This window comes from Taudactylus pleione, unplaced genomic scaffold, assembly GCF_031769625.1.
Source record: "Taudactylus pleione unplaced genomic scaffold, aTauple2 ptg000624l, whole genome shotgun sequence".
NCBI lineage: Eukaryota > Metazoa > Chordata > Amphibia > Anura > Myobatrachidae > Taudactylus > Taudactylus pleione.
In genome coordinates, this window is record NW_028285026.1 from 71576 (window position 1) to 143664 (window position 72089).

Below are 72089 nucleotides of genomic sequence, written 5' to 3' on the forward strand. Positions count from 1 at the left end.
AGACCATCCGGCTTTCTTACCCCCTCTCCTTTCTCTCCTCTTTATCTCTCGTTCCCTCCTCTTGCGGCTAGCCACACCACTTCTTCTGTTTCTCTCATTCTACATTCCCCTTCTTGATTGTTGTTCTTCGTTTTTAAATTTGGATGGGTCCTCCATTCTCTGCCGTATACAAAGCAATGCAATATCTGCAACTTCTTTTATGAGGTTGGGTATAGAATACCGACAGCTAATTAGCCACCGGGGTGCCTAAACCTAACCCCCCCTTCCCCAAGCCAGCCGCACATACTCACCCGGATCCTCGTTCAGGATTCCAGCAGTCGGAATGCAGACTCCAGCATCCTAATCGAATTCAGCATCCCATTCGCTGGCATATTGACTACATCTGCTTTTATGCCGCAGGCCACATTTTCATTAAATTAAAACGAAAAACTAAATACTGTCTTTTAGGTGCTGTAATATAGAATGACCTTGTGTTGGGAGGGAAGGACCAGAGAAATGTGGGGTTTGCCGAGACAAACTCTCCTGGTGACCACTGATATGTCAGGTTACTCTGGAGCGTGTCAGTAACACCATCATCCTTGTACAGCGCCATACAATGTTTTATGCCAAACCAGCCAAAGATCCGTTTCCTTGGTGACTGGGTGAAATGCCCGTTTAGTGCCACGTTTATAAAGATAACGAGGCCAATGGCAGTGTTATGTAGATTTGATTCATTTTAGAGAACCTATTTGCATATAGGTGATATTATTATTAGATCAGTTACAGCATGGTGAGAAGTTATTTGCAGTTAGCATAGGAAATAAACAGGTCCTTTTTAGATTGTACCTACTCATTGCTTGTAATTGGTTTCTCCTGGCAAAACGGCCGCATTCCGTGCTAGAAAATAGGAATCTCTGCTCGTATTTAGAGTTGATTGCATCGTCCCAGCCATTCGCTTGTGAAAGTGCTCATCGCCATCATTGCGCTTTTGCACAAACCTTACATTTGGTGCAAGAGATCAGTCTGACATCAGAGTGATCTCTGAATAGCCCCCAATTATACTGTGTAGGACTATGAATCGCCCGTAGTTGCCTATGCGTAGTGTGAAAAATCGCCATATCAGTCTGCCAAAAGGACTTGCATCTAATGGTGCGCACACACTGGGCGATTAAAGTGGACTACTGAACGATATCGTTATTGTTCAGTCGTCCACAATCATCAATTTTTTACACCAAAACGATAAACGATAACGCGCGTTCCCACGGGTCGTTCGTCATTATCGTTCATCGGGTTAACATGCAGCCCAACCTGACAACGTCGTCAGGTTGCTGCATGTTATGGAATGGGGGAGAGAGCCCCGCGCTGAACGGTATCGTTAATGATATCGTTCAGCGGCTGTGCTCAATGTCATGAACGACATTGAGCACAGTCTGCCGGGGACACACTAGACAATATCGCTCAGTGAGCATATCGTCTAGTGTGTACGCACCATAACTCGCCAGCCCCTTGGTATCCAGACTTCTAAGTGGCTTACTGTCCTTCAGCATGTTCTCATATTGCCATGGAGATATGCATGTTCCAGTCAGGCTCCATTTACAGGGCCTTTGTTACAGAATTCTAAGAAAACAGTAAAACTTTGTGTAAATATTTTGGTTGGAGAGTTCTTTGGGCAAAGTCCGATATCAACAGTAAATCATTAATTGTTCGAATTTATATGGCTGATAGAAGTTCTAGTACTGGAGCAAGTAGCTTTAAGAATCGACTGTCCCCCCCAGGACGCTATGGGTTCTTTAGAAGAACATTCTGTCCATGTTTGTTGCTTACACGACAAGACTCCCAACACGTAATAAAAGAATTCCATGGCTTGCTTTCGTTCATCTCACCATCTCTGATATTTTCACACAGATAAAAGTTGAGAATAGACAAAGTTGAGAAAGTTCCAACATTCAGTGTCTGATGTAGAGACTCAGTTTATTTGGGGGACATCTCAGGATCTCTGGATATATTATCAGAAGAATTCAGACTTGAGGGCCTTCTGTCATGTTTTTCATTGACGTTCCATTGTTAGGGTCATGTTGGTGGGTTACATGCTAAGACCACTTATTACAGTCACAGGTCCTTTTTCCCATAATAAAAAAATGCTTTGCCAACGGTTTGTCAGAAAAGGGCTCTATAGCACAGGAGATTTATCTACTTCCCAACATTAGAATTTGAGGAATTCTAGACAAGTGATGTGGTTGCAATCCCTCCAGCCTGGACTGACTGTGAGCAATACATACTGGAAGGTTATCATGTGAATCACTATCTGCTTATCATGGATTATACAGAGGAACAGCTGGATTGCTGCCTGTATTAGTGCTAGAGTAATGGGCACAGCTTCTCTGAGTCATGATAATGCAGATATAGTATTTGAACAGTGCGACAAAGCAGAATTAGAGTGAAATGTTTTCACAGGAATTAATGGGCTCATGCTTATTACTACATGTGTAAATTGTGCAATTTATCTCGAGAGATAAATGTATTATGCACTATTAGTACTTTCACTGTCTGCCTGAAAGTTTTGTACATAAAGACAGCGCTCCCTAGTGGTTACAGCGTAAAAATACATGCAGACTGTGGCAAACTTCTTCACACTTTTAGGGGATATGCAGAGATGACCACATGGGGCCCTCCCCCAATACCTGCAAAATCAATATATAGTTTTGGTCTTTTCTCAAATGAAAACTGAGTCATAATGAGGTTCTCCAATAGTGGAATATTGTAGTCAGCCTGGGTAGTGGTACAGTATCGAGGAGTTGAAAGGGGGCATCGGCATTTAAATTGTGCATATTTGAAGCTGTGCCAATTGGATGGGTTATCAAGTGGGACAGAGGGGGGGTTATGTAATAGGGTTGGAGTTTTCAGAAGTAGCGCGATTCCAGCAATGTCAGGTGCAGATTTAAAGTGGCAATAATTCAAAATGTCAGACCTAGCCTGGATTTGCCTTTTAAATTCTTAGCATTTTAAATCTGCAGCCAAGGAGGACAAATTGTGCTGCCCCTGATAACTCTAATAACTGCCTGATAACTGCCCCTATTACATCGCCCCATAGAGCATGAAAAGGAGCGAGGTCACATGCTTCTGATGTGCCACCAATCCCTCCAGTACAAAATGCAATGCCACACGCACCAACACACTGAGCTGTGCAGAACTGTGGTGACCAGGTCAGTCATGCCTCTTAACATTCCAACATTCGGGAAATAGGTGCCAATAGCCAAGGGGCATCTAAAAGCAGTGTGGTTACTTAGGGCACCCCTGCAGTACTCTCACACTGAGGGCCTGATTCAGACCCGGTCGCAAGCGCTGTGCGCTCGCAACCGGGTCGATGGTGGGCCAGTGCGCATGCGCAAGACCCGGATAGCGACGGGCACTCCGTCGCTCCAGGTCTCGCAACAAAGGGGACGAGCTGTCGATGGTGAGTGACAGCTCGTCCCCTTTGGTGGGCGGGCCGGGGGAGTGGCTGCCCAAACGGAGGCGTTCCCATGTGAACGCCTCCGTTTGGGGGCGGCCCCACTGACATCACGAGTGAATGGTAAGATATTCTCTGTAAAGCGCTGCGGAATATGTGTGCGCTATATAAATAACTGTTAATAATAATAATAATAATAATAATGTCAGTGGGAGAGATTTCGGCTCTGTTAGAGCCGAAATCTCTCTGGGGCTTGCAGTCACGAGACCCTACCACAAGGGTCTCGTCGCAAGCCCGATGGTTGCAATGGTCTTGATCATCGCGACCATCTTCCTGGCCGCTCGCTATAGCTGTGGGTGGTCACCCACAGCTATGCGAGCGGCCAGGAGGCCGTTCTAGAAAAAAAAAAAAAGCCCGGCCCTGATTCAGAGCTAGCGCTCTGTCAGAGAGTCCGGCTCTGAATAAGGGCCTGAGTGCAGGATGCTGACAAGCAGAGAAACAGCCAGGTGGTAAGCACCACCCTCCCAAAACGGCAACGATCTCCTGTCACTTTAGACGGGAGATCCGGACCGTGTAAACAATTGAATTCCGCCCTTAGAGTGCCTTCATAACAAGCACCTAGTGCAGAGGTTCCCAAACCCGGTCCTTAAGGCACCTGAACAATCCAGGTTTTAAGGACATCCATGCTTGACCACAGGTGACTTAAGTAGTACCACAGTCAATTTCATTTAACCACCTGTGCTCAACCATGGATAGCTCTAAAACATGAACTGTTGGGGAGCCTTGAGGACGGCGTTTGGGAACCTCTGACCTAGTGCATCATTGCCCCATTCCATGAGAACAGTCAGCCCGTTGTACCCGTATCACGGCCGATTCCTAGGAGTAGATTTACTAAAGTAACCAGATTCTGCCTTAGCATTTTTTTTTTAGAATGCAATAAAGAAAAATGTTAGCTAGCGTCTGATTGGTTGCTATGGGTATCATCATCACTTAAGAAGCTTTATTAAATCTGCCCCTTACAGAACGCTGCTCCGCAGAACTGTCTGCAAAGTTCTTATTGTTACTAATCATTCAGGTCTCTCTCAGTACAGGGGTTGACCCATCACTCCTATTCATTACAAAGGGGATTTTACCTGTCGTCCCTATTAGGTATAAATGGGGAATAACTACATGTTCAGTATAAAGGGGATCCCTTCAGCATACTGGTAACACTGTCATTTGGAACCGGAGTGTAATGTAATGAATAACCTGGCACATGCTGCTGGATGCTGAAGGTAAGTAATGAAGACTGATTTAATGGTCTTACATAACATTTCTGTCCTGGTTACGCAGATCACCCTGGGGCTAAGCCGATTCCTAGCTCAGTGAGCAAGTGCCCACAGCTCTCTACGGGTAACAGCTGGCGCTGAGCAAGGGGTCAGCAGAGGCGACAAGCTGCAGCCCCAGTGATACTCAGGTTATTATATATATATATCCTTTATTATAGTGCCTACATATTATGCAGCACTGTATAGAGAATGTTTAATCATTCACATCAGTCCCTGACCCAGTGGAGCTTACAGTCTAAATGTCACCACTACATATTATGATCCATTTGTCAGCAGCCTAAGAGTATGTATCTGGATAGTAGGGGAATGGAGGCAGCAGGAACAGGCTGAGAATTACATAATAGGCCAAGGAGCAGGATCCCCAGCAGCACAGAGTATATCAGGAGAGGAGTGACACGTTAGTGAGGACAGGGCTGCATGTGACACGAGGAGGGGAATAGAGGCAGCAGGAAGGCACGGACGGTTATGCTGGGTACACATCGGCCAATATATTTTACGCGAGTCGGCCAGATGTTAGTGTGTATGAACCACCATCATCTGCAGATAGGTCAGGTGTGTACCAAGCATTAGCTCTCAATTTTATTTTTTTCTCCAAAGTACTCATCAGCTTATAACTTTTTTTTAAAGCAGATTGGTAGGAGCAGATTGGTTGGTACTTTATCTCTAACTGCAAACTTTGATAAATACCCCCCTTAATCACAGAGCTTCTGATGCTTTGCAGAACACAGGTTCATGTTTTGATCATTGGCCACAAAGTGTTTACTACATATAGTAACAGTGTTGTGACTTGGGAGTAATCTATTTGCCTCCTGTGATCTAATGAGGGACCAGCTGAACACAAAACGGCCCATTTTAGCATCAATACCTCTGGGGGGAAAAGCGGAAAATGTGTCGGTAGAAGGTGCATTGTGTCATTATTCCCTTTTTATCCTCTCTCTCTCTACATAGCTGTAAATGCTGAATGAATGATACAATGTTTAACCCTGTGTTTATGAAAATCTGTGCACTTTAAAATAATATTTACTTTATGTGGAGGTCACATGACCTTACAGGAGGTTCTCATTGGACTGCAAGACAGTCGCTTATAATCCCCACTACACCATAGTGCAGGAACAAATAAAAACAATTTGCTCCTAGAACAATGCTGCAAGCAAAGGGCCGTATAACAAATGATTTATATCACACAGGGTAACTGCCTCTGCATGTAATAATGCAGCTCACACATGCTGGGTATGTTTGTTTTAACAGTGAAACTTAGCACTTTATGACACACACACACTAAAAATAAAGATAAAAGGCTACATGACCTTTTTATCCCAGACTACGTAGGGAAAATATGAATGCATTAAAGGGCAGTACATAGTACAGTAACCTTAAGGTACCTTTCCCATTGGACAGGGTATCTATAGGTTTATAAATGTGGCAATGAAAATGTGGCCAATAAAAGTCAATTTTCTCTAAAAAGCAGAAACATTACATTAAAAAGGATGTTGGGGAGGTGTACAGGATGTGAGGCAGTGTACAGGATGGATATGAGGCAGGCATGGGGAGGTGTACAGGACGTGAGGCAGTGTACAGGATGTGGGGCAGGCGTGGGGAGGTGTACAGGATGTGAGGCAGTGTACAGGATGGATATGAGGCAGGCGTGGGGAGGTGTACAGGACGTGAGGCAGTGTACAGGATGGATATGAGGCAGGCATGGGGAGGTGTACAGGACGTGAGGCAGTGTACAGGATGTGGGGCAGGCGTGGGGAGGTGTACAGGATGTGAGGCAGTGTACAGGATGGATATGAGGCAGGCATGGGGAGGTGTACAGGACGTGAGGCAGTGTACAGGATGTGGGGCAGGCGTGGGGAGGTGTACAGGATGTGAGGCAGTGTACAGGATGGATATGAGGCAGGCGTGGGGAGGTGTACAGGACGTGAGGCAGTGTACAGGATGGATATGAGGCAGGCGTGGGGAGGTGTACAGGACGTGAGGCAGTGTACAGGATGGATATGAGGCAGGCATGGGGAGGTGTACAGGACGTGAGGCAGTGTACAGGATGTGGGGCAGGCGTGGGGAGGTGTACAGGATGTGGGGCAGGCGTGGGGAGGTGTACAGGATGTGAGGCAGTGTACAGGATGGATATGAGGCAGGCATGGGGAGGTGTACAGGACGTGAGGCAGTGTACAGGATGTGGGGCAGGCGTGGGGAGGTGTACAGGATGTGAGGCAGTGTACAGGATGGATATGAGGCAGGCATGGGGATTGTGTACAGGATGTGAGGTAGTGTACAGGATGGATATGAGGCAGGCATGGGGATTGTGTACAGGATGTGAGGTAGTGTACAGGATGGATATGAGGCAGGCATGGGGATTGTGTACAGGATGTGAGGTAGTGTACAGGATGGATATGAGGCAGGCATGGGGAGGTGTACAGGATGTGAGGTAGTGTACAGGATGGATATGAGGCAGGCATGGGGAGGTGTACAGGATGTGAGGTAGTGTACAGGATGGATATGAGGCAGGCATGGGGAGGTGTACAGGATGTGGGGCAGTGTACAGGATGGATATGAGGCAGGCATGGGGAGGTGTACAGGATGTGAGGTAGTGTACAGGATGGATATGAGGCAGACATGGGGAGGTGTACAGGATGTGGGGCAGTGTACAGGATGGATATGAGGCAGGCATGGGGAGGTGTACAGGATGTGAGGCAGTGTACAGGATGGATATGAGGCAGGCATGGGGAGGTGTACAGGACATGAGGCAGTGTACAGGATGGATATGAGGCAGGCATGGGGAGGTGTACAGGACGTGAGGCAGCGTACAGGATGTGGGGCAGGCGTGGGGAGGTGTACAGGACGTGGGGCAGTGTACAGGATGGATATGAGGCAGGCATGGGGAGGTGTACAGGACGTGGGGCAGTGTACATGATGGATATGAGGCAGGCATGGGGAGGTGTACAGGATGTGAGGTAGTGTACAGGATGGATATGAGGCAGGCATGGGGAGGTGTACAGGACGTGAGGCAGTGTACAGGATGGATAATGGGCAGGCATGGGGAGGTGTACAGGACGTGAGGCAGTGTACAGGATGTGGGGCAGGCGTGGGGAAGTGTACAGGACGTGGGGCAGTGTACAGGATGGATATGAGGCAGGCATGGGGATTGTGTACAGGATGTGAGGTAGTGTACAGGATGGATATGAGGCAGGCATGGGGATTGTGTACAGGATGTGAGGTAGTGTACAGGATGGATATGAGGCAGGCATGGGGATTGTGTACAGGATGTGAGGTAGTGTACAGGATGGATGAGGCAGGCATGGGGAGGTGTACAGGATGTGAGGTAGTGTACAGGATGGATATGAGGCAGGCATGGGGATTGTGTACAGGATGTGGGGCAGTGTACAGGATGGATATGAGGCAGGCATGGGGAGGTGTACAGGATGTGGGGCAGTGTACAGGATGGATATGAGGCAGGCATGGGGAGGTGTACAGGATGTGGGGCAGTGTACAGGATGGATATGAGGCAGGCATGGGGAGGTGTACAGGATGTGGGGCAGTGTACAGGATGGATATGAGGCAGGCATGGGGAGGTGTACAGGATGTGAGGTAGTGTACAGGATGGATATGAGGCAGGCATGGGGAGGTGTACAGGACGTGGGGAAGTGTACATGATGGATATGAGGCAGGCATGGGGAGGTGTACAGGATGTGAGGTAGTGTACAGGATGGATATGAGGCAGGCATGGGGAGGTGTACAGGACGTGAGGCAGTGTACAGGATGGATAATGGGCAGGCATGGGGAGGTGTACAGGACGTGAGGCAGTGTACAGGATGTGGGGCAGGCGTGGGGAAGTGTACAGGACGTGGGGCAGTGTACAGGATGGATATGAGGCAGGCATGGGGATTGTGTACAGGATGTGAGGTAGTGTACAGGATGGATATGAGGCAGGCATGGGGATTGTGTACAGGATGTGAGGTAGTGTACAGGATGGATATGAGGCAGGCATGGGGATTGTGTACAGGATGTGAGGTAGTGTACAGGATGGATATGAGGCAGGCATGGGGAGGTGTACAGGATGTGAGGTAGTGTACAGGATGGATATGAGGCAGGCATGGGGAGGTGTACAGGATGTGAGGTAGTGTACAGGATGGATATGAGGCAGGCATGGGGAGGTGTACAGGATGTGGGGCAGTGTACAGGATGGATATGAGGCAGGCATGGGGAGGTGTACAGGATGTGAGGTAGTGTACAGGATGGATATGAGGCAGACATGGGGAGGTGTACAGGATGTGGGGCAGTGTACAGGATGGATATGAGGCAGGCATGGGGAGGTGTACAGGATGTGAGGCAGTGTACAGGATGGATATGAGGCAGGCATGGGGAGGTGTACAGGACATGAGGCAGTGTACAGGATGGATATGAGGCAGGCATGGGGAGGTGTACAGGACGTGAGGCAGCGTACAGGATGTGGGGCAGGCGTGGGGAGGTGTACAGGACGTGGGGCAGTGTACAGGATGGATATGAGGCAGGCATGGGGAGGTGTACAGGACGTGGGGCAGTGTACATGATGGATATGAGGCAGGCATGGGGAGGTGTACAGGATGTGAGGTAGTGTACAGGATGGATATGAGGCAGGCATGGGGAGGTGTACAGGACGTGAGGCAGTGTACAGGATGGATAATGGGCAGGCATGGGGAGGTGTACAGGACGTGAGGCAGTGTACAGGATGTGGGGCAGGCGTGGGGAAGTGTACAGGACGTGGGGCAGTGTACAGGATGGATATGAGGCAGGCATGGGGATTGTGTACAGGATGTGAGGTAGTGTACAGGATGGATATGAGGCAGGCATGGGGATTGTGTACAGGATGTGAGGTAGTGTACAGGATGGATATGAGGCAGGCATGGGGATTGTGTACAGGATGTGAGGTAGTGTACAGGATGGATGAGGCAGGCATGGGGAGGTGTACAGGATGTGAGGTAGTGTACAGGATGGATATGAGGCAGGCATGGGGAGGTGTACAGGATGTGGGGCAGTGTACAGGATGGATATGAGGCAGGCATGGGGAGGTGTACAGGATGTGAGGTAGTGTACAGGATGGATATGAGGCAGACATGGGGAGGTGTACAGGATGTGGGGCAGTGTACAGGATGGATATGAGGCAGGCATGGGGAGGTGTACAGGATGTGGGGCAGTGTACAGGATGGATATGAGGCAGGCATGGGGAGGTGTACAGGATGTGAGGTAGTGTACAGGATGGATATGAGGCAGACATGGGGAGGTGTACAGGATGTGGGGCAGTGTACAGGATGGATATGAGGCAGGCATGGGGAGGTTTTGTACTGATGGAAAATGGGTGGTTAAAGTTGCAGATGGAAGTTGTGTGTGATTTTCCCCCCAACTCTCTTACAGAATTGTATATACAGACTTAAAAATCACTATACATAGTAATACATTTTCATGTCCCCTGAAATACCGTAGACAATCATTTGCTCTAAGTCATTTTGCTATCATTTATAAAAGCTGCAAAAATCAGCCATGTGACACCATGTAACAGCCTCCAAAACTTTAATAATGACCACTAATAGCCTCCTACACAGTCTGCTATCTTATTGATCACTTTCTGGGGTTCAGGATAATGTCTCCCAGCTTTCATGTACTTCTTCTAGTTTGCACACCGCAGAATTAATGAGCAATATCCACGTCGTTACATTTCTTATTGAATTGTGTGAGTATCAGGAGGGCACTTGAAGAAAACATCCCACAAAGTGAACATTAATGTAGCACCGGACTTCACACTATAGAACTCGCAGCCGTAAGTCAATCTGCACATTTTAAGTCAGCCCCGCCTGCAGCGCAATTGCCATTTTTTATTTTATTTGCGCTTAATTCAATCAGTGCCTCAAAGATTACCTTTACATTGTTTTGGCTTTCAGACATAGGATAACGCACGTAATCAGACCAATGTTACCACGTCCCGTGGTTTTACATCTATAAGCAACACGGGCCTGATTCAGCAAGGATCACAACTGCGATTACGCACGCATCGCGCGAACCAGCCAATGCGAATGCAGTGACTATGCAGACCCATCACAGAGTGGTTAACAGGAAGTATCGTTTGCGTTTGAACGCCGTTGCAGGGGCGTGCATAACTTAGGCACTGCGATACTATACACAGCTTATGTACTCACTGCGTGCGACGAGGTCAGCAATTTCTGAGTAAGGTCAGAGCTTGTACAAGTGTGTGTGAGGCTTCGATGGTACTCGTACCGATGGTTTCTCAAACAGTCCTCAGGACCCCAAACAGTGCATGTTTTCCAGGTCTCCTAACAGGATCACAAGTAAAATAATTACTGCACCTGTGGGTCTTTTAAAATGTGTCAGTGAGTAATGAGTACACCTGTACACCTGCTGGTGGTGACCTGGAAAATGTGAACTGTGTGGGGTCCTGAGGACCAAGTTTAAGAACCACTGCTCTAGATCACAGATTCTCAAACTCTGCCCTCAGGACCCCACACAGGTCATGTTTTTTCCAGGTCACCCAGCAGGTGCACAGGTGTAGTCATTACTCACCGACACATTTTAAAAGATCCACAGGTGGAACTAATTATTTCACTTGTGATTCTTTGACACCTGGAAAACATGCACTGTTTGGGGTCCTGAAGACAGAGTTTGAGAACCTGTGCTCTAGATGGCATCGATTGGTAATTTTACTGCCACCTAGTGACACTACAAACAGTGTTGGGATTCTCTTCAATTTGAAGACAAACTCCAGCGAGATGAAAAAAAAAAAAAAAAAACCACATTACAAGTATTATTATTACCAGTTATATATATAGTGCACACATATTCCTCAGCACTTTACAGAGAATATTTGGCCATTCACATCAGTCCCTGCCCCAGTGGAGCTTACACTCTATATTCCCTACCACATTTTTGTTGGGAGCCAGTTAACCTACCAGTATATTTTTGGAGTGTGGGAGGAAACTGGAGCACCCGGAGGAAACCCACGCAAGCACAGGGAGAATATACAAACTCCACACGTTAGGGCCGTGGTTGGAATCGAACCCACGACCTCAGTGCTGTGAGGCAGTAATGCTAACCATTACACCGTCTGTGCTGCCCTAAGTATTATCTGCAAATATAACTGGCTACGCGAACTGCAGAGTTTTGCCATGCACAACCTGCAAGTGTAGCGTTGCCTCTGCCCACTGGCACATTAGCAAAATCGCAGTACCCTTACTCACTGCCCATTCCAACCTCCACATCAATACCAATATGCCGGGCAAACGAAGAGACCACTAAAACTACCAGTGTTAATATCCCTTTGCACACAATTTAAATCTCCTAAAAGGACAATGAGGCGGGGGGAGGGGGGCGGGGGGGCGCGGGGCAGAATGTAGGAATTGAACAAGAAAACACAGCACAAACAGATTTTCAGCTCATGAACAGTTTACTTGACAAATTATATCACATACCAACTCAAATCAAACAAATGTTGGCACCAATGATTATTTCACGCCAATTCCCAAACTAAGAATTTTCCCTGTATACAGTAAAACCTGTACCAGCCTTCTGTTGCAGAGTCAAATATAAAAAGAACTTTTCAGTATTTCACAAAATATCAGATTTCTAAATAATGTAATAAAATAAAAGTCTGTGGCATCTGCCACGCAGGTGAAAACAGTGGACGTCAGACTTTGCGCAAACTGAATCTTAAACAAAATGTAAAAAAAAAAATAATAATCTAAAAAATTTTGTAGGGAAGAAGATTAGGATGAGGATATTAATCGCGGCCGCACAATGTCCTGCAGACCTTTTCAGCACCAAGCGAAACCGGGCCAAGTACAGGTGTTCTGCAACCCAACCCAGAAACTAGCTGTAAGGAAGAGGAGGGCAGTTAAAGATATTCTGGTGCGTTACGGACGCCATGTGCTTTTGGGATCATCAGCCGACCCTCAGGGGAGGAGCTACAAGTACAACGCCGTCTCCTCTAACAAACAGCATGGGGATGTTCCTCTTCGTAGACTGGAAGAGAGGAAATAAGAAAAATAATGCCATTTATACACCAAAAGATTTTGTGGACACTGAAAACTTCCGAGCGTGAGGCTTAAGCTGGCCACACACTAGACCAACTTTCATCCAACTAGTTGATTGGTTGGAATGAAAATCTGGTAACGTATGGGAGTAACTGATGATCAGCAATTTGCTCCTAAATGCCAGAAAACAGATGAAAATGGCGTCAGACAAGTTTGTTAAATGTTTGATCTAAACAATTGTTCAAACAACAGTTTTTGTCCATTTTCTGGCGTTTGGGAGCAAATTGCTGATTGTCATTTGCTTTCATACCTTACCAGATTTTCATTCCAACCAATCAACTAGTTGGATGGTTGGATGTAAGTTGGTCTAGTGTGTGGCCAGCTTTAGACATAGCTGCAAAAAGGTGGCTATGCAGAGTCGTATGATTCCCCGTTGATCTCAATTAAATTACAATTTACATTACATAGTAGACCATCACTGACCAGACGAAATGCATTAATAATTGACAGCAGATTAATAAAAAAAATAAAAAAACCTCCAACCACAGGCAGAGACCCCATGCTCATTGCCCACCTGGTTTCAGGAATACCAGGCTGCATACAGCTAGAGCTGGTTAAGGATTTTTTGCTGAGAGTTTTAATGACAGCAGTCATCAGTAACTTCTCCATGGAGCCCATCAAACAGCAGGAAAACGGCCTGAATTACCAGGAACATATATCTGCACAAGACTAAACATTTGCAATTTTTTTTTGCACATGGTTATAGGTCATAATGAGATACCTTGTAGATCTCCTCATAGGTTTCCTCATCAATCTCAATGGTTGTCACCGTTTCTTCAACATCTCCCAGTATCATATTGAGGTGTTGATCATATGCCTGGTTAGAAAGTGGGAGGTGAATAACTGTCCATTCAGGAGCCTAAACCTCAAACAAAACTCAGACAACGAGCCACTGATCACTCACATGTAACCGTCCTCTGAGCTCGCGGTCGTTTCTCATCTTCACATAGATCCGCTCATCTAAGCTCAGCCGGATCAAGTCCAGAGGCTCCTCTACAGTGTTCGTGGTCTGTTGCTACATACAAATAAAAAGGAAAAAAATATATATTAGAAATAACCCACAGTAAACAGACCAAATACAGCATTAGGTGCCATAAATAAAATACACCCAGATACACCCACATTTAGCAGAGGTGAAAGTTCTTCTGAGGCAACCAGAACTCAACAATGAAGGAACAAGTAGAGAGAACTAATGTAGTAAGAGTTAATCAACTCTAGTCCTTAGAAGGCTACTCATTTGTGTACTTTTTATTTTTATTAAGGGTTAAACTGATATAATAGACCACAAGAGTCCTTTCTGTGTATATATTCCCCATACTAAAGGACTCGCAACCAGTTCTCCAAAGATTGCAGGAAATAGAGGACAAACCCAGTTTTTATACACTACTAGAATACACAGAAAAAGAGTTAAGGGGCATACACACGAGACAATATCTTTGAAGGATAATGTTCAACGATAAATCGTTCCGTGCGTATGGAATGACGCGCGCTCCCACTGGACGATAATACCTTTGCTCGTCCGTACGTGCAGGCCAATTTGGACGATAGTCAAGAATTGCATGTTCAGAGATGTAGCAGGATGACTTCAATGAAGCTATACATCATAGATATCTTTCAGTGTGTACACCCAATATCTATCATATATCTTTCAGTGTGTACACCCAATATAGTTTGTCCAGCACTACAGAAAGTTCAAGGGAAATCGTTCAGCGATATCGTTGATGCAGCACATTGTTCTGTGTGTACCCGGCTTTACGACAGAGTTTCCTTACTTAAAAAGGGAATAAACCTGTGTAACCGTCAGCAAAAGCACCACCTTTTACCAGAACTAGATTGATGACAACCATGACCCGCACAGAGGAGGGGGAGCAATAAAGACTTGTACCCAAGATGCTCTGTGCTGATTGGATAAACAGAGGGCCTAATTTACAGTTATGAGGAAACCTAGCGATCAGTAACTAAAGCCGGCCCAGTGTATGTGCTATATATGCTAGTATAAAGGAAAAAAGCCTATTGCATTTGTGCCACTAGCAAAGCAACAAGGTTTATCCAGGTGTATGTATGTAGCCTTTAGCTGCATTTGCTTCTAACTAAGCCCCAGAGAGTGAGGAGACTCAATGACTACTTATCTTCAGCAGATGTTTGATTAACACTGCATGCAATTACACACTACAATTTGTCATTGCATAATGGTGCGTACGCACGTTCAGACAATAAAGATATTGTTGTCTGGTCGTCCTGCATGTGCTGGATGATCGATATCGATCATCCAGCACAGCACCAACCCTCAAACGATCGCGGGTCCCTATAGTAAACATGCTCACCTAGTCGATATCGGCCAGGTTGGCCTGCATGTACGGGCGATGGCCGTTATTGATAATCCATGCATCGACCGTTGTTTGAAGGGGCCACAAAATGGACGATTTGAACGATATAGTTATCATTCAAATTGGCCTGCAAAGTCGTACCGTGTGTACGCACCTTAAGAAAACTATGTTTAGGGCTCTGAAACTGAAAACCCATATATTTAGCATCTTGCCATTGTTCCCCAGCCTAAGTGCAGACTAAAAGCTCCATCAATGCAACATTTGAGTGGACCACAGTGGTTCCATCATCACACTAGAGACGAGTCTCCCCCACCTAATGCCAACCTAAATCTCGAGACCTAGCTTCACAAAAGGTCCATTTTATAGTTTCCAAATTAAGACAGTTATTGGTAAGGAGCCAACACACATGCAAAACTGAACGCCAATCAGATAGACTGAAATGACTGTAAACCTCTCTGTATTGGCTCAAAAAGGCCAGTGCGCCCGATCTACATTCGAAAGGAGTATTTTGGATATTGAGAAAAACAGACAAATTGTCACACCAGAGTGCACATAATTTTATATATCAGCCATGTACCAACTGGAGCTCCCGCAGGGCCGAAACTAGGGGTGGTACAAGAGGTGCTATTGCCGCCCCAAGGCGCCTGAACATGGCTTGCAGGGTGCCTGGAACAGTCGGCCAGAGTCGTTTCCTAAGGAACAGGATTGTATGTCAATCATTTAGGCAGGCTCTGGTAGCGACACGTCTGTGACGAGCAGCGTGGCAGCAATTCGGTTGTGCGGTCACACTGTCTTTGGTCACGATTCAATTTAACACGAATTGAATAGCGCTGGGAAGGAGCTATCTGAGCCACTCAATTCATTGCAATGTGTCATGTCAGGGAATGCTCGTTCCCGCACCTTAGAGATGGTGTTCTGCCGCGAGAGCGGGCATTATCCAACTCAACTGCCTGGCGCAATGTTGTTTCCACCACGCTAAGGGCAGAAAACAGCATCGCGCCAGGAGCTTTGTCAGATTTCTGCTCACGCTGAATTGAATAGCTCTGGAAGCTGATTCCTGGCGCTATTAAATTTGCATTGAGTTGAATCGATCCCTTTGTGCCGCAAAGTTCAGAGTCTCAGCATCAAATACTGCAATCCTAATTTTGCAAGATATCTGTTGTGTTTCCTATGTCCTCCTGCAGGAAACATGCAATATAGAAAAGAACAAGAAGGGTTAGGTTTAAGCACCCCTGGGGGGAGGTTAGGCATAGATTATATACTTACCATGTCGGGATCTAGTCCTGTCGAGCTTCCGATGTCTGTATTACATCCATCAGGCTGAGGTCCGGCGGGATATCATACAGATCCCAATCAATCCTGGTTATGTTAGAAACCATATAGAAGATTACCATTATATTATAAACCATCATTTTCTATTTGGTTTCTAATATAACCAGGATTGATTCTTCAAAACTCAGAGTGCCACAGTATCTACGTTCTCTATTCCACGCATGTTCCAGAGGGCATCCGGGTTAGACATTTTTTGTTTGTGAATGAGTGCCAGATTTTTTGATAGAGAATAGAAATATAAATTATATATATCTCCAGGTATGTATATAGCGCACATATTATGCAGCGCTTTACAGAGAGTATTTGCCCATTCACTTCAGTCTCTGCCCCTGTGGAGCTTACACTCTATATTCCCTGTGACAAGCGTGCACACACACACACACACACGGGGTAAATTAATGTTAGGAGACAAGTAACCTATCAGTACATTTTTTGAGTGTGGGAGGAAAGCGGAGCACCCGGAGGAAATCCACCCCAGCACAGGGAGAATATACAGTTATGGTCATAGTGGGAAAACATATGTGGAAATTGGGGTGTGTGACAGAGACGTGTGTGTGTATGTATATGTATGTATATGTATATATATATATATATATATATATATATATATATGACCCCAGGGTTTCCACAGCACAGCTCACAGCATATGATCCCCCCCACCAAGTGGCTGAGCAGCAGCCGCCGGTGCCGGTCTTTGGGTCGGTTGCCCGGAGCTCACCTGCTCCCCATCGTCCGCCATCTTGAACAGCGCGCGTACCGGAAGTGACCGATCACCCGGGTAACCTGCGCTCTCGCGAGATTTATGCCACCTGGCGGATCAGCCAATCACAGGGGGTCTCCGGGGACACGTGGGGCCCGCAGACTTTGTGTTATACAACAGCAGCAGCATGTGAGGGGGAGGGGCGGGGCTGTGTGACTCTGAGGAGGACACGGTGTGTACATTGGCGGCGGCTGCTGCTGCTGGGTCTGTACAGGGGGCAGCAGTGGCGGCCGGATACAGGGGAGGGGGATGATGGCCAAGCGCCGGGGCTCCGTAGACTCCAAAGCCGGGGGTAAAAAGCCGAGGAAGCAGCCGGCCAAGAGGAATCGGGGAGGGGAGAGCGGAGCTGCAGGAGCCCAGGGGGGTGAGTGCCCTCCGGGCCATCATCACCATTCCTGTCATCATTATTATCACTATCACCATTATTATCATTATCACCATTACTGTAATTATTATCACTATCACCATTACTGTCATTATCACCATCACTGTCATTATTATCATTATCACCATCACTGTCATTATCACCATCACTGTCATTATTATCACCATCACTGTCATTATTATCACTATCACCATTACTGTCATTATTATCACTATCACCATTACTGTCATTATTATCACTATCACCATTACTGTCATCATTATTATCACTATCACCATTATTATCATTATCACCATTACTGTAATTATTATCACTATCACCATTACTGTCATTATCACCATCACTGTCATTATTATCATTATCACCATTACTGTCATTATCACCATCACTGTCATTATTATCACCATCACTGTCATTATTATCACTATCACCATTACTGTCATTATTATCACTATCACCATTACTGTCATTATTATCACTATCACCATTACTGTCATCATTATTATCACTATCACCATTATTATCATTATCACCATTACTGTAATTATTATCACTATCACCATTACTGTCATTATCACCATCACTGTCATTATTATCATTATCACCATTACTGTCATTATTATCACTATCACCATTACTGTCATTATCACTATCACCATTACTGTCATTCATTATCACCATTACTGTCATTATCACTATCACCATTACTGTCATTCATTATCACCATTACTGTCATTATTATCACTGTCACCATTACTGTCATTATTATCACTATCACCATTACTGTCATTATTATCACTATCACCATTACTGTCATTATTATCATTATCACCATTACTGTCATTATTATCATTATCACCATTACTGTCATTATTATCACTGTCACCATTACTGTCATTATTATCATTATCACCATTACTGTCATTATTATCACTGTCACCATTACTGTCATTATTATCACTATCACCATTACTGTCATTATTATCATTATCACCATTACTGTCATTATTATCACTATCACCATTACTGTCATTATCACTATCACCATTACTGTCATTCATTATCACCATTACTGTCATTATTATCACTGTCACCATTACTGTCATTATTATCACTATCACCATTACTGTCATTATCATTATCTCCATCACTGTCATTATTATCACTATCACCATTACTGTCATTATCATTATCTCCATCACTGTCATTATCACTATCGCCATTACTGTCATCATTATTATCATTATCACCATTACTGTCATTATCACTATTACTGTCATTATCATTATTATCATTATCACTATCACCTTTACTGTCATTATCATTATCACCATTACTGTCATTATTATCACTATCACCATTACTGTCATTATCACCATTACTGTCATTATTATCACTATCACCATTACTGTCATTATCATTATTATCACTATCACCTTTACTGTCATTATCACCATTACTGTCATTATCATTATCACCATTACTGTCATCATTATCACTATCACCATTACTGTCATTATCACCATTACTGTCATTATCACTATCACCATTACTGTCATTATTATCACTATCACCATTATTATCATTATCACCATTACTGTCCTTATCACTATCACCATTACTGTCATTATTATCACTATCACCATTATTATCATTATCACCATTACTGTCATTATCACTATCACCGTTACTGTCATTATCATTATCACCATTACTGTCATTATCATTATCACCATTACTGTCATTATTATCACTATCACCATTACTGTCATTATCATTATTATCTTATTATCATTATCACCATTACTGTCATTATCACTATCACCATTATTATCATCATTTTCACCATTACAGTTATTATCACTATCACCATTACTGTTATTATTATCATTATCACCATTACTTTAATCATTATCACCATTACTGTCATCATTATTATCACTATCACCTTTACTGTCATTATCACTATCATTATCACCATTACTGTCATCATTATCACCATTACTGTCATCATTATTATCACTATCACCATTATTATCATAATTTTCTCCATTACAATTATTATTATCACTATCACCATTACTGTTATTATTATCATTATCACCATTACTTTAATCATTATCACCATTACTGTCATCATTATTATCACTATCACCTTTACTGTCATTATCACTATCATTATCACCATTACTGTCATCATTATTATCACTATCACCATTATTATCATCATTTTCTCCATTACAGTTATTATTATCACTATCACCATTACTGTTATTATTGTTATTATCATTATAACCATTACTGTCATCATTATCACTATCACCTTTACTGTCATTATCACTATCATTATCACTATTACTGTCATTATTATCAGTATCAGCATTATTATCATCATTTTCACCATTACTGTTATTATTATTATCATTATAACCATTACTGTCATCATTATTATCACTATCACCTTTACTGTTATTATCACCATTACTGTCATCCTTATTATCACTATCACCTTTACTGTCATTATCACTATCATTATCATCATTACTGTCATTATTATCACTATCACCATTATTATAATTTTCACCATTACTGTTGTTATTATTATCACTATCACTATTATTATTATCATTATCACCATTACTGTCATCATTATCACCATTACTGTCATAATTATTATCACTATCACCTTTACGGTCATTATCACTATCATTATCACCATTACTGTCATTATTATCACTATCACCATTATTATCATAATTTTCACCATTACAGTTATTATTATCACTATTACTGTTATTATTGTTATTATCATTATAACCATTACTGTCATCATTATCACTATCACCTTTACTGTCATTATCACTATGATCATTATCATCATTACTGTCATTATTATCACTATCACCATTATTATCATTTTCACCATTACTGTTATGATAATCACTATCACTTTTACTATTATTATTATCATTATCACCATTACTGTCATCATTATTATCACTATCACCTTTACTGTCATTATCACTATCATTTTCACCATTACTGTTATTATCATTTTCACCATTACTGTCATCATTATCACCATTACTGTCATCATTATTATCACTATCACCTTTACTGTCATTATTATCACTATCACCATTATTATCATAATTTTCACCATCACTGTTATCATTATTATCACTATCACCCTTACTGTCATCATTATCACCATCACTGTCGTCATTAATATCATTATCACCATCACTGTCATCATTATCATTATTATCATCATTATCACCATTACAGTTATCATTATTATCCCTATTACCATTACTGTCTTCATTATTATTATTACTGTCATCATTATCATAACCACCATCGCTTTTTACCATTACTGTCATAATTATCACCATCACTGCCATTACCACCATCATTATGACCATCAGCACCATTACTATCATCATTGTCACCATTATTATAACCATCAGTACACAATCCTGGGGTCAGTCACAGTGATTATACCGTTGTTAGTGATCACAGTATCATTGTCAGCTGTATCCTCTCCTATTAGTAGTGATATTTGCTGCATCCTTCCCAGTTGTCAGTAATAACATTATTGGCATCTCCTGTGATCAGTAATTATTACACATGTGGCATCTCATATGACCAGTAATAATAACAGTGGCGTCTCCTATGGTCAGTAATAATAACATTAGTGGCGTCTCCTGTGGTCAGTAATAATAACATTAGTGGCGTCTCCTGTGGTCAGTAATAATAACATTAGTGGCATCTCCTGTAGTCAGTAATAATAATAATATTAGTGGAATCTCCTGTGGTCAGTAATAATAAAATTAGTGGCATCTCCTGTGGTCAGTAATAATTACACATGTGGTATCTCCTATGATCAGTAATAATAATATTAGCGCCATCTCCTGTGGTCAGTAATAATAATAATAATATTAGTGGAATCTACTGTGGTCAGTAGTAATAATATTAGTGGCGTCTCCTGTGGTCAGTAATAATCTCCTGTGGTCAGTAGTAATAATATTAGTGGCATCTCCTGTGCTCAGTAATAATAACATTAGTGGCGTTTCCTGTGGTCAGTAATAATAACATTAGTGGCATCTCCTGTAGTCAGTAATAATAATAATAATAATAATAATAATATTAGTGGAATCTCCTGTGGTCAGTAATAATAACATTAGTGTCATCTCCTGTGGTCAGTAATAATTACACATGTGGTATCTCCTATGATCAGTAATAATAATATTAGCGGCATCTCCTGTGGTCAGTAATAATAATATTAGTGGAATCTACTGTGGTCATTAGTAATAATATTAGTGGCGTCTCCTGTGGTCAGTAATAATAACATTAGTGGCATCTCCTGTGGTCAGTAATAATAATATTAGTGGAATCTCCTGTGGTCAGTAGTAATAATATTAGTGGTGTCTCCTGTGGTCAGTAATAATAACATTCGTGGAATCTCCTGTGGTCAGTAGTAATAATATTAGTGGCGTCTCCTGTGGTCAGTAATAATAACATTAGTGGCATCTCCTGTGCTCAGTAATAATAACATTAGTGGCATCTCCTGTGGTCAGTAATAATAACATTAGTGGCATCTCCTGTGTTCAGTAACATTAGTGGCATCTCCTGTGGTCATTAATAATAACATTAGTGGCATCTCCAATGGTCAGTAATAATAATAACATTAGTGGCATCTCCTGTGGTCAGTAATAATAACATTAGTGGCATCTCCTGTGGTCAGTAATAATAACTTTAGTGGCATCTCCTGTGGTCAGTAATAATAATAATAATATTAGTGGCATCTCCTGTGGTCAGTAATAATAATATTAGTGGCATCTTCTGTGGTCAGTAATAATAACATTAGTGGCATCTCCTGTGGTCAGTAATAATAATAATAGTGGCATCTCCTGTGGTCAGTAATAATTACACATGTGGTATCTCCTATGATCAGTAATAATAATATTAGTGGCATCTCCTGTGGTCGGTAATAATAATAATAATATTAGTGGCGTCTCCTGTGGTCAGTAATAATAACATTAGTGGCTTCTCCTGTGGTCAGTAATAATTACACATGTGGTATCTCCTATGATCAGTAATAATAATATTAGTGGCATCTCCTGTGGTCGGTAATAATAATAATAATATTAGTGGCGTCTCCTGTGGTCAGTAATAATAACATTAGTGGCTTCTCCTGTGGTCAGTAATAATTACACATGTGGTATCTCCTATGATCAGTAATAATAATATTAGTGGCATCTCCTGTGTTCAGTAATAATAACATTAGTGACATCTCCTGTGGTCAGTAATAATAATATTAGTGGTATCTTCTGTGGTCAGTAATAACATTAGTGGCGTCTCCTGTGGTCAGTAATAATAATATTAGTGGCATCTTCTGTGGTCAGTAATAATAACATTGGTGGCATCTCCTGTGGTCAGTAATAATAACATTAGTGGCATCTGTGGTCAGTAATAATAACATTAGTGGCATCTTCTGTGGTCAGTAATAATAACATTAGTGGCATCTCCTGTGGTCCGTAATAATAAGAATTAGCCGCATCTTCTTATGGTCGCTCTATGTATATTGGTAATGCATACATGCTTTCTGTTGCACATCATCACGATCGCTGACCCTAATATTACTATTGGTCTAGTTCAGGGGCTCACAAACTTTTGTGAACTGTGGTGCCCTGAAGTATCAGCATTTTCTTCACGGCACTCCTCGGCCAAAACTATCTTAGGCCCCTTTTTAGAACGACGTGCCAGCAAATATAAAGGTCTATCAACCCGCGAATTCCCGGCTCTTAGTCCCTGACACCGCAGGGTCGCGGATTCGGCACTCTGACCCAGGTCGGCCCCTTTCACACGTAGGGCCGAATTCAGTTAGAGGTGAAAAGTCGGAAACTTTTCTCCTTTTGCACTTTCCGCCGCATTCGCCTGTTTGAGACGTGAATTTGCGGCATGCGCGTCCCCGCGATTCGCCATATTCAATTGCAGAACAGGCGAAAACGCAAATTGGCGATTGCATTACAGGCCTAAAATACTGAATAGATTGGTGGAATCAGTCTGTACCCCAAAATAAGACGCTCTGGTAATCATTACAGATGTGCACTATTAGCCCTAATAAATGTACTTTGGGTCCTTAAGTTGTGTTAATAGCTTTCTAGAAGCATATTTGTAACAGTGGAGAAGAACGATGGAAACAGTATTTATTGTTGAATATAGTCCCGTCACATTTGGGGTGTTAGCATATTTTTGTGTCTCTAAAGTGCACAAAAAATTTGAAAAATCCACCTGCAATTCTAAAAACACCTGTCCACCCATACAGCCCCCCAAGAACCTATCTACTTTTTATCCTTGTCCCCCCACTTTTTGCATTCTCACCCCCGTTTTTGGGGGGGCGTGTGCTAAGTTCTTTTTTTTTCGGTGCTGATTTGTCCTTTTTTGGGGGGAGGGGTGTCCAAAGGGTTCTGAACAATTTCCCCACATTTGTACCCCAAAATATAGATTTTGCATTGATGTTTTTCCCCAGCCATTCAGTGGAGAAACTTTTCCCTGTTTCAGTGCATTGAGTTTAGGTGAATTGGTCCTGGAATTGAATTTGGAGATAAGACGCAAACAGGCGAAAAGAACAGTAGGTGAAACTTATCGCCTTTTCGTGTCTAATTGAGTACGGCCCATAGTCTAGACCCAGGTCGGTGTGAAAGGGGTATTATTAAGAAATGCAGGAAAAAAAATGAAATAATTGTGCTTATATATCATCCTTAGGGTAAGTTATGTGGTGGTGGACAGGGTTCCACTTCTGTTTCTTACATATTCAATGGGCGGAATTCAATTGTTTTCGCGGCACGCATCTCCCGTCTACAGTGATAGGAGATCGCGGGCCGCTATGCAATTGTTCCAGATTTTCATGCTGATCGCGCCCAAAGTGGTTGGGTTTAGCCGCGTAAAGCAGCTAAACCTGACCAAAGTGCTGGGCGTGATCGCGAAAAGTGATGTTTGAGCGCCCAAACATGTCACTTTTCGCACATTTCAGCTCTCATCCCCCAGGGGCTGCGAGCTGAAATGTAGCGCTGGCAGCTCATCGTGCCAGACAGGAGCAAGAATTGAATAGCTCCATCGGGCGCGATGGGGGCAGGAATCAATTGAATTCCGCCCAATGACTGACAGCCAGCAGCACTGATTTTGCCTATTACGTTGACCTTAATTAATTTGATTTGGTACTGGACCTCCAATCTGTGGCACCCCTGCAAGTGTGCTCCGCTGCACCCAGTTTGGGAACCACTGGTCTAGTTTACAGTACATTATACAGTCTCTGTAAATAATACCTGTATGAGAACCCCCTACATCTCTTACCTACCCCCTCTCAGCTTCCCCATCTAACCCCCTTAGAGCCAATATCATGTCCTGCAGCACCAGGCCTGTGGGGTCACTCCTGGCCTGCCCATTGCGCCGAGCACTGTGGGAACAAACTAACATGCTGTCACCGCCTTCAAGCTTAATGTGATTGGTAGCTGTAGGGTTTTTGTTTTTTTTAATCATCGTTTAGATCTGTTAGTCTAATTATAATGCAGCTATGATGCTTATGTATGTATAACCTGCTGTAAACCATTTGTATGACTGGTTACATCTGACTTCTTCCCTTTAGAATTGGGGAGTTCTGATGTTATCACTTCTGTGTTCATTAGGATTACCTTTGTATTATAGTTCTCTCCCTGCTATAAATGCTGTATGTAGAAGTCACCATACTAATATGCGTAACTTACAGTATAGACATACAGTTTTCTGTATATGGCGCCATTAATGTAATCATTATTTTCTATATCGGTATCCTCGGCCTCGCTTTATCATGCTAATTGTGGTCGCTCACCTGCCGCTGTTACCTGTTGAAGTGAATGTGATTATGTGAATGAGTCAGTCTACCATAGACAGCAGTGTCCTGTATGTACTAAGCCTAGACGGGTGGAAGAAGGAATAGAGAATTATCCCAGTATCAAACTTTCACACATCACTGTACTTTATGCTTTGAAATGTTTTATTGCATTGGGTTCTTTTGTTGCTTTTATTGCATTGGGTTCTTTTGTTGCTTTTATTGCATTGGGTTCTTTTGTTGCTTTTATTGCATTGGGTTCTTTTATTGCTTTTATTGCATTGGGTTCTTTTGTTGCTTTTATTGCATTGGGTTCTTTTATTGCTTTTATTGCATTGGGTTCTTTTGTTGCTTTTATTGCATTGGGTTCTTTTATTGCTTTTATTGCATTGGGTTCTTTTATTGCTTTTATTGCATTGGGTTCTTTTGTTGCTTTTATTGCATTGGGTTCTTTTATTGCTTTTATTGCATTGGGTTCTTTTGTTGCTTTTATTGCATTGGGTTCTTTTGTTGCTTTTATTGCATTGGGCTCTTTTATTGCTTTTATTGCATTGGGTTCTTTTATTGCTTTTATTGCATTGGGTTCTTTTATTGCTTTTATTGCATTGGGTTCTTTTGTTGCTTTTATTGCATTGGGTTCTTTTGTTGCTTTTATTGCATTGGGTTCTTTTATTGCTTTTATTGCATTGGGTTCTTTTATTGCTTTTATTGCATTGGGTTCTTTTGTTGCTTTTATTGCATTGGGTTCTTTTGTTGCTTTTATTGCATTGGGTTCTTTTGTTGCTTTTATTGCATTGGGTTCTTTTGTTGCTTTTATTGCATTGGGTTCTTTTGTTGCTTTTATTGCATTGGGTTCTTTTATTGCTTTTATTGCATTGGGTTCTTTTATTGCTTTTATTGCATTGGGTTCTTTTGTTGCTTTTATTGCATTGGGTTCTTTTATTGCTTTTATTGCATTGGGTTCTTTTGTTGCTTTTATTGCATTGGGTTCTTTTGTTGCTTTTATTGCATTGGGCTCTTTTGTTGCTTTTATTGCATTGGGTTCTTTTGTTGCTTTTATTGCATTGGGTTCTTTTGTTGCTTTTATTGCATTGGGTTCTTTTGTTGCTTTTATTGCATTGGGTTCTTTTATTGCTTTTATTGCATTGGGTTCTTTTATTGCTTTTATTGCATTGGGTTCTTTTGTTGCTTTTATTGCATTGGGTTCTTTTGTTGCTTTTATTGCATTGGGCTCTTTTGTTGCTTTTATTGCATTGGGTTCTTTTGTTGCTTTTATTGCATTGGGTTCTTTTATTGCTTTTATTGCATTGGGCTCTTTTATTGCTTTTATTGCATTGGGCTCTTTTATTGCTTTTATTGCATTGGGTTCTTTTGTTGCTTTTATTGCATTGGGTTCTTTTGTTGCTTTTATTGCATTGGGTTCTTTTGTTGCTTTTATTGCATTGGGTTCTTTTGTTGCTTTTATTGCATTGGGTTCTTTTGTTGCTTTTATTGCATTGGGTTCTTTTGTTGCTTTTATTGCATTGGGTTCTTTTATTGCTTTTATTGCATTGGGTTCTTTTGTTGCTTTTATTGCATTGGGTTCTTTTGTTGCTTTTATTGCATTGGGTTCTTTTGTTGCTTTTATTGCATTGGGTTCTTTTATTGCTTTTATTGCATTGGGTTCTTTTATTGCTTTTATTGCATTGGGTTCTTTTAGTAACCGTTCTCTGTGTATATAAAGCTGTTTTATTTTATCAGTTAACTAGTTTTGTTTGCTTTTTTTTCCTGTATTCTCTGGTGGTTTAATAAAACCCCAGATGGCAAGGGGGATGCATCTGAGTACGGGAAGTCCCCGAATAAGAAGAGCAAGGACGCAGCCCCAGGTGCCCGAACCACAAAAAAGGCTGTTAGAGGCGCAGATACGGCACCTGCCAGAGACAGCGCGAAGAAAACTCCTCCCAAAAGCAAAAAAGCAGCCGGTAAACGAGTAAAATCTGAAGACGCAGAGCGGGAGATTGAGTGAGTAACGCTCACCGGACTGGCGCTAGAAGTCTCAGCGCTGGCAGCGTAATGTCATATATGCCTGTATGAAATGAGGGACTGTCATATCCAATGTGGGCATGTTTTATGGGTAACGCTGTTATAGCTAAAGCTGCCCCATTTGTCATATTGAGCAGACTATAGTCACCATTATACCGTTCTATTATTAGTCTGTTACAGCTTTATGTTCTGATATAGAATGGCCTACACCCTGGCTACCTTTGTTAATAAAATATAACGTTTGCACAGTTTAAATAATTATTAACCGTATAAAATTGGATTTACTAACATAATGCGTGTTTGCAGTAACCCACAGCCTCTCAGTTACTAAGTCCCGGCATATGGAATCTGCACTCTTTAGAGATGAATGAGCCCCATTTTTGTGTTCATGTCTCTGAAGGCTGATTGGACCGTTCTTATTTAGGTGTCCTGTATACTGCATGTGTTTATTTAGGTGTCCTGTATACTGCATGTGTTTATTTAGGTGTCCTGTATACTGCATGTGTTTATTTAGGTGTCCTGTATACTGCATGTGTTTATTTAGGTGTCCTTTATACTGTATGTGTTTATTTAGGTGTCTTTTATACTGTATGTGTTTTGTTTAGGTGTCTTTTATACTGTATGTGTTTTATTTAGGGGTCCTGAATACTGTATGTGTTTTATTTAGGGGTCCTGAATACTGTATGTGTTTTATTTAGGTGTCCTGAATACTGTATGTGTTTATTTAGGTGTCCTGAATACTGTATGTGTTTATTTAGGTGTCCTGAATACTGTATGTGTTTATTTAGGTGTCCTGAATACTGTATGTGTTTATTTAGGTGTCCTGTATACCTTATGTGTTTATTTAGGTGTCCTATATACTGTATGTGTTTTGTCTAGAGACTTGCTAAGTTTGGAGTCCAAAGCAATCGCTCCAGATGCAACTATCAAAGACGGCAGCAGCAGCTCAGCGGACGCGGAGGACAGTGACGATGAGTGGGAGGATGTGGAAGGTATTGATGGCTGTGTAGAAATTATGCTCTTTCTCTGTTCCGGGATGTATTACGTGAACTCTCCGTCCTGTGATAACTTTTTTTTTTATATTCACTAAACTCATTTTATACTTTGCGTTGCAGCGCCCTCTAGCTGTGAAAGAGTTACTTGTCATGTGTGTGTTATATCTTTGATGCCCAGGAATTTAGAGCTGGGTGCAAAATATAGACCTAGAAAAATATTTTTCTTGGGAGGGGGGAGTAATATTCAGTGTCAAAGCAGAACATACCAATGTGTTTGCCACTTTTACTAAAAACTGCTCACTTGCACCCCGTGCTTATGTGTAAGGTTTGCTTGGTTGCAAGATTTGCACTTTACTCTTAAACCCCCCCTTATTTCAGCCTTCAGCATGTATAAGACGAGTCACTTTGTGTCCATCCTGGACCCCTTTTATTATAAAGACTTAACCTGTGCTTTTCTATCCTTCTCTGCCTCTGTGACACAGACTCTCCTGAGTGTCTGAAAATCTGTCACTATTATTTTCATTTAGAGCTCAACGTGGCGGCATTGGAGGCGTTACAAGCCACGACATCCAATGATGCGGGTTTACCCACAAAACCGGTAGAGATAGAAATCGAGACAGCGGAGGCGGCAAGGAAACGAATGAGGAAGTAATGTATCGCTTTACAATAACTCACCATGGGCCTGATTCAGACCCGCTGGCTAAGATGTATACTCTCGCTGCTGCCGATGGTATGCAGTGTGTATACATTGTGCGCATGTGCATACCTTAGCGAAAGTTCACAATGCATTCGCTCGCTGCGCATAGACAGCCCAGCAGAGTGAATGACAGGAGAAGCCATTTGTAGGTGGTAACAGGGGCTGGCCATTAAAAACGGGGGAGTGGAGGTGCAAACGCAGGCGTGCCTGAGCATCTCAACGGCGTGTTAGACGTGTGCATAATTATAAGACAGCATCATAGTACACGTCACCTGGCTTGTTTTTACACTGAAGTGCTCGCAGTGCTTGCGGCAGGGTATGGTCAAGCGCTGCGATAGCATCCGATGTACCGATGGTTGCATACACTTCCTGGACATGACGTGCACAAGTGGGCGTCTGGTAACAGGCTGGTGGTTGTCTGCATACACTATGTGATCGCTCTCTAAGAAATACTGGGCGTGCTAATGCATTGCTGTGCGGTAGCTTTGCCTACGCAATTTGCATACACATCGTGCGAGCGATCGCATCTAGCGAGCGGCTCCTAATCAGGCCCTATGTTCACTGATATAAGAGTGCATGTAATTCCTTCTCTTTGTTGTGCCTGTAATATTACTTCTATAATATCAAATCTTGCTGGTAATAATCTGGAGAGGCTTCAAAAGCGAAGGTGGGAATAAGACGGCACAGACGACAAGAATGGACGGGAGAATGTCTGACTGCTCGGTTTTAATGCTTTACAGAGAGAAAAGGAAAGCGGAGTTTGCGGCGTATCTGCGCAGAATAATGAATCGTTTCAGCAAGGATCTGCGGGAGGATACACATAAGGTGAGGAATTATATAGCGAGGGCGAGAATCGGGTTTGTTATACACACGATGATGAGAGAAAAGACAGACAAATAGCAAAACCTACACACAAGTAATATATGCAGCGCCTCCGAGGATGTGGAATATGTTTATGTTTAGTAATAATATGTTTATGTAGCAGTATAGGAAAATCAGGGAATGTAGCCTTCACTACCTCCCATGGTTACATGCAATCTGGGATATTTACAGCAGCATTATTCTCAAGCTGGGCACACACTTGCTGATATATGCCCAGATGTTATGTCAGCCCGACCGCGGGTACACAATGAGCGATGTAATGAACGACGGAAAGGTCCCTCGTTCCGTCCTTCATTACCGACAACGGCGCTGCATGTGATGTTGGGCGTGCAGTCCGGCAGTCTGGAAAATATCGCATGGGAGCGCGCAGGTAGTCCGTACACACTACGCCATCCGCACGATCTATCGTTCCGACCCGCTTCGGAAACAATTGATCGTTCAATGGACCGCACAGTGGGTCTGATTCAGAGATGGACGGATTTGCACAGCCGCACACAAGTCGTCACGCCCCCGTTTCCGGGATCGGCGACCAGGCATGCCCCTGCTCTGCCCCCCAAACGTCGCAGCACGTCAATCATACTGCGGTTTGGAGGGGGTCTGCGAGCGAGATCGCAGGACTTGTTCTGCACATGCGCGAAACGGGTCCTACGTAGACCGCAAACAATCGGAGATGTACGTTCATCGTCTGAGTCAGGCCCAGTGTGTACCCAGCTTTACACCCTTTAAACACTAGAATAATATAAATGATAATGACGTTGAAGGGTGGGATCCGCGCCACCCCTCAATAAGAGGTATCCAGCGTAGTTTGTGACCTCCAAGATACCAGGGGAATCCAATATCTCCTCAAAAGAATATATGAATACATTTCTCTTGGGAGCAGATGACCTGGAAATTGGGAACGTCTATCTTTCTTTGTGATTAAATATTTTCCAACCGTATATTAGGCGATAAAAAGTAAATTTATTATTTAAAAATAATTCATATATGGCATTCCATTACCCTAAGCATTTGACGCGTTTTGCGGCTCATACCGCTTGCTTCATCAGAACATGCTGGAGTTGTTGGGATCAGGCATATGGAGACCTTCTTGTGGTCCTTTTGCCTAATTCAGGAGTGCCGTGGGGAACCGCTGTCTGCATCCATCAGTGTTGCAGGAGTGAATGATTGAGTATTTCTTCCCAACCCATCAACTAGCAGAACCATGATGGGTGAATAAAAGAAATAACTTCCCTGGCATTCTTGTTAACCCATAGACGCTCTTTATAGATAACTGGACATCGTTACTTTGTGTCCCGCATTCACCTGTGCTGTGATACATCTGTCACCCTCCAGGTTCACCTGCTGTGCCTCCTGGCCAATGGCTTCTTCCACAATGACATATGCAACTTGCCCAATCTCCAGGCGGTGGCGCTGTCTGTGGTTCCCGTCAAGTTTACCAATATTCCAGCCGCCCGAGTGGACTTGATATACATGACAAACCTAGTGAAGTGGTATGTTGTTCTCTGCCCTTTTGTTTATCACTTTGTGCAGTGTAATATACAGTGACGGAAGCTGTATAAATGAGATAGTAGCGCCAGGCAGATGTGATTGGAATAATTCCTAATTCTGAAGTTTCAGCATCACACTATAAGGATAGCATATGAGCCACAGTATCTTGAACAAAATAGTGACGTAAATATGATTTGGACCTTGGATATGCAGCTGAATGATAGATCGGGTGCATCCCTACTGTATTGTGATTAATCCCTACTATTGTTTCCGTTCGCTGTTTTGATCAGCAATTTCCCTAATAGAACGCAACGATAGAAGCGCTGTGACAATAGGCCGGGATTAATATTTTCTGATATCTATGCTGCGGCACAGACTCCATTATAGTGAGAGCTGTCACCAGAGGGGACTGACCGCTGTGCAGGGCTGTTGTTAGGACGCGGTGGTCTGGCGCACCCAGCCCTAAGACACGTTTGCGTCTGACATTGCCCTATTGAAAAAAAGATGACTTTAATGCTAAGGTCCTGTCTGGCGTGGGGATCTAAAAACGGTATGCAATCGGGAAGCCGGCGGACGTAAGCCCGACAGCCGGCTTCCCGACTGCTTTATCGCGGCGAGGGTTAAATGACAGGCGTCTAATTGTAGACGCCTGTCATTTTACCGATGCCGAGAGACCGTCGCCCGGCATCCCGATCAAAGTGATGCCGGGCGCCGCTGCCGTCAGCCGCAGGGGGGGGGAGAGTTAGGTTTAGGGCTCCCGGGGGGGACTTAGGGTTAGGCATACCCCTGGGAGGTTAGGGTTAGGCTAGGGGGAGGGAGGGTTAGGGTTAGGCACCCCCGGGGGGGACTTAGGGTTAGGCACCCCCCCGGGGGCTTGGGATTAATCGTCGGGGAAGGGGGCTTAAGTTTAGGCACTGGGGGGAAGGTTAGGGTTAGGCACCCCTAAGGAGGGTTAGGTTAGTTGATACTTACCTGGGGTCGATCGGGATATTCAGCCATATCGGCCAGCCGCTGTCGGGATTGAACAAGTCCGGCGGTAATTCGTATGTGTTCCCTAAAACCATACAGATATTTAATTGCCGACCCGGGAATGATCAGAGGCACTGCGCCGCGTGTTTTCCTACTAATCCATGAGGATGTTTGTCCCATCTAGAACATCTCTATCTTTCCAGGTTCAACACCACATTCACTTTGAACCAAGAAATGTCTCTGGATGAGCATGAGCCCTTCTCAGCCACCCTAGAGCGGAGATTTGGGGCTTACGGCGTGAAAGATGAAGAGGAGATGATCCATGTAAGATAGTTTATAGAACATGCACAGTACTCGGGGGAAGTCTCTGACAGACAGGAGGTAGCAGTAAATGATTTTGTAGCCTACAGCCCCTTATGTGTGTATAATAGAGAATGTGATTTCATGTAGTTTACAATATTTTACTCGAATAATAAAACAACAAAGTAAATCCCAGCTGAAAAACCCAACAGTAATAAAATATAATCGCACATTGGTTTGCTCTTGGGTCAGACCGATGTTTATCCTGTGATCAGTGGAATTAGGGAGACAAGATTCTCGATCTTTCTTTGGGCCTGATTCAGAACTGGACGTAGAAGTGCACGCCGCAGCGTTTATTGGCATTCGCGGGTCAGTGACCTTATGCACGTAAACAGCGGTATTGCTGTATTAAGTATGTGAACCACGGTATTGCGAGTGGCTATGAATCAGCCAACCTATCCACTGACACCATCTGTATTCCTCTGTATGTAGTCATCCCTGAGAGCTGCGTAACCTACAGTGTGCCTCATTCACAATGTTCCCCTCCCTGCTGTGCGCTGTCTCTGCAGATCTTCCTCATCCTCCTGCGAGCGTTACAGCTCCTGAGTCGTTTGGTTCTTTCCCTGCAGCCCATCCCCTTAAAGGAGCCACCCGCCAAGGTAAGATCAGGGTCACTTTCAGTGCTCACAAGCTGTGGGAGAGTCCTCTGCACAAGTGATTTAATTTGACATCCGCTCCAGAGCAGGAGAATACCAGGAGGTGCCACCCTGGTACCCAATACTAGACAAACATTGATGAGTGCACTGGACAAAGATGAATCTTAATGATTTTAGTGATATGTATGCGGCAAAATAGACCACAGTATTTGCAGGCTGGTGCCCTGCCACAGTTTTAGCATGCCCTAATAGCAAAACTCTGGCAGTGCATGCTGGGAAATGTAGTTCCACTGCAGCTGAAGGGCCCGAGTTTGACACCACTGCCGTAAACACCAAACATTAAGAATAACCAATTCTATCACAAGCCTGCAAATACAGTGGTTTATTTAAGAAATTGTCCTGTGAATATCACATCAATAAAATACGTAGCATCAATAGTGTTTGCCATAAAATACTTTTAAAACTTATCGTTTTGTTCCCTTTCAAGCATCCACATTTTCCTTACACTAGAACAGAGTTTCCCAAACGCCACCTTTTACAGTCCAGGTTTTAAGGATATCCATGCTTGAGTCGAGATGGTTAAATTGGGTTGGGTATGGGATCCTGGAGGTCTGGATGCCGACGTTTAAAATACAGACAGCGGCAACCCAACAGACAGGATCCTGATGCCTACAGTTGAGTACCCCTAGCCCTCCCCCCGCAGCCTAATCCAATCAAATTGACTGAGGTAGTAATTAAGTCACCTGTGCTAATCACATGTATATCATTGAAACCTGGACTGTAAGGGTGGAGTTTGGGAAACTCTGCACTAGACCATATGCTCTCAAACTCTATTCAGGACCTCAATAAGTTCATGTTTTCCAGGTCACCTCACAGAATTACAAGTGAAATAATTAGCTCTACCTGTGGGTCTTTTACAATGTGTCAGTGAGTAATGACTACACCTGTGCTCCTGCTGGGTGACCTGGAAAACGTAGATTGAGAACCACTGCACTAGACTATAATATATATAATCGTCAGCAACTTTCTGCACCGTAGCCCTATATCAGTCACGTCTCAAGTACCACGATTCTTTTACCAACTGCAGGAATGTCATTAGATAGATCTTCATGTTCCGTACAGATGTTACAGGTAAGATGCCCAATATCTGTTTCCTCTTGTACAGTTCTCTTAAGGTGCGTACACACTGGGCGATTAAAGTGGACGACTGAACGATAACGATATCGTTCAGTCGTCCACTTTATCGTCCATTTTTTACACCAAAATGATGAACGATAACGACGACGCGCGTTCCCGCGGGTCGTTCGTCATTATCGTTCATCAGGTTAACATGCAGCCCAACCTGACGACGTCATCAGGTTGCTGCATGTTGGGGAATGGGGGAGAGAGCCCGGCGCTGAACGATATCGTTAATGATATCGTTCAGCGGCTGTGCTCAATGTCATGAACGACATTGAGCACAGCCTGCCGGGGACACACTAGACGATATCACTCAGGGAGCATATCGTGTAGTGTGTACGCACCATTAGGCTTTATATACAAGGGATTAGCTCATGCATTATATCTATTTGCCCACTTCCAGGTGAAACACAGTCCTAGAGAGAAGACATCCTCCAAAACCACAAATAAATCCAGAAAAGCCCAGAAATCCCCCAAAGGCAAATCTAGAATAGACCCAAAACAGAAGGTGGGGAAAGTCGTGAAGAAAGAGGAGGCCGTTCCTGGGGAAAGTGGAGAAGATGACGGTGGGAAACTAGCAGAGAAAGCCGTGTCCGGGAAAGAAACCAGTAAGAGTGTCAAGGTAGAGAGTGATGTGGACACTAAGAGGAGGCCTCGTCCAAAGAACCAGCTGCGGAGAAAGGCGGCCTCAAAGGTTACGTATAAGGAGGAGAGTGAGAGCTCCTGCGGCAGCAGTGATTCCGAATTCACCTGCTCAGACAGCGAGGACAGCGATTCCTTAGACTGGGACGAGTCATTTGAAAGAAAAGTGAAAAAAGCATCGGCCCTATTAAAGGGCAACAGGAGAAAGTCTGGGGAGGGCACGACCAAAAGCTCGGTAGCCCCAGGACAGCCGAAATCAAAGAGCACCCCCAAAAATGACAAGGGCCAACCTAAGAAGAGAGGCAAGATCATCTCCACGGATGACGAGGAAGAGGGGATAATGGCGCCACCCACAGGTAGCGATCAGTGGGTGGAAGTCTATTTGGAGAAGGGTGAGAAGTGGGTATGCGTGGACTGTGTGCGTGGGACGGTTAATCAGCCTCCGTTGTGCTATAAGGCTGCCACCAAACCGGTAACTTATGTGGTGGGGGTCGACAACTCTGGTGCTGTTAAGGATGTGACGCAGAGATATGATCCGGGGTGGATGACCGGGACGCGCAAACGCCGCATTGATGAAGAGTGGTGGCTGGAGACACTGAGGCCTTACAGGAGCAGGGACCCTAAGCAGGAGGATAAGGAAGATATAGAGGTAGGTGTCACATGGGTCCTCTTCTTGCCTTTTCTCCTGGTAGTGGCAGTCGGCAGGTGACTGGGTGGGCAGGATGTGGGTATTTGTAAAATAATTTTTCTGGCTATATAATCATGGCCAAGCTTTTATGGTCACCTGCCAGATAACCTTAAAGACCTTTTTTCCCATATTCTGAGTCTTGTAGCCCCCATGGTTACATTACCGCATCTGCCGGACCTCACCAGGTCAGAGACTCTTCAGAGCTGAAGAAATGTAATGGTCCAAAGTGTTTAATGTTCAATGTATACATTGATAGCGGTGAATATGGCACCTAATTGGATGACGGTGGCTTTTGTTCAATGCCAGATTCATTACACACCCTCTGACCTCCAGATATTTGAATAACCGATCCATCTGCAGATTTGGAGACTTGCTCAGAAGTGATATATTTGGCATATGTACTGGGATGTTGGTTACACGAGTTTGGGACTTCACCAGAGTGCTGTATGGGGCGCCGTGATCTCTCATGCCTTCTATCAGGCGCTTGTTGTGTAGCACCAGCTTCTGATGGGCATGTGCATTGTATAAATCGCACTTTTTATTCAACGTAAATGTTGAGAATAATGTTAATCTTGTTTTTTTTTTACTCTACACGATCACCATTAAGTATTGAAAATAATTCCTGATCTCTCCTGTCTGTAGTTTGAAGCTAAATTACTGGACCAGCCTCTGCCCACATCAATCACCGAGTACAAGAATCATCCACTTTATGCTCTAAAGAGGCACCTGCTGAAATATGAGGCCATTTACCCAGAATCTGCAGCGACCCTGGGCTACTGCAGAGGGGAAGCCGTTTATTCCAGGTAGTGAGTGCCAATGCCGACATTATATTGTCCTCTGTATCTATTTTGAACCGTACTCGTTTCATTCTGTTTTAATTTTTTTATTATTTTTATATGTTAATTTATTGCAAGTATTAAACCATTAAAATTTTTAGTTTGAAAAGTTAATTTCTTCTTCGGGGTCCATAGGGATCCACAGGGATACCATGGGGACATTATGGTTGGATGACTAGACACCAAACAGTTAAAGCTTCTGCTCCCAGGATGCCCGGGTCCTCCTCCATATATATACACCCTGTCCCCAGCCATAGGAATTCAGTTGTTCGTTTGGTGCGGCAGGATCAAGACGCACCTTTGTAACGGGACTGCTCAGGCAGGCCTAAGCTTTTATTTTATTTTTATGTTTTTCTGACTTGGCAGTACTAAGCGTCTGAATTAAGACGCACGTACTGGTGCTCCACATACTGCCGGGCCGCAAAATCAGTAATAGTACTGGTGATTTCGGCAGGTTGCGGTTGAGCTTAACTAGCAGCAATGCTGCGACCCGTGCTGCATCAGATGCTCAGAGATGTCAGGTAAGGCGATTCCTCGCTTACTAGGAATCGCGCTCGCCAATCCTTGCTTTTGGTGTCAGAGACGCACCAGAAGCCGCTGCTGTCAGGCCCCGGGATTGTCCGCGTCCTCGCTACATCACCCGGGGCCTTATCGTCTGACGCCGGGGATTGGCAGCAGACGTTATCTGCTGCCACGAGGCCAGCATACCCGGCTGGTTAACGCAGCTGTGGGGAGGTAGGCGCTCCCCCGGCAGCTCCGACCCAGACGCAGTCCCTACGAAGGGTTTCGCGCATCTGGGTTGCTCCACCTACCCTTCACGTGTAAAGAGACGCTCACGATCCACGCTCAGTGCGCCCTGCAGCCATTGGTCTCTGGGGGGTCTGGGTCAGTCTCCCTGTATATCTCTCCCTTGGTTAAGGTATGTAGTGCTCTATATCCTACCATCCCTTTGTGCTTGTGTAGTTGATTTAGAGCCGATTGTAATTATATTACATATGCATTGTATGTGACTGTTTACTAGCTGCTGATGGACACTGTCTGTTACTTCTAAATCTGTCATTTGTAACTATCACATTCATTAAGATTGTGTGAAGGCTGTCACATAACATTGCAATTATTGCCTTTATTTTGAACATGTCAAAAGATAAAGGGAAACAGGAGGGGGAGCACCCTGTGCTGGTTTCATGTAAATTATGTATGGCTTGTGTATCCTCTCAGGACTTTATAAAGGATGGTTTGTGTGTTGTCTGTTATAAAGAGCCACCTCACCAGTCCAGTTTACCTGTCCCTGGACAGGAGCCTTCTTGGGTTTCCTCTTTGTCCCAGGTAATGAAGCAGGTTGTGGATCGTATGGCTGCTCCCATGATGCCTCCTTGGATGGGGTGTACACAGCATGCTATGTTTGCACCTCCTATGCATCCTTCCTGGAAGGATGTTTATAGCCATTCTAGTCAGAGTATGGCACCATCTAATGTTGATAACAAACCGGTAGTGACCTAAGCGCAAGTTATCTTTTTATCAGTCTGCCCAACATATGGATTCAGATACCCTTCAGGAGAATCAGATGATGCACAGGGTTCCTCTCCCGGGTCTAGCTCGGGGGAGAAGGACCATCCGCCCACGGTGGATGTTCCTCCTTTGGTGATGGCGGTTAAATCAGTACAAGATATTCAGCATGATGAACCAGCTCATAGTAAGAAGGCTCCAATGTTTAATCACCACCGGAAGGTGGTCAAAACGGAGTTCCCTGTATCTGATCAGCTTACAGAACTTATCGAGGAGGCATGGGGTAACCCCGATAAACGATTTTATGTGAATAAAAGAATAACATCATTGTATCCTTTTCCTGCTTCTGTATGTACTATGAGGGTGGTACCGCCTACTGTGGATGCTCATGTAACACATTTAATCAGGAATGCTACATTGCCTATTCCATCAGCGTCTTCGCTGAAGGATTTCACAGATGAAAAGATTGAAGCCTGTTTTAAAGCAATATTCTCATTATCTGGAGCTGTTATTCGTCCAGCTATGGCTGGGGCCTGGGCAGCCAAAGCTGTTGAAGAATGGATAGAGGCATTGGAGGATTTGCTACCAAATGCTACCAGAGTACAGATGATAAATATCTCCCACATACGGGAAGCGGCTTCCTATCTGGGATGAGCTGCAGTAGATGCTGGAATTTTAGCTTCTAGGGCATCAGCAGCATCAATAGTGGCACGTAGAGCCCTTTGGTTAAGATCTTGGAAAGCTGATACAGGATCAAAGAGGGTGCTGGAAGTCTTAGCTTTCTATGGAAAGTTACTTTTTGGAGCAAACTTGGATAATATAATCACTACTCTGGCGGCTTCAAAATCTGCAGGTCTGCCATCTACATCAAATACTAAATCTAAGCAGGTTTCTTTTCAGTAATTCCGTCCTCAGGGACGAGCAAAGGAACGGTCTTCCTCTAGGCCAACTAGTTTCCGCAAGTCAAAGCGACAAACTAAGAGGTCTGGCCCGACAAAACATCCAGCTTCTAAGCTGGACAGCAAGCCCTCGGCCTGATGGAACAGGCCTCCTCCTGGGGGATTCCAGGGTGGGAGGCCGACTTCTTCAGTTTGTGGATTATTGGCATCAAACTACAGATGCCTGGGTCTGAGAAGTGGTCGCTCAGGGGTATGCCCTCACTTTCAGGAGACATTCACACCAGAAGTACTTTTGCACAGAGCCTCCATCAGATGCAGACAAGGCCTTAGCTATTCAGGGAGCCGTTCACTCCCTGCTGCAGGCGGGGGTAATAGTTCCAGTTCCTGTGTCTCAACAGGGAAGGTGTTATTATTCCAATCTTTCTGGTTCGGAGACCTAATGGAGCTTATCGCCCTCTACTAAATCTAAAAACCCTCAACAGGTTTATCCATGTACCCAAGTTTCGTATTTAATCTCTCCGGTCAATTATTTTGGCAATGGAGCCAGGGGATTACATTGTTTCCCTGGACATTCAGGATGCATATCTGCATGTTCCTATTATACCATCCTACCAACAATTCTTACTGTTTGCTGTCCTTCAGCAACATTACCAATTTCAGGCTCTACCCTTTGGTCTATCTACTGCTCCCCGGGTATTTACCAAAATAATGGCAGTCATGACGGCCTATCTCATGCGTCAGGGAGTCAGAATTCTGCCATATCTGGATGACCTTCTGAGATTGGCGCAGACTCCGGTTATTTTACAAAATCATCTTCAAATGACCATAGCCTGCCTACAAAGGCACGGCTGGATAATTAATTGGAAGAAATCGTCGCTTTCTCCAACACAGCAGATGGTACATCTGGGAGCGTTTCTGGATTCTCACAAAGGGTGTTTCTGCCAGAGAACAAGATTGCGGATCTATCATTGCAAATAAGCAAGCTGCTACGCAAGCGAAGGGTATCCATTCTGTTATCAATTCAGGTGATCAATGGTATCCACCTTCGACATGGTGATGTATGCTCAGTTCCATTTCAGGCCTCTACAAAGATTGATTCTCTCCAGGTGGAATGGACAGCATCGTCTTATAAGGTCTCAGAGGATCCTTTTCATTCCAGAGGTTCGTCACTCCATCCTGTGGTGTTTGAGAAATAATCTAAAGATTGGGGCAGTGACAGGTCATCACACCTTTCAGGGAAGGACAAATCAAGAAAGTCATCTGCAAATAAACATTCTGGAGCTGCGAGCAGTATACAGAGCTCTTGTCATGGCACAGAACCTGTTCCAGGGCAGGCCGGTCCAGAGTCAGTCCGACAATGCGACTACAGTGACCTACCTCAATCATCAGGGAGGCACAAGAAGTTACGCAGCCATGAATGAAGTGACAAAGGTTCTGATTTGGGCAGAACGTCATCTTGTGGCCATCTCGCCAATATTCATACAAGGAGTACTCAATCAGGAAGCAGACTTCCTAATTCGCCAGGACATACACGCTGGAGATGTGTCTCTCCATCTGGGAGCGTTTCAGCTCCTGGTAAACAAATGTGATTTACCAGAGATAGATCTCATGGTGTCACACCACAACCACAAGGTCCCCAGGTATGGGTCCAGGTCCAGACACCCATCAGCAGCCTTCGTGGACACACTGGCAGTAAGATGGGACTTCAAGCTGCCATATCTCTTTCCTTCGATTTCTCTACTCCCAAGAGTTCTCAGAAGATTCAAGCAGGACCGGTAATACTGGTGGCTTCAGCTTGGCCCAGACATCATTGGTTCACCGACATACAGAATCTGTCCGTAGACACATCCATATCTTCTTCCTCTATGGCAGGATCTACTGATGCAGGGCCCCTGCCGACATCCGGACTTACCTCGCCTGGCTTTGACGGCGTGGCTCTTGAATCTTCCATCCTAAGAGCGAAAGGTTTTTCCAGTTCTGTAATTCAAACGATGATTAGGGCACGGAAGCCTGCCTCTGCCCGCATCTATTACAGAGTTTGGTATTCTTTTGGTCAATGGTGTTCCCTTAGGAAGTATGATTCTAAGATATTCAGTATTTCCAGGGTACTGGCTTTTCTTCAGGCAGGATTAGACAAAGGTCTATGCCTGGCCACTTTGAGAGTGCAGGTTTCTGCACTGTCAGTCTGGTTCCAGAAGAAGATTGCTTCATTACCAGATGTTAGAATTATTTTCCAAGCAGTTTTGAGAGTTCAGCCTCCTATTATTCCACCGGTAGCACCGTGGGATTTGTCTTTAATTCTTAAGGGACTAGAAGCTCCCCCATTTGAACCTTTGGACTCTGTGGATTTGAAGTGGTTGACAGCAAAGACACTTTTTTTCTTCTTGCTATTTCTTCTGCTCGCAGAGTCTCTGATTTGGCAGCACTTTCTTGTCGCTCTCCATTTTTGATTTTTCACCAGAATAAAGCTGTTCTTCGTACAAAGGAGGGTTACCTTCCTAAGGTAGTGTCCCGTTTTCATGTGAATGAAGAAATTGTTGTTCCAGCTTTTCGGGCTCCAGACCTTTCTGTAGGTGAAGCCTCCCTGGATGTAGTTCGTGCTCTCCGTATCTATCTGGAGCGCACAAACTCTGTTAGAAAATCAGATGCTCTTTTTGTATTCTATGGTTTTCACAAACGAGGATGGCCAGCTAATAAGCAGACTCTGGTGAGATGGCTAAGCATGACTATCTCTCAGATGTACACACAGGATGATCTCCCTGTCCCAAACGTGGTGACGGCACATTCTACTCAGTCTGTAGGGTAATCGTGGGCATTACTCGTGGTGCCTCTGCTGAGCAATTGTGCAAGGCAGCCACGTGGTCTTCTATCCACACCTTTCTTAGGTTTTTATGACTTTGATACTTTTGCCTCTCAGGATGCTTCCTTTGGGCGACAAGTTCTCCTTTCTGCTCAGGAGGTGTCCCCCACCCTAGGGGAACTGCTTTAGGACATCCCCATGGTATCCCTGTGGACCCCTATGGACCCCGAAGAAGAAAATTAGAGTTATGGTAGACTTACTTAGATAACTCCTTTTCTTCGAGATCCATAGGGGCCGCAGGGCACCCACCCTGATGCACCTGGCTTCATTGGGTTATATTCTTTCGGTCACAGATTCCCTCATCTTATGTAAGAGTGTTTCTGGTGTACGATTGTTCTTCCTTCTCCTGACTTCAGGCTTGTTAACTAAACTGAAGTCCTATGGCTAGGGGCGGGGTATATATGGAGGAGGACCCGGGGCATCCTGGGAGCAGAAGCTCTAACTGTTTGGTGCCTGGTCTTCCAACCATAATCTCCCCATGGTATCCATGTGGACCCTATGGACCTCAAGGAAAAGGAGTTATCTAGGTAAGTCTACCATAACTCTAATTTTTTATTAACAATTTTCTTTATAATGTTTAATTGTGCCATTAGTCACTGATCGTATATTGAACCACAATCCTAATTTCACATAAAGAGTCTTTGACCAACTGCATACATAGATATAATGAGCAATTCCGGGGGCCAAGAACCCTGTCCCTACTGGTGGCACAATCTGGCCCTCACCCAGTGTCAGTCTCCTTTTTCCTGTTAAGATGAGGGTCTTATTGCTTGCTGTAGTGGGCATGCTGTTGTCCGGAGTGGATACTACAACGTGTTCGGCAGCTCAGACATGATTATAGTGAGCAGCGCTTTCATCTGTCGGTGGGTTGTGGTTCATTTCTGCTCTTCTCTGCAGGTCTTGTGTCCACAGCCTCCACTCCAGGGACACATGGCTGAAAGAGGCGCGTGTGGTGCGGCTTGGGGAGATGCCATATAAGGTAATGAGCAATCTTATTTCACATTTTATCCCTATGCGCTGTCCTGGGTGCCCAGCTGGTCTCCTGACCATAAATCCCAACATTGACATTAATTAATGTGACGGAAATGGCCCTACTCCTTGTACACAATATGAGTGGGCGTACCTCGTTCTCCTGGTGTATATGGATTGCCTATCACCATCAGTAACTGCCTGTTACTGACTCCTCCTACTGCGTCCTGAGCAGGTAACTTGTTGTCACCACCAGGCTTCTGCAGCAGCACCTGGAACCCCTTACTTCTGTGTATGTGTGGTCGCGCTGCTGCAACACCTGGTTGCTCAGCTAGTTCCCCACTGGCCACTCACACTGGACCAGTGCTGCGCTGCACTTGGTAGAGGGCTTGAGCTCGGAGACACTGGGCACAATTGCCAGGCTTCCCGGAAAAACAGATAAATGAAAAATGCTTACCTGTCACAGGATACAAGCAGATGCAGGCGTCTTGAAGCAAGGAGATGTTTATTCGCTCTAATAAAATGCCTTTTAAAAAGACTGTTTATTTCTAGTTCAGGTTACTAGGAATATCCCTGTTTTTCAAATGCCCTTAGAAGTCCAGATGATATGCAATCCTCATGGTGGTCAAGGGGCTAGCTGAGCTCAATTTATTCAGTTTGGTACACAATACAAAGAGCGTAAACCAGCCCCTGCCCCTTTAACCAATCCATGACTATTGCAGAGGGGAAGCCCTTTATTTCAGGTACTGAGTCAAAGGTCCCAGTGCTGAAATTATATTGTGTCATCTGTATCTATCATGCACTGTGCACATGCATCCTGCTGGAGAGGAGATTATATTGTAACCAGTGGGCTGAGGTGAGTGTTCTCCCCTCCATGCACAAGGCAGCCTGAGGAGAAAGCCCAACCCTTCGCCATTCCCAGGCAGTGGCGTAACTAGGGTGTTTGGAGCCTTAGAGCAAATTTTAAAATGGAGCCCCGCCCCAGGACACATATACCCCTTTCTCGTCACTCTTAACATTCCTTTCCATATGCACCTTAACCCCTGTAGTGCTCCTTATACAGTCCGCCCGTGGTCCCTATTATGCAGGCCCACAGTAGTGCCCCTTGAACAGTACCCCCAGTATCCAATGTCCCCAGTAGTGGTGGCTCTTATGCAGGCCCCCAGTAGTGCCCCTTGTACAGTACCTCCAGTATCCAATGTCCCCAGTAGTGGTGGCTCTTATGCAGGCCCCCAGTAGTGCCCCTTGTACAGTACCCCCAGTAGTGGTCCCCCTTTTGCAGCTCCCCATTAGTTCCCCTTATACAGTGCCCCCAGTAGTGGTCCCTCTTATGCAGGCCCCCACTTGTGCCCCCATACACTGCCCCCAGTAGTAATCCCCTATATGCAGCCCCCCAGTAGTGGTCCCCACTATCCAGTGCCCCTTGTAGTGGTCCTCCCTATTTAGTGCCCCCAGTGCAGTGTCCCTTGTGCCTCCAGTAGTAAGCCCCTTATATAGTGCCCCAGTAGTAGTCCCCCCCCCCCCCCATGCAGTGCCCTTATTATAGTGCCCCCAGTAGTAGTCACCCCAGTAGTGGTCCTTGATGGCGTGCCCCCAGTAGTAGTCCCGCCGATTAGTGCCCCCAGTAGAGGTCCCCCCAGAGGTGCCTCCAGTAGTAGTCCCCCCGATTACTGCCCCCAGAAGTAGTCCCCCCCGATTACTGCCCCCAGTAGTAGTCCCCCCCGATTACTGCCCCCAGTAGTAGTCCCTCCCCGATTACTGCCCCCAGTAGTAGTCCCCCCCCCCCCGATTAGTGCCCCCAGTAGTAGTCCCCCCCCCCCGATTAGTGCCCATAGTAGTAGTCCCCCCGATTAGTGCCCCTGACCCCCCCCCCCCCAAAATACACAGCAAAAAAAATAAAAATAAAACTTACCTGCATCCACGCTCCTGCTCCGGCTCCCACTCCCGCCGCCATCCGCAGTCAGCCCTCCCGGGGTGGCGCGCTCTGCATTATGGGAGAGACGTCATGACGTCTCTCCCATTACCCACTGCAAGAGCCGGAAGGCAGAGCTCATGAGTCCCACTGCGCCCAGGGCACGTACCCCGCTCGCCCTGCCCTAGTTACGCCACTGCTCCCAGGTGCTCTGGCTGAAAATGGGTACCAGATGGTAGGCCAGCTCCTCCTGTACAGCACCTCCCAGAGTTCACTCTCACTCACGGGGCAGCAGGGAAAGACCTTCCACAGCTCACTTAGTGCAGCTGCTGGCTGGGTCATTTTTGGGGTTTGTTCCTACAGCACACCACTAAACTACAAGGGATGAGGGACCCCCGAGGACACCAGTGCTCCTGTTTCCTGGTATGGGGACTGGAGTAACTAGCATCCTATAGGGCGCTCCAGATCTCCTTAAACTACCAGGTCTAAGATGGTACATTAAACTCTATTTTATTTCAATTATAAATATAGGCAGTATGTATAAATAATTTTTCCTGCTCCGCTCTAGGCTTGATTAACTCCTACACTGCCGCCCCGGGATCCAGCATTCCCCGCTGCAGCGTTCAGGGCACCTTTATTTTTGTAGAGCCGATACTCCATTGTAATCTGTGAAACTACTGAAATAAGAGGGGTATAATTCTAAGATCGTCCAAGCCACAAAGTATTGTTACATGTAATATTAAAATACAGTGCTATTTAACACATTATATATATATTTATATTAGTGTTCACTCTAGCTCCGGCGGCAGGCAGGGTGCCGGAGCTAGAGAGGGCACTTCCGTGTGCGCGCCCGAAAAGGACGTGGACATTGAAAAGGGGGCTTGTCTATAAGACGCGTCCCCTTCTCGTCACTCTTGAGGGCGTGCGCGGCACTGAAGGACATGCAGGGCAGCTCCCAAGCGCTGCCGACAGAGAGAATAGATGCCGGGCGCATCCGCCCGGCGTCTATTCTCCGGCTGTGACCGGGTCACCGCATATTTCCCCACCCGCGGGATACTGTGACCCGCGGGTGAAGACTGCACCCGCAGGCTGTGAGGGCAGGGCACTTTTTGCCCTCCTTCTGGAGGGCAGGGTGCTTTTTACCCTCCCGAAGGAGGGCAGGTCGCCGCGCCCCGCTAAAACAGCCTAGCGGGAACGCTATATATATCTTATACATATTAAGTCACTCCAGCCTGACTAGCAGAACAAATGAGTTCAACGGGTAAATTATCTTCCAAAACCGCTTAGAAGAAACATTAAAAAAAAAAAAGTTTCATGGCGCACAATGGAGATTAGTTTTATCTTTCCTTTGATTTCTTTGGTGCACAGATGGTGAAAGGCCAGTCTAACCGTGCCAGGAAAGCCCGTCTGGCAGATCCAGAGAAGGACTGCAATGACCTTGCCCTGTTTGGCCAGTGGCAGACTGAGGAGTACCAGCCGCCCATAGCTGTGGATGGGAAGGTGAGACATGAAGGTGTATGGTCTCTGTTATATCACGTCCATATGTGAAGGATGTGCGGTTCTCCTGTTATCACACAGAGGGCCTAATTCAGACCCGCTCGCGAGCAGTCGATGGTGCCCTAATGCACATGCGCACGACGGAGGGAGCTCTGTCGTGCGCATACGCGAGACCCGCATAACGACAGCCAAGGTGTCGCTCCGGGTCTCGCACCAAAGGGGGTGTGCTGTCGATGGTGACTGACAGCACGCCCCCTTTGGTGGGCGTGCCGGGGGCGTGGCTGCCAGACGGAGGCGTTCCCATCGGAACGCCTACCGTCTGGGTCCGGCCCCACTGACATCAGTAGTGATGTCAGTGGAAGTGATTTTGGATCTGATAAAGCCAAAATCACTCCTGGGCTTGCGGCAGCGAGACCCTACCGCAGGGTCTCGTCGCAAGCCCGATGGTCGAGATAGTCTTGACCATCGCGACCATCATCATGGATGCTCACTATAGCTGTGGGTGGTAACCCACAGCTATGCGAGCGTCCATGAGGCCTCTCCAAAATGAGGTAGGAGGGCCCTGATTCAGAGCGAGCACTCTGGTCAGAGCGTCCGGCTCTGAATCAGGCCCAGAATTATTTACTGCACTCTCAGCCTAGGTCAGTACAATGTAGGGGAAGTCTCCCGAGCAACCTGACCTGGAAGATCTGTCCTATCTCTGCACAATGTTCCATTATTGTCTGGGATGTTATTATTAAACAATCCTATAGTCTCATTATGGAACACAACACCTACTTTCTGTGTCTGCGCTTCCCCAATTTATCACTTATACATAATTATATTCCCAATATGGAGAGTTTACATTTTTTTATTTTTTTTTCCAGTTTATCATTATTTAAAAAAATCCGTGCAATCCGGAAATCCAGAGCCAAGACCGTTTCACTTACTAATGGATATTTTCTGTGATAACGGGACATATCGGTAATTATTCTGTTTTATTCCCAGGTTCCACGCAATGAGTTTGGGAATGTGTATCTATTCAGACCCACCATGCTGCCCATCGGCTGTGCCCACTTACAAGTGCCCAACCTGCACCGCGTGGCCAGGAAGCTGGACATTGACTGCGTCAGCGCCATCACCGGCTTTGACTTTCACGGCGGTTTCTCGCATCCTGTGTAAGACCTTCCGACATAAAGGTTGGGGTTTCTGCCTAATGCACCCACTGTACACATTGACCCTACCCCATATACAGTAGGAGAGCTATATGGATCACTTTACAATGCTAACCACTGTGCTACTACAACACTGCCCACTACCTACACCCAAGCTGCTTTACACCCTGCTGCATAACCTCGAGATCCTAGGCTTTATTTATTTTGCTATATATTCATCTCACCTTTATGTTATGTGACCCTTGTTATCTCCCAGGACTGATGGTTATATAGTCTGTGAGGAGTATAAAGAGGTTTTGCTGGCTGCCTGGGAAAATGAACAGATCGAGATAGAGCGCAAGCAGAAAGAGGTGAGTCGCAGCTCAGAGCTTTTACCGTAGGTTGGGTACGGACGTGGTGCAAAGACCAGTCAGGTGCTGGAATCCATAACAACCAATATGACTAATCATAGTTAACGTCTGTCGCCGTGGGTTACAGCACCAGTGTTTATTTTCAGCAATTTATTGTAAAATGTCCCTAATCGAGGTCTTCCTGTGTCTCGTAGAAGCGGGAGAAACGAGCACTGGGGAACTGGAAACTGCTGATAAAGGGACTTCTGATCAGAGAGAGGTTAAAAGCGCGATACAGCAAAGAGGTGAGCTGGGGACTAGCTGCATCAAACACCCAGACTAGTGATGAATATAACATAACAGCAAAGAGGTGAGCTGGGACTAGGTGGCATCAAACACCCAGACTAGTGATGAATATAACATAACAGCAAAGAGGTGAGCTGGGACTAGCTGGCATCAAACACCCAGACTAGTGATGAATATAACATAACAGCAAAGGGGTGAGCTGGGGACTAGCTGCATCAAACACCCAGACTAGTGATGAATATAACATAACAGCAAAGAGGTGAGCTGGGACTAGCTGGCATCAAACACCCAGACTAGTGATGAATGGAACATAACAGCAAAGGGGTGAGCTGGGACTAGCTGGCATCAAACACCCAGACTAGTGATGAATGGAACATAACAGCAAAGGGGTGAGCTGGGACTAGGTGGCCTCAAACACCCAGACTAGTGATGAATGGAACATAACAGCAAAGGGGTGAGCTGGGACTAGGTGGCCTCAAACACCCAGACTAGTGATGAATGGAACATAACAGCAAAGGGGTGAGCTGGGACTAGGTGGCCTCAAACACCCAGACTAGTGATGAATATAACATAACAGCAAAAGGGTGAGCTGGGACTAGGTGGCCTCAAACACCCAGACTAGTGATGAATGGAACATAACAGCAAAGAGGTGAGCTGGGACTAGCTGGCATCAAACATCCAGACTAGTGATGAATGGAACATAACAGCGAAGGGCATTCAGTAACATTATCTGAGCACTACGACTGCTGTGAGCACTGCAATTGCCCGAAAATAGTGATAGGTGGATTATTTTGACCAGTGCTCATGCTGCAATTACCTTATGGTGATGCCCATCTACCAATGGGGTGGGCTAACCATTCCTTAGTCTAACAGTGAACCTGCATTTTAAACTGGTGGAATCATTGATACTTCCTTGTGTCTAAATACATTTTAAACCCTTTATTTATGTCCCTAATTAAAAGCAAATTAGAATTACCCACCTATGTTAAGAGTCCAGATTCTGTATACTTTCTGTCCTGTCAGTCAGTCAATTGTCATCGCAGTTTCATGGTTGCTTAGTATGAATGACATTGGACAAGGTGTCTGTAGATACATCCTACACAGCAGGACAAAGCTCGGGGGAGGGGCACAGCTCGCTCTTCCATCATATCGCTACTCGGAGCTGCTCGTTGGGTTTGCGGCACGGCAAAGCAGATTTGGCCGGTGTAGTCCCCAAAGGTACAAATATCTGTCTGGTTGGTACTAAATGAAGCTGGGTGTGCCAGGGTCTCTCATGGCAGATACAGTAAGCACCACCTTATGGCAGGCTACCCAGTCACCTACTGCTGCCTTTTACATGTTAAGTGACAGCGATTGTGACTCTCTTCCACCATTATTCTGCTTGTCTGATATTATTTTGGAACAGGGTACGGAGCAGCTGAGCTCAGCACTGGGAGAAGGGGGATTATCATCCGATGAGGACAACCCAGCCACAGAGACCCCAGCTCAGGACACCGCTGCGTCCTGGCCACAAAACCGCCAGACCGAGGAACAGCAGGGCAGGAAAGCCAAGCAGAAGACCAGGAGGGAGAAGAAGGGAGAGGAGAAGAATTTATTTCCATTTGAAAAGTTGTGACGTGTTCCTGGTCACAGAGATTACAGGTCCCGGCCATCTCTTCCATCAGCCACCGGCTGCAGATCTTCCAATAACACGAAGAAGGGATAGAAAATACTTTTGTTGATAAATAAAAAATAAATACGTTTTATACAAATGGTTTTTCTCAGTACCGAATAATAAAATTTTCTATACAAAGTGCTCTGGGAATAAGTTGCTTTTATTGGCATAATTACTGTAGAAATGGGGATTGGTACAGGATTGGGGATAGTCCATGTTGTATTATAGCACAGGATGACTTCTCGTTAATAATGCAGAACGTGCGTCATTTCCTATATCAAGGTACTGAAATGATCAGTAGCAAAGTTCTTTCGCCGTCCATGGCTGCTGAGAGCTACCGCTGTAATGTTACTGCAGGAGACCGCAAGTCGGCTGCATAAATGGCAGCTAAAATAGCGTTTACTATGATCCTATACCGTATTTATAAATTGATACTACTACTTTCTTTTAATCATTTGGGGCCAAATGTAATAGGGGGAGAGGTTAGAAAGTGTGGTTTAGCAGTAAGTTCTCACACTTATTAAACTTGCCCAATGTAATAGAGTCCGAGAACATGGAAACTCGCCCACTGTAATAGAGTCCGAGAACATGGAAACTCACCCAATGTAATAGAGTCCGAGAACATGGAAACTCACCCAATGTAATAGAGTCTGAGAACATGGAAACTCACCCAATGTAATAGAGTCTGAGAACATGGAAACTCGCCCAATGTAATAGAGTCTGAGAACATGGAAACTCGCCCAATGTAATAGAGTCTGAGAACATGGAAACTCGCCCAATGTAATAGAGTCTGAGAACATGGAAACTCGCCCAATGTAATAGAGTCTGAGAACATGGAAACTCGCCCAATGTAATAGAGTCCGAGAACATGGAAACTCGCCCAATGTAATAGAGTCTGAGAACATGGAAACTCGCCCAATGTAATAGAGTCCGAGAACATGGAAACTCCCCCAATGTAATAGAGTCCGAGAACATGGAAACTCGCCCAATGTAATAGAGTCCGAGAACATGGAAACTCGCCCAATGTAATAGAGTCTGAGAACATGGAAACTCGCCCAATGTAATAGAGTCCGAGAACATGGAAACTCACCCAATGTAATAGAGTCTGAGAACATGGAAACTTGCATCTTTTTAGACTAAAAAAAACTTGCGATTTAAACTCTCATCCAGATGTTTTTCCATTTTGAAGATAAAACTCGACCAATGCTGGAAACCTGACTGGGGCTGGTAAGTACCCTAACTCTCCCCTTCCCCTCCCCTAATCATCCATTAGTGGTGCTTAACCCTAACCTCTCCCCGGTGGTGCCTAACCCTCCCCCACCCTCCCCCGGTGTTGCCTAGCCCTAACCCCCTGCTTCCCGCACCCTAAACCTAACCCTCCCGGAGGGGGGGGGGGCCTAACCATAAGTCCCCCCCGGGGGTGCCTAAAACAGTGCTGTCCCTGCTGCGGTATTAGCATAACAACAGCTGCTGCTGTCAAAATCGATACATTGGATGGTACATTGGCGCGCTATCTTGTATGGTACATTATATGTAACGATGTGAGGTTACCGTTTGTACTGCACAGTACATGTAACACTGTCAGGTTAGCGTTTGTACGGTACGATATGTGTAACTGTCAGGTTAGTGTTTGTACGGTACAGTATATGTAACATTGTGAGGTTAGTGTTAGTCTGGTACACTACATGTAACACTGTGTCGGTACGATATGTGTAACTGTCAGGTTAGTGTTTGTCTGGTACACTACATGTAACACTGTGTCAGGTTAGTGTTTGTACGGTATATGTAACACTGAGGGTAGTGTTAGTCTGGTACAGTACATGTAACACTGTCAGGTTAGCGTCTGTACGGTATGATATGTGTAACTGTCAGGTTAGTGTTTGTACGGTACAGTATATGTAACATTGTGAGGTTAGTGTTAGTCTGGTACACTACATGTAACACTGTGTCGGTACGATATGTGTAACTGTCAGGTTAGTGTTTGTCTGGTACACTACATGTAACACTGTGTCAGGTTAGTGTTTGTACGGTATATGTAACACTGAGGGTAGTGTTAGTCTGGTACAGTACATGTAACACTGTCAGGTTAGCGTCTGTACGGTACAATATGTGTAACTGTCAGGTTAGTGTTTGTACGGTACAATATATGTAACACTGTGTCAGGTTAGCGTCTGTACGGTACGATATGTGTAACTGTCAGGTTAGTGTTTGTACGGTACAGTATATGTAACACTGTGTCAGGTTAGCGTTTGTACGGTACGATATGTGTAACTGTCAGGTTAGTGTTTGTACGGTACAGTATATGTAACATTGTGAGGTTAGTGTTAGTCTGGTACACTACATGTAACACTGTGTCGATACGATATGTGTAACTGTCAGGTTAGTGTTTGTACGGTACAATATATGTAACACTGAGGTTAGTGTTAGTCTGGTACAGTACATGTAACACTGTGTCAGGTTAGCGTTTTACGGTACAATATGTGTAACTTTCAGGTTAGTGTTTGTACGGTACAGTATATGTAACACTGAGGTTAGTGTTAGTCTGGTACAATATATGTAACACGTCAGGTTAGCGTTTGTACGGTACAATATATGTAGCACTGTGTCAGGTTAGCGTTTGTACGGTACGATATGTGTAACTGTCAGGTTAGTGTTTGTACTGTACAATATATGTAACACTGTGTCAGGTTAGCGTTTGTACGGTACGATATGTGTAACTGTCAGGTTAGTGTTTGTACGGTACAGTATATGTAACATTGTGAGGTTAGTGTTAGTCTGGTACACTACATGTAACACTGTGTCGGTACGATATGTGTAACTGTCAGGTTAGTGTTTGTCTGGTACACTACATGTAACACTGTCAGGTTAGTGTTTGTACGGTATATGTAACACTGAGGGTAGTGTTAGTCTGGTACAGTACATGTAACACTGTCAGGTTAGCGTCTGTACGGTACGATATGTGTAACTGTCAGGTTAGTGTTTGTACGGTACAGTATATATAACACTGTGTCAGGTTAGCGTTTGTACGGTACGATATGTGTAACTGTCAGGTTAGTGTTTGTACGGTACAGTATATGTAACATTGTGAGGTTAGTGTTAGTCTGGTACACTACATGTAACACTGTGTCGGTACGATATGTGTAACTGTCAGGTTAGTGTTTGTACGGTACAATATATGTAACACTGAGGTTAGTGTTAGTCTGGTACAGTACATGTAACACTGTGTCAGGTTAGCGTTTGTACGGTACGATATGTGTTACTGTCAGGTTAGTGTTTGTACGGTACAGTATATATAACACTGTGAGGTTAGTGTTAGTCTGGTACAGGACATGTAACGCTGTGTCAGGTTAGTGTTTGTACGGTACAATATATGTAACACTGTGAGGTTAGTGTTAGTCTGGTACAGTACATGTAACACTGTCAGGTTAGTGTTTGTACGGTACGATATGTGTAACTGTCAGGTTAGTGTTTGTACGGTACAGTATATATAACACTGTGAGGTTAGTGTTTGTCTGGTACACTACATGTAACACTGTGTCGGTACGATATGTGTAACTGTCAGGTTAGTGTTTGTACTGTACAATATATGTAACACTGTGTCAGGTTAGCGTTTGTACTGTACGATATGTGTAACTGTCAGGTTAGTGTTTGTACTGTACAGTACATGTAACACTGTCAGGTTAGTGTTTGTACTGTACAGTACATGTAACACTGTCAGGTTAGTGTTTTTACGGTACAATATATGTAACACTGTGTCAGGTTAGCGTTTGTACTGTACGATATGTGTAACTGTCAGGTTAGTGTTTGTACGGTACAATATATGTAACACTGTGTCAGGTTAGTGTTTGTACGGTACAGTATATATAACACTGTGAGGTTAGTGTTTGTCTGGTACACTACATGTAACACTGTGTCGGTACGATATGTGTAACTGTCAGGTTAGTGTTTGTACTGTACAATATATGTAACACTGTGTCAGGTTAGCGTTTGTACTGTACGATATGTGTAACTGTCAGGTTAGTGTTTGTACTGTACAGTACATGTAACACTGTCAGGTTAGTGTTTGTACGGTACAATATATGTAACACTGTGTCAGGTTAGTGTTTGTACGGTACAGTATATATAACACTGTGAGGTTAGTGTTTGTCTGGTACACTACATGTAACACTGTGTCGGTATGATGTGTAACTGTCAGGTTAGTGTTTGTACTGTACAATATATGTAACACTGTGTCAGGTTAGCATTTGTACTGTACTCCTCCATTCCCTTCCAAAAACAGCAGCAGACTGTCAATCACTGATTGGTTTTTCTGTAAGTGATGTAATAAAGATATCTATACATTTTATATGAAACAAGATCCATGTATTGATGGATATAGGCTCTTGGAACATGTGCTGCTTGTCGTTGTTGTTCTTCATCGCTATTTGAGGCTGCTCCAGGATGCCGCTTTCCCAGCACCCGATGGCTGGGGAGTGATCTACGATGTTGCTTTGCTAAGGGCAGGAAATTGTCACATTATTCTGAACACGCCGTGCAGTGAATTTGGCATGCAAAGCTAAACGTTATCGTATAAAATGTTGCTGCAAAGTATAAAAATGCTTTCAAAGCAAAAACATAGATTCATTTATGGACCCTCGTTAATCATCACATAGCCCTTTGCAGATTACGGTATATAACAGAGGGCAGTAACTCTGTCCTGTCACAAGGTGGCAGTGCAGGTTGGGAAATTAGCATTGAAGTTATTACTTCTTTTTTTTTCTAGAGTTAAATCAAAACATCGGTCAGTGTCTGAATCCGCATCCCACATATGTTTATCTGGTTTGTAAGCGACACAATCGTTCAGCATATTCATAGTTAAAGGTATCACAGTATTGGAGCGCGCTCAACATTACATGGCCTGCTGACATGGTAATACCAAGCTGATCAATGGTGAAATATAGATGAGAAACAGTTTTATTGCCAACATAATAGTTGCAAATAGAAATGTGCAACATTCTGCAGCAGCTGCTGGCTGTGCGCGTGATACATTGTGTCTGGGTCATGGCCTTGTGAATAAAGCCATTTTTTTTATTAATCTATCCCTTATCAGGGTGATGCTGTGACCTGCCATGTTAACTGGTGATGTCAGGCGGAGGTCACCAGTAGGAGGAGTGGTAGTGTGGCCCCTGGCCATTAGGCTAACATGTGGGACCCCGTTCCATGGAAGGACTTCAGATTCCCGCTCCCAGACAGAGGAGAGTGCTGCTAGGTCCCAACAGTGGCTGAAAATCGGGAGATGCAGATCTGAGTGCGACTATTAATCGGTCCCCATGGCTGCGAGAGTGTGTGTGACTACTGACCCCAGCCAGGAATACTGTGAGGCTGATATGGGTTACTCCTGTCTCATTATGATCTGGTCTATCTGCCACACAGGCCCTACCAGTGGAAGGGGGGAGGGGAGGGGCTAGGGGGGATTTCCCCCCGTCCACCGACTGGCAGGGTGCCTGAAAATGTCCCTACTCTTTGTTTTTGTGTTCAAACCTATTATTATCATTTATTTATATGGCGCCACAAGTATTCCGCAGCGCCTTACAAAGCACATAAACAAATTGTAGACAAGTGACTTACAGAACAATACAATACAGGTCCAGGACATGGATAATAGACATTGCTACATTAGCGACCATAACACCCACATAAACAACAGAGCATAAGCAGCCAAGTGTTAGGTGCCCTAGTGGGGAGTAAGAAGTAGATGAATATAAACTAGGGAGAAGTACAAGAGGGTAGAGGGCCCTGCTCGTAAGAGCTTACCTAGCGCCTATGTATGTTAATTGGTTAAATTGGTATAACGCACAGCGTGGCTTCCTGCAGCGTGTCCCCAGCAAATCTACACGGACACGGATTGAGCTACTGAGATCTGCTTATACACAGCGGCCGGCCATTAAAGACCGTGACCAAGTAGCGATGGCCTCTTACACTGAATTCAGCTTTTCCATCTGACCAGGACATCATACAACTATACCTGGAAGGGCAAATATATATTTTTCATCTTTGTTGCATTACAGCACCTAAGATTTATTACATACGTCACTAGGACGCCAGTGAAAAGTGACGTGAACATTATACAGTTGTTAGCGAAGCACTCACTTTCTTTTTCATTTACTAGTCTCCGATAAACTGCTCTGACTATTTCCCTGATTTTAACTGTTTACTATGCACACCTAACAACATAGTATTCCTATATATGGGAGATATGCATGTGCAATATTGTATATACTAATTGATATTTTATATCATAGATGCGAATTGCCAATGAATAAGCCTATTTATGTGACTGCAACAGATTTTATATTTACTGAATTATATATATTTTTTTATGAACACAGAAGGTGGAAGGACGCTTGTTTGTGAAGAAACAAAAATTGTAGTAAAATGAACAATGATTTAATATATACAAATTTACACTGAGATAATAAAATGAGCGATGGCTCTGTGCATGAACCCCAGAACGTCCTTTCCTGTGCACTATGAAAACCAGTAGTTAGTAGATGGATAAATGTCCATTTCGTGCAGAATTAATAATCCAAATGGATAAAAACAAGTCCTGTTCCTTTCAGTGAAAGAAAACAATGTGTCCTCTTAATAGACAAATGGTTATTTAAGTTGCAACAGTAGCAGCAATGGTGGAAAAGCTACTGCAGGGAGCCGCTAGATGTTAATGGAAAGAATGTCTATCCAGTACACGCTGACCCCAATAGTAGCTGGGGAATGAGAACCTCTACCGCTTATTAGTGGGAGTATGAGACCTGTGATGTGGTATGATAATTACCGTCTCGATCTCTGGTGGCTGATGACCCGCACTCGGGAGTAATAGAAGCGCTCGGGAGCGTGGGTGCTGGATGAATTAGCGCCAAGTACTCTGGGCCTGATTCAGAGCCGGACGCTATTTGCGCTCGCTCATTCTGAAAAAGGGTCCGGCTATTTAAATTGAGCGCTCGCTCTTTGTGGTCTGTTGACGCCTCTATGTCTGAGCGAGCGAACGAAACATGCGCTCGCTATTTTGTAAAGACGCCCTTTGGCCGCTCGCATCATACATCATCTCCGCTATTTATTAGATTAATCGAGTACATCGAAAGGCGTATGAACTGCTCGCAGTGCTTGTGGTTGGATTTTCCTACCGCAATCATGCGAACAGTTCAGGCTAAGAAACAACCAAGTGACGTGGTCGATGACGCTGCTTTGCTAATTATGCACACCCTTAAAACGCCCGTTTTGACCGTTTGGCACGCCTGCATTTGGATCTCCACTCCCCGTTTTCAAGCACCTTCCCCTGTTACCACCCACAAACACCTCCCTCTGTCACTCAAATTAGCAGGCATTCGCTATTTAGCGAGCACACGATTTCCGACCGCACTGACTGGTTGGCGCATGCGTATTACAACCCATACGCATGCACAGATGTGCGAACATCGCTCGGAACGAACGAGCGGCTGCTTACGAGCGGCTCTGAATCAGGCCCTCTGTCCTCCGTGCCTGGCTGTAGTGGTCAGTTGATGACAGTCGGCAAAGGGCTGGATAGCAATGTCACAGCAGGCTCCCTGCCCGATGGGGTTGTAGCGATCACAGCTCCAGTGCACAAACAGTCTGGTATAATAAATGCAGGATGTTCCTTGACACGTTTCTCTCGGCAAAAGAAATCCCAGTTTCCTCAGAAGATATAACATCCATTGATCTGCCGTGGGCTTTAAATAGCTGTGCTGGTGGATTTTTGTTATTGGGGAATGCTCTTCAGCTGTTTAGTTCCCCTCAGCTGCCCCAATCATTGTCTTTAAATTGCTGAATGCTAATAAGCGGTAGAGGTTCTCATTCCCCAGCTACTATTGGGGTCAGCGTGTTCTGGATAGAGATTGTTTCCATTAACATCTAGCGTAGTGTTGGCTAACCTTGACACTCCAGCTGTTGTGGAACTATATATCCCAGCATGCCCTGCCACAGTTTTAGCATGCCCTAATAGCAAAACTGTAGCAGTGCATGCTGGGTTATGTAGTTCCATAACAGCTGGAGTATCAAGGTTAGCCAACACTGATCTAGGCTCCCTGCAGTAGCTTTTCCACCATTGCTGCTACTGTTGCAACTTAAATAACCATTTGTCTATTAAGAGGACACATTGTTTTCTTTCATTGAAAGGAACACGACTTGTTTTTATCCATTTGGATTATTAATTCTGCACGAAATGGACATTTATCCATCTACTAACTACTGGTTTTCATAGTGCACAGGAAAGGACGTTCTGGGGTTCATGCACAGAGCCATCGCTCATTTTATTATCTCAGTGTAAATTTGTATATATTAAATCATTGTTCATTTTACTACAATTTTTGTTGTTTCTTCACAAACAAGCGTCCTTCCACCTTCTGTGTTCATATTCTTAAAGGGGGGTATCCACTAGACGATTTTATCCCTGTCCAACCTCTAAACGATTTTCCCTTGAATTTTCCCTTGAAATTTGATCTTCCACTCTGAACGATTTGCAAACGATAAACAATGTCATTTCGATCTGTGATTGACAGCTTTCAGCTATAGTGGGCTTGGGAGTGTTAGGTAGTGGTTCATCGTTTGATCGTTCAGCGTGAACGATGTGCAAACGATTTGTAAGCGATCTCCAAGCAATATGAAAGCGATCAAATGAAATTGACCTGCATGATGGAGGAGACGATCAAACGAGCAGCGGGAGTGCGCATCGTTCATCGTTAGAAACAATTACTGCACGATTTGCAAACGATTTTTAAATGATTGAACAATAACAATATTGTTATCATTCAATCGCCTGCTAAAATCGTCTAGTGGATGCCCCCCATTACCCAGCAGGTAGGAGATCCTGCTTGTTAGGAGCTGCCAGTTTGGAAGCATTGTATTGATTGGTTGACAGGCGCACCTTATTCTTCCTTCTCACTATATATTTTTTTATGTATTATTAAATACTTATCGTTTACAAGTCTCCTGTGTTTCTGAAATAGGAAGCAGATCATTGTGGTACTATTTACATTTTCATTTATAATTATTTTTAAGAACTAAGCGCAGTGATACCTATTTTATCAGTCTACTTTTAAATATAAGCCTTAACCTGGCTTAATTCACTTGCCGCTGAGCTCTTTTCGATAATTTTTTAATTTTAGTTCTTGAGTAATTATTATTCTTCGATACCAGCGCCGGGATTAACGGATTCATTCCGTATATTGTGTACATTTTAAACAATCACTTTTTTTTTTCCCAGTGAACAACTGAACGATTTTAAAGGTAAATAGCATGAATTGGGTAACAGGGTCGTAGCTAAGGCGGTGCGTTAGGTGCCCGAGCGCAGGTTGTCCTTGGGGCAGAAGCAGCTGCCGCCACAATGTCCATTTTCCAGGTGCCCACTGCAATGGTTTTTTTTTTATATAAACTGTGCCCCCAGCTCGTTCTCCAGTCTCCTTCCGGCTCTCGCAGGGCTGTCAGAACTTCAGGAGATGAAGGGAGGGAGGGTGACGTCTGAGCATGGAGACCGAGCTACATGGACTGAGCAGAAGCTGCCAGACTCGCAGGGATGAGGAGGAGCTGCAGCCAGACAGAATCACTGCTTTCTGATGTAAGTGTGTGATTGCTGAGCAGGGGCTGGCTGGCAACTTTTAGCCTGAGGGGCAAATGCATGCAGGTGGCCCTGGTAGAGGAGTAGCGTGTAACCAGGGTGCCCGGAGCACGTGCGTGCTTAGGCGCCCCCCCCTCAAGTGCTCCAGGGAGGGAGCGGGTCCATATGGAATTAATGTAAAGTAAAAATAAAGATATGGGGCAGCCTCCTGTAGTGGTGTCCCCTGTGCCCCAGGAGAGGACCCCCTTATACAGGCCGCCAGTAGTGACCCTCCTATGCAGTGCCCCTTATACAGTACCCCCAGTAGTGGTCCCCCCTGTGCAGTGCCCCTTATACAGTGCCAACAGTAGTGGTCCCCCCCTGTGCAGTGCCCCTTGTGCAGTGCCCCTTGTGCCCCCAGTAGTAAGCCTCTTATATAGTGTCCCCAGTAGTGGTCCCCCCTGTGCAGTGCCCCCAGTAGTAAGCTTCTTATATAGTGTCCCCAGTAGTGGTCCCCCCTGTGCAGTGCCTCCAGTAGTAAGCTTCTTATATAGTGTCCCCAGTAGTGGTCCCCCCTGTGCAGTGCCCCTTGTGCCCCCAGTAGTGGTACCCCCTATGCAGTGCCCTTTAAATAATGGTCCCTGTTGTAGTCCCCCCCCATGTAGTACCCCCAGTATTGCCCTTTATATAGAGCCCCCAGTAGTGGTCCCCCGATGCAAAGCCCCCAGTAGTAGTCCCCCCCTTGTAGGGCCCCCAGTAGTGCTCTCCCCCTTGTAGTGCCCCCAGTAGTGCTCCCCCTTGTAGTGTCCCCAGTAGTAATCCCACTTGTAGAGCCCCCAGTAGTGCTCTCCCCCTTGTAGTGCCCCCAGTAGTAATCCCCCTTGTTGTGCCCCCAGTAGTAATCCCCCTTGTAGAGCCCCCAGTAGTGCTCTCCCCCTTGTAGTGCTCTCCCCCTTGTAGTGCCCCCAGTAGTGCTTGCCCCTTGTAGTGCCCCCAGTAGTAATCCCCCTTGTAGAGCCCCTTGTAGTGCCCCCAGTAGTACCCCCCTTGTAGTGCTCTCCCCCTTGTAGTGCCCCCAGTAGTAATCCCCCTTGTAGAGCCCCCAGTAGTGCTCTCCCCCTTGTAGTGCCCCCAGTAGTAGTCCCCCCCTTGTAGTGCTCTCCCCCTTGTAGTGCCCCCAGTAGTAGTGCCTCCGTCCAGTCAGTGCTACACGCGCGGTGCAGCTATGTCACACAGACACAGACTGCCCGCGGCCCGCATCGTGCTGCGGCCCGGGGGGCACATGGCACCCTGCCCCCCGGCCCAGCCCGCCACTGTTGCTGAGGTAGAATTAGGGTAGAGCTGGCTACACACGAACCGATGACCAACATATCGGGTGGTTACCACACACACAGTTATCCGCTGCCCGACCGCCAGATATACCCCCGCTTCCCACCCCACATAGACTAACATGGGATCATACATCGCTTCTCCAGCTCTCTTGTGCAGACGGAGAGATCTGGAGGAGTGACGGACGACCTCCCGGGAGCACGCAGTTGCTGATATCTTGCCCACACACGGAACCATATAGCTGTGATATCGTTCCAATCCGTCGGAACGGCTGCTATATCGCTCCATGTTTGGGGGCCTTGAGTGTGTTTGGGGGGCAATTGAGATGCTGGGATAAATTAGGGTAGTGGAAGAATTGATTTTGGGTGCTAGAAAAGGTCAAGGGCATGAGGGGAGCTGTGTGAGGAGCAGTGAGATGTGATGGAGCAGTAGGGATGAACATCGGAAGCCGGGCATCGAATGGTTGCCAGGTTTCCAACATCAAATCCAGCGATGCGATGGCAACTAGCCATCGCATCGCAACCATTATATAGCAGAACCATCACGATGGTTATACTTGCCTCCAAAAAGGGTGGAGACTGTGGGGGCGTGCCCAGCACTCTCCAAAATGCTGGGCTGCCCCCAGGCTTCCCCTACACTGAGAATAAATGTTGTGCGCAAGGGAGCAACATCTGTTTTCCTGCTGCACACGCACATTTAACTGCTGTAAAAAAAAAAAAAAAAAACAGCCATCAGATGGGCATCGGAAAGCTGCATCCGACGGCTGGCCTCCATCAAATTCCGGGTATTCAATGGAAATGTACTTCCATCGAATCGAAAAAAAATCAATGTTTGATAACCATCGGCTTGCGATGCCCATCTTTACGGGGCAGTGGGCCTGATTCAGAGCCACTTGCAAAAAGTGAGTGCTCGCTCTGAATCAGGGCGGCCGCTTTTTTAAAGAAAATAACGTCCTCCTGGCCGCTTCCATAGCTGTGGGTGACCACCCACAGCTTTTTCGAGCGGCCAGGTGATGGTCGCAACCATCAGGCTTGCGACGAGACCCTTGTGGTAGGGTCTCATTCCCGCATGCCCCAGTGAGCTTCCTGCTCTAACAGAGCAGGAAGCTCACTACTGACATCACGAGTGATGTCAGTAGGGCCGCCCTCAGACGGCAGGCGTTCCTTTGGGAACTCCTCCATTTGACCAGCCACCCCCCCCTTCCCGCTTACAAAACGGGGCGAGCTGTCGATCAACATCGACAGTCGCCCCGTTTGGAGCGAGCCCCGGAGCAAGTGAATTTCTCACTCGCTCCGGGGCTTGCGCACGTAATGCCCCACCATCAACCCGCTTGCGAGCGGGTCTGAATCAGGCCCAGTATGAGCTGTGGGGGAGGGAGTAAGCTGTAAGCAAATTAATTGTTGCATTTGCAGAAAAAAAGCACTTCTAAATTGAAATCTCCAATAAGCTGAGCGCTCGCAAGCGGGACGATGTTGCCCAAGTGCGCATGCGCCGTCGTTATGTGTCTCGCACCAAAGGGGGCGTGCTGTCGATGGTGATTGACAGCACGCCCCCTTTGGTGGGCGTGCCGGGAGCGTGGCTGCCCAGACGGAGGCGTTCCCATGGGAACGCCTACCGTCTGGGGCCGGCCCCACTGACATCACTAGTGATGTCAGTGGGAGTGATTTTGGCTCTGATAGAGCCAAAATCACTCCAGGGCTTGCGGCAGGGAGACCCTACCGCAGGGTCTCGTCGCAAGCCCGATGGTCGCAATGGTCTTGACCATCGCGATCATCATCATGGACGCTTGCATAAGCTGTGGGTGGTAACCCACAGCTATGCGAGCGTCCAAGAGGCCGCTCCATTTTGGCCGCTCGCTATAGCTGTGGGTGGTCACCCACAGCTATGCGAGCAGCCAGGAGGCCGCTCCAAAAGGTAGGAGGGACGGCCCTGATTCAGAGCGAGCACTCTGTCAGAGCTTCCGGCTCTGAATCAGGGCTTGAGACCCAAATCTGGGTGCAAGCTGGCGCACCTACTCCACATCTACCAAGACTGGCCCAGCGGGACTGCATTTTCTCTTCATTTGCAGCTAAAACAAATTTTTTAATGCACAAATAAGCAACAACAAAAACTTAAGTTGGGTACACACTACACGATTTCTTAAACGATTTCCGATGGATCCGAACGTCAAATCGTTCAAATCTTCCAGTGTGTGGCCGGGCAGTGCGCACACGCCGCGTGCAAGCCCCGGAGCGAGAGAGAAATTTTCTCGCTCCGGAGCTCGCTACAAACGGGGCGGCTGTCGATGTTGATCGACAGCTCGCCCCGTTTTGTAGGCGGGGATGGGGGGTGGCTGGCCAAACCGGGGTGTTCCTGAAGGAACGCCTGCCGTTTGGGGGCGGCCCTACTAACATCACCAGTGAAGTCAGTAGTGAGCTTCCGCTCTATTAGAGCCGGAAGCACACTGGGGCTTGCGACAGACGAGACCCTACCACAAGGGTCTCGTTGCAAGCCCTGGTGGTCGTGACCATCACCTGGCCGCTCGCAAAAGCTGTGGTGGTCACCCACAGCTTAGCGAGTGGCCAGGAGGCCGGGTTTTTCAAAACAAAGCAGCCGCCCTGATTCAGAGCGAGTGCTGGCTTTTTGCGAGCGGCTCTGAATGCAGTCCTATGCGCAGTCCTGCAAGGTCTGCATCTTCAGATCTGTGCTCAATCTGAGGATCTGACTGACGTGCATTGGGTTGCGGCGGGGGAACAACATATCGTGCGGTCACTCACCTGATCATGTGGTGTGTACAAGACCGCACAATATGTCGTTCCGTTGCATCTGCCAGCAGCCGGGTACACAGGTCGTCTAGTGTGTCCCTGGCTTTAGACTGTCACCGTGATCAGGCTCTAATGATAAATAGACCCCATCAGTGCTACATAGCTGTACTTTATATGACAGCTGAGACAGGAAAACCGCTCCACAACTTCAGCCCTGTGACTCCTTACAGCAGGCGTTGGCAGCCTGTGGAACTACAAGTCCAGGTAAACACTACTAATCTTTCTCAGCAGGATAGTTTGCTCTAAAGCAGAAGGATTGATCCTTACAGTCTTCATCCTTTCAGCTCCGGCCATCGGCTGGCTGGGCACTCTGGGACTTGCAGTTCCACAGCAGCTGAATTTACACTACGCTTGCCTCCCTCTATTTTAAGTCAGGTCATTTTTTTTATTGAAAACTTTTTCTATTTAGTATAAACAATAAAAAATTTTTTTTAAATAAACTAAAACACCAACAACATTGTATTAGACAAATAATAGTTTCTAACAGAGCAAAACATCGTATAACAAAATACACGGTGAATTGGGAAATGAGAAATAGTAAGTAAGCCAAACCTAAGTACATAGCTATAGCTGATAAGAATCCTGCACATGGAGGCAAAGAAACGCAAATAAAAAATAAAAAAATAGAAAGTAAAAAACATAATATAGAAACCCTCGTATAAGTAATATAGAAGATTACACCGGAGGATCCCCACCAAGTCGGCAAAGACCCAATGGAGATATGGACCATCTATCCCATATTTTATTAGAAAGGGCCTTATGACTTGTATAAATATATCGTTCATGGTCAACTGTATCGTTAACCAGCGCCCGCCACTTGCATATGTCTGCAGGGACCGGAGCACACCAGTAACAGACAATGGGCCTGATTCAGAGCCGGACGCAATTTGCGGACGGTCGTTCAGGAAAAGGGGGTGGCTATTCAAATGAACTGTTCGCTCTTTGCCGTCTGTTCACGCCTCTAGGTCTGAACGAGCGAACAAAACTTGTGGTCGTTTTTTGGATAACTATGCCCCTAGCCGCTCGTATCCTACGTCATGTCCGCTATTTATTAGATTAATCAAGTACATAGACCAGCCTATGAACTGCTCGCTATTCTTGGGGTTGGTGTTTCCTACCACAATTTTGCGAGCAGTTCTGGCTATAAAATAACCCAGTGACGTGGTCAATGACGCTGCTGTTTTAATTATGCACACCCATAAAACGCCCGTTTTGACCTTTAAGCACGCCTGCGTTCGGATCTCCACTCCCCGTTTACAAGCACCTTCCTCTGTTACCACCCACATACGCCTCCTCCTGTCACTCATATTAGCAGACATTCGCTATTTAGAGAACAAACGATTTTCGGCCGCACTGACTGGTTTGCGCATGCGTATTACGATCCGTACGCATGCGCAGTTGTGCAAACATCGCTCGGATCGAACGAGCGGCCGCTTACGAGCGGCTCTGAATCAGGCCCAATAATCACTTTAGCCAAAGTAGATAAATCTAAAACATAACGGTAAATAGTAATAGTAAACATTTCCCCCAAAATCCAGTGCAAATAGACAAAGTTTAGCTTCTGGAGGGGGTAACGATAGGAAAGTGAATTGAATATCTGACCACCATAATGTCCAAAAATCTCTTGCCCTAGGGCAGTCCCATAATAAGTGCCAAAAATCACAATCAAATGCACAACATTTGGGGCAGTTAGTTGGAACATTAATAAGTGCTATAGAGAGAGGGGAACGGTAAGACCTGTGCAGAATGATTGCCTGTCTTTATTTTAGAGCAATGTCAGTTTTCTCGGTGTGGAGCGATTTACTGTGTGTGTCATGACAGAGGAATGTATATACATAGTGTATGTGTATACATCTTCCCCACACATGGCATTGCACTGTCATATTTCAGACAAGTATAAACTGAGTGTCAATAACATGCGGGGGGCCCCACTAGTGAACAGCACCAGATGTGTACATGGCTCCAGCGCTGGATATCGGCCAAACACAGCAGAAAGTGCTGAGATCCCACTGACCTGTGTCTGCCCTCCCTGTGTACAGTAGGGATGGCTCCCCACCACTGCTGCCCACCTGTATGAAGTCTCCATAATAAAGGTGTTCCAGCAGGAGCCTCATATCACCAATCATAGGATAATGCCGATTCAGATCCGGACGCTTAGAAGCGTTCGCTCGTAGCTGCCGTATGCATCGCAATGCGCGAGCCAGTCACTGCAATCAAGAATCGTGCGTTCGTAGCACAAAGACTGAGAGCTACTTTGTGTGATCGTGCCATTTGTGGGTGGTAACAGGGGAAGGTGCTTGTGAACGGGGTAGTGGGGTGTAAACGCAGGCGTGTCTGGGCGTCAAAATGGCGTTTAAACTGTGGGCATAATTAGCATGGAGGCATCATTGTACACGTCACTTGGTTGTATTTCAGTCAGCACTGATCGCAGTGCTTGCGGCAGGGCAGGGGCGACCTCAAGCGCTGCGTGCAGCTACGATGGCTCTCGTTACCGATTAATCATACACTTCCCGTGTGGTCGTCTTTATACACCTGCATTCGCTAACTGCCGTCGCTCTATATGACATAGATGGCGTCCTTATGCCACACAGTGTGATTGCGGAATTTGCATACCCGGCCCCTTTTGGCAGCGAGCGATCGCGGCTTAGCGTCAGGGTCTGAATCAGGCCCAATATACACACCACAAATAACAGACCTGTATTGCTTATATGCGTGAGTGAGTTTACGTGTCCACTTAGCACACGCCAACCTAAGCGCCCGATTGCCGATCCTTGGTACCGCACTGGGAAAATTATTCTGCAACTGGCTTACTAGATCCACATGGAAATGCGCAGGGTCACAAGCGCGTAATGACACTTCAGAGCCCAACCTATTTCCATTGTAGGATAATCAGTTTTGTTTTTATTTAATTTAAAACTGAGTGGGCGACTATCATTATTGTGTCTGTCACTTTTGAATTGTTTAATACATTAAAGTCTAACTTGAGATGTATGCGCCTGCAAGAAAGGGGGGGCTGTCCTGGGCCCCCGTATTGTGGTGCTGACACAGAGATGGACGCAGTAGCAAAGTCGCGGTATCTTTGTACGCAGCGGCCGAGCTACAATAGGCAAAGGCCGCAGGAGGTGTGTTACGTAATAGGACGCCCGCTGCCAGATTCTCTGATCTGATGCTGTGTCCGGAGACGCGGCCATCGGATTAACTGTGTGACCATCGGACATCTGAGTTACACTCTGGTTACTCAGGATGTTCAGGGAAATCACGCTGCGGGGGCCGGTGAAGCACACGCAGAAATCAGGGCGGACATCCCCGTTTTGTGAGATGCTCTGTGTCGCCGCCCCCAAACGGCTTCGGGGGTATTGTGACCGTGGTCGCAGACGCAGATTTGCACATGGGCGGTACAGGTCCTATGCATGCGCAGATCGCCTAACATGGGTGTTATACGCAAACCAAATGGTTTACGTATAACTGTTAATCCAGCCCATATATAATAATACAGCCTCTGCCGGTACTTCTGTAACATTGCCCATCTGAGCGGACACAGGCCCTCATTCAGACCCGCTTGCAAACGCTATGCACTCGCAAGCTGGTCGATGGTGAGGGCCTGCACACGCGCAGCGCTCGCAGTGCGCGTGTGCAAACCCTGGAGCGAGTGACAAATTCACTCGCTCCGGGGCTCGCTACAAAAGGGGCGGCTGTCGATGTTGATCAACAGCTCGCCCCGTTTTGTAGGCGGGGTGGGGGGGGTGGCTGGACAAACAGTGGCGTTCCTGAAGGAACGCTTGCCATTTGTAGGCGGCCCTACTGACATCACCAGTGATGTCAGTAGATAGCTTCCGGCTCAGTTAGAGCAGGAAGCTACTTGGAGCTTGCGGTAGACGAGACCCTACCACAAGGGTCTCGTCGCAAGCCCTGATAATCGCGATAGTCGCGACCATCACCTGGTCACTCGCTAAAGTTGTGGGTGGTAACCCACAGCTTAGCGAGCGGCCAGGAGGCCGGCTTTCAAAACAAAAGCAGTCTCCCTCATTCAGAGCAAGCGCTCGCTTTTTGCGAGCGGCTCTGAATCAGGCCCACTGTGCAATGCTGCACACAGACATAGTGATGTGTATGATCCTCTGACTGACACAGCACGTTACAGACCGAGATCCCGTCCTTATCATTACAAGGCTGATGATCCCTTTATGTACATATTATAACCAGATGCTGGAATGAGGCTGCAGGACACAAATAAACTTCCGCTCTGGTTTTACTTACACATAACATATTCTATTTCAGTCTCAGATCATCAAATAATAATGTTGTGTTGTTGCCATGATAATGGTACACAAACGCCTGCGATGTCACGGGTGCCTGTGGGTGAGGTCATGGTCTGCTGTTCCTTTCCATCACACACACACGCACTGACACAGAACATTGCCGGCCCTCACTCCCTCTCTGCAAGGCCCCCCACCCCCACATCCCACCCTTATTATAATCTATAGCAGGCAACACACCCATCTCATCCATTCACGTCCCTGACTATGCAGGTGCAGCAAACTCAGCACAACCCGCCAGATTGCCGCCATTCACATACGTGTTAGAGTGAATAAGGGGTCTATTTACTAAGCAGTGTTAGGAGACAGAGTGAAAAGTGATAAGGTGCCAGCCAATCAGCTCCCAACTGTCATCTCACAGACTGTGTTTGAAAAATGACAGTTGGGAGCTGATTGGCTGGCACCTTATCACTTTCTTATCACTTTTCACTCTGTCTCCTAACACTGCTTAGTAAATAGACCCCTAAGTCTCAAAAAGAGTTCAGTTATCTGAAGCTTTTATCTGTCTGGTGCAGGTTAGAGAATAAAAGGTCTAAATTCTATGGGTTACGTTCCATTTGCACCTATTAGAAATGAACCCTTCTAGAGTCCTGGCTGGCAGTGCCACACTTAGCAATACTCCCCTAGAGGTATCACTCTCATACAGGTCCTTGTTACTGATACAGTGGGAGCAGACAGGACCAAGAACCGCACAATATACACCTGTACAGTGCACTACATATAATGCGGGGGCAACTCACCCTGCGACGTCACATGGGAAGTGATTTGCGCTCAGTTACCTCCCTGCCCACCAGGATCCTACACCAGCACTTGTCAGCTTCTACTTCTGGGTATGTGTGGTCACGCTGCTTCACTTTACTGCCCACCTACACTAGCTCAGCTGGTGCAGCCTCCCAGTACTGGCGCTCCACAGTTGTGAGGTATAGTAAGACAAAAGGTGCATACACACGTAACGATTTTTTGAATGATTTGTCGTTAACGACGTCATTATCGTTCAAAAAATCGTTCAGTTTCTGAGTTATAACGATGAATGATAATCGTTCATCGTCCATTTCAGACTGTCCAACATAACGATTTTCATTAAGGGAAGGAACATTGGGCCTGATACGGCCAGCTCCGTCGTGCGCATGCGCGAGACCCAGATAGCGCCGGGCAAACTGTCGCTCCGGGTCTCGTACCAAAGGGGGCGTGCTGTCGATGTTGAGTGACAGCACGCCCCCTTTGGTGGGCGGGCCAGGGGCGTGGCTGCCCAGACGGAGGCGTTCCCATGGGAACGCCTACCGTCTGGGGCTGGCCCCACTGACATCACAAGTGATGTCAGTGGGAGTGCTTTCGGCTCTGTTAGAGCCGAAAGCACTCTGGGGCTTGCGGCAACAAGACCCTACCACAAGGATCTCGTCGCAAGCCCGATGATCACGATGGTCTTGACCATCGCGACCATCTTCCTGGCCGTTCGCTATAGCTGTGGGTGGTCACCCACAGCTATGCGAGCGGCCAGGAGGCCGCTCTGAAAAACAAGGACGGACCTGATTCAGAGCGAGCGCTCTGTCAGAGCGTCCGGCTCTGAATCAGGCCCATTATTTCGTTCATCATTGTAAAAATTGTTCACTTTTTCAAGGGAAAATCGGACAGAAAATCGTCGGTTACAAAATCGTTACGTGTGTATGAACCTAAAGCGTTTGTTTTTCAGAGATTATACTCGCCCAGTGCGGGATATTTACACACTTGCCCACTCTCCCGGGCTCTGTGGGAGACTGACTAATTTGAGGGAGAGTCTCCCAGAGCTCTCGTAAAATTGGGCAACTCTCCTGCATCCTGGCACTTCTCAGCAGTGGCGTACCGTGGGGGGTTGCGTGTGGAGCACCTTATCCTGGGTGCCATCTGCTAGGCCCGGCAGAGAAGGGCACCACCTGCCTGGGCAATGTCCAGCGCTGTGATCAAGTGCATAAAGCACTTCCCATGTGACGTAGTAGGGCGAGGGATCTGGCTCCGCCCGCGCCGTCTGGTGTCAGACGCTGCTGGGTGGAAAAGTCAGTTCGGCGGCGGATGTAGGAGGAAGACGTGGCAGAAGAGCTCAGGCGGCCGCAGAAGACGCTGGGCTCGAGAGAAGACCTCAGGTGGCGCCAAAAGAACGTGGCTGAGGAGCGGACACAAGACAGGTAGGCTCTTTATGAGGCATTCCAACCATTAATACCTCCCTAGACCACCAGGCTGTCGGGCTCTAGGCCCGTAGGGGTAATTAGCCCTGTGGCACTGATATAGAGGGGAGGGAGGGGGCGTTGTTTATTCCGACGCCCTGGGTGCCAAACCATCTAAATACGCTCCTGCTCAGTTGTGGTGGGTATGGGGTGGTATAGGTGGAGGAGGCCAGTGTGCAGTCTCTGAATGGCCAAGCTCTCTCACCAGCACAGTTGCAGAGTCTACTGCCCATGCATTGGTCTCCAGGAACATGGCGGTGATGTTACCGGAGATTTCTGCAGTACCAGAATCTGGAGAAGCACAAGTATGGGTGCAATGTGTGTGGTATGGTGTGGTGTGTGCACCCATTATATATGTTCCCATGCCGGGGGCGTGATGACGTGATTAGCTTAGAATTGCGTCATCACAGCCCTGCCCACTAACCACATAGTGCTGCCCGCCTGGACCTCCATCTCCACGGACCAGCCAGAGTTCAGCCTCCAAACTTGTAATGGAGCATACACACGGTCAGATTTTTCTTCAGATCTGAACGATAATGATTTAAAAAATCATTCAGTCGTCCATATCTGAAGGAAAATCTGTCATATCTGACATGTTTGAACGATGAGCGTTCCCGATGGTCAGATAACGACATTTGACATCTGATGTGTTTGCAGTCAGTTTTGAAAAAATCGTTCAGTTTCTGAGTTACAACGATTATCGTTCATGCATGTTCCCATTTGTAGTTCATTCTGACTGACCAATTGAACGGTTTTCATTAAGGGAAGTTACAAAAATCGTTTGTAGTTCAAAAAATCGTTCATTACACTTTAAAAAATCTGACAGAAAATCGTTCATAAAATCGTTGGTAACAAAATCATTGTGTGCGTATGCAGCTTTTGTATAATATACTAACGAAAGACAACTGCTTCCTTCTTGCACTGTCACTAGACCCATGAATGCTCACAGACCTGGTTACTGTGGGTTATCTGTACATTAGCCAGTCTGTACTTTTGTACAGTAACAAATGAGCGTGTATTATATAATATTATAAATAGTCATCCTGAGGTAAAGTGCATAGTAATAATGATAATTAGAAATGATATTTAATTTTCAGCATTTAATTGTGCGTTATGAAGATGTAATTGAAATGTAGCAGAGCACTCACCCAGGATTACCACAGAAATGTAAGAAGTTAATGACATAACTTCTTAGACCTATTTGCATAATCTTGGCGAGTTCTCTGCTCTGTTCCAATTAGCAATGTCTGCTGGGCTCTGAAATGAGATATACCAGGGCGACTATCACAGAGGCGCTGTAGAGTCCTTTCACCTTGTGCTTCATATATTAGCAAGTTGTGGAGAAATGATATCATTAGTGTATTCATTTACTGCAGATTTAGGAAGTTAAATAGGTAATATGACATTGGGGGGGGGGGAATGTTCTCCAGGTGGGATTTGCAGGCATATGAGAATGGGAGTAGCAGCCACACTGAGATAAATTCAGGTTTCCTGTCCAGCAAATTAAATGAATCCACTGACATCCCCTAAGAGGGTTTGTGTCTGTGCCCTTTGGCCCTGATTCAGAGGCGCTCGCTATATGCTTTGAATCAGGGCGGGACGTTTGTATTTTTTCTCCAGGCCGCTTGCTAAGCTGTTATCGCGACCATCGGACTTGCGATGAGACCCTTGTGGTAGGGTCCCGTCCACCGCAAGCCCCAGTGAACTTCCTGCTCTAATAGAGCAGGAAATTCACTACTGACATCACTGGTGATGTCAGTAGGGCCGCCCACAAACAGCAGGCGTTCCTTCAGGAACGCCACCGTTTGTCCAGCCACCCCCCCTGCATGCCTACAAAACGGGGTGAACTGTCAATCACAATCGACAGCCGCCCTGTCTTGTAGTGAGTCCAGCAGCGAGTGAAAATTCA

At 45.6% G+C, this 72089-nt stretch overlaps 2 protein-coding genes across 3 annotated transcripts; one reads left to right on the forward strand and one right to left on the reverse strand.

Annotated features, from left to right (window-relative positions):
• Positions 1-12168: 12168 nt before the first annotated feature.
• LSM3 (LSM3 homolog, U6 small nuclear RNA and mRNA degradation associated) lies at positions 12169-17316 on the reverse strand. Its single transcript, XM_088454634.1, has 4 exons — positions 17211-17316; positions 13738-13848; positions 13555-13650; positions 12169-12762 (listed from the first exon to the last, which is right to left on the reverse strand). Exons 1-4 carry the CDS (start codon positions 17229-17231, stop codon positions 12682-12684), a joined length of 309 nt encoding a protein of 102 aa, XP_088310760.1. The 5' UTR covers positions 17232-17316; the 3' UTR covers positions 12169-12681.
• An 85-nt stretch (positions 17317-17401) lies between these two features.
• XPC (XPC complex subunit, DNA damage recognition and repair factor) lies at positions 17402-50091 on the forward strand. Of its 2 annotated transcripts, XM_088454640.1 has the most exons (16): positions 17402-17616; positions 27310-27511; positions 28412-28524; positions 29055-29175; positions 29965-30049; positions 31439-31596; positions 32767-32887; positions 33433-33522; positions 35102-35989; positions 36671-36831; positions 43027-43108; positions 46379-46510; positions 47495-47664; positions 47918-48011; positions 48206-48295; positions 49702-50091. In XM_088454640.1, the coding sequence occupies exons 1-16, from the start codon at positions 17502-17504 to the stop codon at positions 49909-49911; spliced, it is 2832 nt and encodes a 943-aa protein (XP_088310766.1). In that variant the 5' UTR covers positions 17402-17501; the 3' UTR covers positions 49912-50091. The 2 variants fall into 2 exon arrangements, with proteins under 2 accessions (XP_088310766.1, XP_088310767.1); XM_088454641.1 differs by lacking the exons at positions 48206-48295; positions 49702-50091 and having other exon boundaries at positions 47495-47685; positions 47918-48005.
• Positions 50092-72089: the final 21998 nt, after the last annotated feature.

Excerpts from the sequence above, each read along its gene's own strand:
- LSM3 (XM_088454634.1), bottom strand. The coding sequence starts at position 17,231 with ATGGCGGACGATGGGGAGCAG. Across the intron at positions 13,849-17,210 it reads TGGCGGACGATGGGGAGCAG|CAACAGACCACGAACACTGT; the intron begins GTGAGCTCCGGG and ends ATTTGTATGTAG. Across the intron at positions 12,763-13,554 it reads CCTATGAGGAGATCTACAAG|TCTACGAAGAGGAACATCCC; the intron begins GTATCTCATTAT and ends CCTCTCTTCCAG.
- XPC (XM_088454640.1), top strand. The coding sequence starts at position 17,502 with ATGATGGCCAAGCGCCGGGGCTCCGTAGACTCCAAAGCCGGGGGTAAA. Across the intron at positions 28,525-29,054 it reads TGAGTGGGAGGATGTGGAAG|AGCTCAACGTGGCGGCATTG; the intron begins GTATTGATGGCT and ends ATTTTCATTTAG. Across the intron at positions 31,597-32,766 it reads ATGACAAACCTAGTGAAGTG|GTTCAACACCACATTCACTT; the intron begins GTATGTTGTTCT and ends CTATCTTTCCAG.